At 39.1% G+C, this 65552-nt stretch overlaps 2 protein-coding genes across 3 annotated transcripts; both read right to left on the bottom strand.

Annotated features, from left to right (window-relative positions):
• Nucleotides 1-13258: 13258 nt before the first annotated feature.
• LOC5572103 (proton-coupled folate transporter) lies at nucleotides 13259-23748 on the bottom strand. Of its 2 annotated transcripts, XM_001660128.2 has the most exons (4): nucleotides 23429-23748; nucleotides 23093-23365; nucleotides 13557-14547; nucleotides 13259-13495 (listed from the first exon to the last, which is right to left on the bottom strand). In XM_001660128.2, exons 1-4 carry the CDS (start codon nucleotides 23565-23567, stop codon nucleotides 13450-13452), a joined length of 1449 nt encoding a protein of 482 aa, XP_001660178.2. In that variant the 5' UTR covers nucleotides 23568-23748; the 3' UTR covers nucleotides 13259-13449. The 2 variants fall into 2 exon arrangements, with proteins under 2 accessions (XP_001660178.2, XP_021704729.1); XM_021849037.1 differs by having other exon boundaries at nucleotides 23093-23748.
• Nucleotides 23749-33000: 9252 nt separating this feature from the next.
• LOC5572101 (IQ domain-containing protein D) lies at nucleotides 33001-34196 on the bottom strand. The gene is made up of 2 exons (XM_001660129.2): nucleotides 33887-34196; nucleotides 33001-33831 (listed from the first exon to the last, which is right to left on the bottom strand). Exons 1-2 carry the CDS (start codon nucleotides 34154-34156, stop codon nucleotides 33061-33063), a joined length of 1041 nt encoding a protein of 346 aa, XP_001660179.2. The 5' UTR covers nucleotides 34157-34196; the 3' UTR covers nucleotides 33001-33060.
• Nucleotides 34197-65552: the final 31356 nt, after the last annotated feature.

The following is a 65552-nucleotide window of genomic DNA, read 5'->3' as shown; positions in this document are numbered from 1 at the left end:
GATTGTTTACAAATTTGACGATGCGTATTATGGACCCTCCATTTGATTCCCATGTAATCCGACTCGCTGCCGACGAGCCTATTACACGGGAAAAAATTCTGTGGTAATAATTACTATTGTAGCTGACTACGCCCATTCTTGAAACTACCATGGAATTTTAGACCAATTTACTATGTTTACGGTACATCCCACCATATAACTGGTACATTCGACAGAAATAATTTACAACAATCTGATTTCGACTACAAACATGGTAAAATCAAGCGCGTTTCTGGTCTGCTGAAAATTGTCGGTGCGAGCGCTTAAGTTAACCCCCTAAAATAGTAGTTCTTACCGCACAATTTTTTTGCGTGTATGGACTCACCTCGAAATGCGAATTATGGACCCTCTTGTGTGGTTTCATTTACAAAACTGTTCAAATATCTGTATTTATGCGTCTCAAACCTAATATTTTGCCTGAAACTGATGACTAGCAATGTAATTGAAGTTCCCCCGGTGGATTTTCATAGGAATAAAGTTGCTTTGAGTGTTAATTTTATGTTTTTCTGTAGGGGGTCCATAATACGCAGAGGGACCATAACCGGCATCGACTCCCTACTTCGCGCGATCAAAGCGTCGCTAGACTCTGGCGTCCTTTCTATGTTAATTTTATGCTATTTCAGTGCGTCGCAGGAGTACTAAACTGCAAAGCGCTCGCCACTCTTTTTAATACATGTAAATCCCTTGAATACGGAATGTTCCCAAAACTATGGAAAAGCTCCTTTTTAGTGCCTATCTTTATTGAAAGCTTTAATAAGTTATAACAATATAGACATTATTTGTTTGAATGAAACGTGGTTAACTTGTTCAAAAATTTTAAGTGTTCCTAAATTTAATATTATAAGAAAAGATAGGGATAGGGGGGCTGGGGCAAGAAGGATACCTTAAGATGTATAGGTTTAAATCATGGTTGACAAGCACAATTTTTGAAGATTATTCCAGTGTAGGGGCAAGCTCACCTCTTGTTCTAAATGATGTTATCGATAGATTTCAAAAATATAAGAAACACATGATGATTTGAGATTTTCGAAAATGTCTCTTCTTATGAGGTTTTTAAACGAAGCACGGGGCAAGAGTGCCACTCGTATGGGGCAAGAAGACCACCAGAGCAAAATGCCACACATTTTGTATATTATTATTTCCCCGCCTAAACGATAAATTCTAGAGTAGGTAAAGAAAAAACTGAGGGATAAAAGTTGACTTATAGTTAAACAGTAATTATACGAAATTAATTTAGTTCTCATCTTATTTGACTGTAACAATAATAGTAAAAATTTTCAGAAACCATTTTAAATGTTCAAGATGGTTTATTTTGATTTTATTTAGTAGGAAACATTGATTTCATGCAATAATAAACAAGAAAAATAAAATTTATTTGATTTTATATGAGAAAATTGCGGTGTCCCTCTTGTCCCATAAGACATACTGTTTTTATACAGGTATGTTCCGTTTTTATCACGTTCCGATTTTGTCACGCTCCGATTTTGTCACGTTCCGATTTCGTCAACAAATTATTCCGTTTTTATCAACACACAAAAAAAGTTTTTTTTTTATTTTCAAAATGTGTAGAATGTAAGCTAAATACTTATTTTGAAGCAATTTAATTGCTTTTCAATTGCCTTAGAGTTGAATTTTCAACATTAAGTTAATGTTGAGCACCTACAATGGTAGGTGCCAATTCATATACGATTCAATAGGGTTTGACTTTTTCTTATCCACTTATCCATTGGAGTTTTCAAACTTAGCATGGTCTGTTGGACAAGATTAACCCATCTTTCAATAATCGAGAGTTGCTCTGGCCACGTCCTAGTAACAACTGGAATTTGTGATTAGATGAATACGTACCTTGGAGAGTTGCAGAGACCTCTCCTTTCTCCAATTTTTCTTTTGTATAAAAATTTGATAGACATAGGGGCTATCCTTTAATTACGTAAGACAATTTTGGCGGTTTTTCGACAACCCTCCCCTATGGTATGATTTTTTGTATGAAAATAAAAATATAATTTGTATGGCACGTAAGATATCTAAAACCACCTCCTCCCCTATAACCTCTTACGTGATTAATGGACGATCCCATATATGTTCAGTTCTTTTTTATAAGGGATGCAATCCCTATGGGAATGAACTTAAGAATGTTTGAGCAATGACAAAAGACATGATCGAGTTTATTTTATTTTTGATAAGACTGTCTACTACCTCCGTCATATTTTGGACATTATCTGCTATCTTTTCAACTCGATAGCATTGTACAAATTATTACAAACAGCCATTAATTAGATCCTGTTCAAGTAGAGGAAGGGGTCCAGCAAAACTAAGCAATCTATAGAACATTTTGGAACCTCCATATAATAAGTTTGCATCGAGAAAGAGGGTAAAGGGCTGAAATGGCTGACAATTTGAGACACTGTTGATACTGGACGTCGCGCACGTTACCATCCCAAATTTACTGGGATCTTGATCTTTTAGCAGACATGAAACCCTTCCCCACATGGAGACTAAAAGGTTAATAAGAAGTCTTATACCAACAGCCATACGTTTATACATAAAACTTTACAAAAAGGTTTCTTACCAAAAAGTTCTAACTCGGTGATGCTTGTTCTAGAGTTGATACACTTTTGTATTTTTGATGAACTTCTACATAAATTAAAAATGGAATAGTATTTGTATGTCAAGAACGGGCTAATAGACTTACATGATTATTACATGTTTATTTTAAGTGTCCCGACGTGTTTTAGCGAAGGAAACGATTTGGAGAATTCACTGGAATAACTGGTAAAACAACTGAAAACTATTCTATCGTTTTGTATGGGAGATTGCATGCCATTTTTCAGCAGCCTACCTGATGGCAAAACGAAGTATGACGGGGCTACTAGTATTCAATACTTAATATAAACTAAACAAAAAATTTGAACATTTGGTTAATTTATTGCCAGTCTCTTCGTGTTCTAACGTAGAGCTAAAAGGCGATAGTGACGCTGTTTTACATTGGCGATTAGCCCTGTCGAAGTTAGTATATAATTTTAGAATAAAGATCTCCACAATCATTTAACTGATAACATTTTGGCAATTCAAAGCACATTAAACCGTGAACATTCATTTCAGTTTGCAAAACTTTCGCTACATACTTCCACATTTAGCCGCCAACCGGTTGTAGCCAAAAATGCAAAAAAAAAATCAGTGGGGGTTGTGTACAAGATACGACCGCATGACGTTAACTACGCCATGTGATTTGCTGCATTTGAATTTAAGTCAATTGTCATATTAGCAACCTTCCAGAATGTAACGGTTTGTGAATTTAAGAACAGTGAGAAGCTCTTCGTTCGGAAAAGTGCTCAAGTCATCGATATCGTCATCGCCAACGTAAATTTCAATTTGTCGTATTGTCAATTATTCTTCTTCTTGGCATAACGTCCCCACTCTGACAGAGCCTACTTCTCAGCTTAGTGTTCAATGAGCACTTCCACAGTTATTAATTAAGAGCTTTCTTTGTCAAAGTTGCCATTTTCGCATTCGTACATCGTGTGGCAGGTACGATGATACTTTATGCCCAGGGAAATTAAGAAAATTTCCATTACGAAATTACCGACCGGGAATCAAACCCAGACACATTCAGCATGACTTTGCTTTGTAGCCGCGGACTCTAACCACTCGGCTAAGGAAGGCTCCTATTTGCAATTATTCATAACATATCAGATATTGTATGATGTTACGAGAAGAATTAAGTGATTATAGCAAGTATGTGGTATTAGGAAATATTACACAATAGTCTTATCCACCGGTGTACTAAATTTTCTCGGTCCAAGAATTTTGACACTTGAGCGGGTCCGAAACACGTGGAAAGTATACAGAAGCGTATCCCGCTCAAGTGTCACAATTCTCAGATCGAGTGAATTTAGTACACCGGTGGATTGGACCATTAACTCTTTAGTACACATTTGTTGGCCCTGGAAAGGGCCGATTGAATTGTTAAATTCGAGTAACACAGACATATTTTGACAGCGCACAGACTAAAATTATCCTCGCCCGAAGAGATATGCGGTGGCGATGACGATGGACGTTTCTACAGGCGGCTTTGGCTGATTTTCTTCAGTCATCTCGTACAAATCTTGCATTAGCGCACACTGATTCCTGCAGGTCCAATTTTCAAAGCGCGAGCCAATCTAGAAATCTTGTTCGATTTCACAAACCAGACGCTGGATTGGCAACTTGAAAATCTACATCTCAGCAGGCTTCTGGCAGCGAGGTACTCCTCGCTGAGCAGGTTCGGAGCACTTACCAGCTCGAAAGCGAAAATGGAATGAAACCGAATCTGACGTAGAAAGCATGTTTTATTACCTTAGAATAGCAAATGATGCTCCTCCCTTTCGTGTTCTTCTCCTTCTGATAGTCCAATCTGGGAAATGGGCATGTGCCAATGATGTGTTGGGCTGAGAATTACTTGAAAATCTCAGAAAATGCTAATGCGTAAGAAATGAATGATTTGTCGGAAGAGTTGACATTTACTAAATATTCAATAATTAGCTATTGTAATCATTAGTTTTATTTATTATGAAGGTAAATTTCTGATCCATTATTACAATTGCCAGAATTATTACAATCTACTTCAAGATTATGAAACCGAGTTTAGTACAATACCATTAAATTCCACTAGAGTTTGTATCCTTTGACAGATACGCGTATTTCGACCTCAACTGTAAGGCCGTCTTCAGTGTCGTGTACTAGACTCGACTGTGCAATTTTGTTACATGTGATAATTTTCGTCATCGAAGTTGTCCCATAAAATATGGGAAAACAATGACGCCGTTTGAAATGCCACTCTATTTTACAATCGTTTTGAAATGTTGAGCACTCATCCCAACGGCACTGCAGCAGCGTCCTCGAAAGCATCCTCAAATTGCCGTATTGTCAATTATTCGTAATAAATCAGTTATTCAATGATGCTATGAGATGAATAAAGAGATGTGGTAAACACATTAGGGAATATTACACAATCCACTCTTTAAAACACATTTGTTGGCTCTGAAAAGTGCCGAATGAATTGTTGAATTTGCGTAACACGGACACATTTTGACGGCGCACTGGTTGCAATCCTCCTCGCCCGGTGAGATTTTCGGTGCTGATGACGATGTGCGCTTCAACACAGTGATGCCACATACACAGATTTATCTAGAATTACACAGATTTTTTTCCGTTTTCACCTACAGATATCTGTGATCACAGGTCAAAGATTTTTACGAAAAATTAAGATTATTAAGATTTTCAGCCATCAACCAACCTTGAAACGAATAAAGAAAAAAATCGGTATTATTCATTTGTTATTCTTGATTCCATCTGGTTCAACTTTTGCCAACTGGGCAGTTTTTCATATGTCGATAAAGCAGACAAGATATTTGTCAATGTCATACAATTGTCATAATCGCATCGCGCGTTTTATTTTCGATATGTGTGTTTTGGATCAGTGATATTTTGAAAAAACCCAGCTTTTACGAAATATATCAAAGTGATATGCCTAGTTGTGTCAACCTTTCGTGAAACTAATCAGTTCAGGTGAGTTGATAAAACGTTTCAATGTCCCTAAAATATATACAAAATTTGCAATCATGACGAAAACCTATTAAGGTGAATATGAATTAAAGTCAACCCGTAAATTTTCAATAGCACAAATCTGGAGATCGAGACATCGATTGGCCACTAAGGGAGAGCAACCAGATGATCAAATTATCATCTCGAACAATTATTCGATTCTCTAGATTAGTGCTTCTGAATATTTCGAGATATAGCTTCGTTCTATATTTACCTCAAATGTTATGATGAAGAATAATCTTTGTTTATATTTGCAGTCGTGTTGTTGCCGTAGTATCTGAAAAAAGTGCCGGATATTTTAATCATTAAAACAGAAAGCAGATTTGGAAAGAAACGTTTACAAGTGATGTCCAAGAAGAAAGGAAACACAATGGAAAAATATTTTCCCAGGCTTGGAAAGCAAGCATCTCTAACTCCATCTAAAGGTGGCTCAGTTTTAGGTAATTTTAACATAACTTATGAGGTCAAATTTATATTGGAAACAGCCATGACTATTAGGGTGCGGCTTATTTTCCGAAAGTTGTTAAAACCGAAAATTCGTATGCTCTTCTGAATTCAAATCACAAAAACACAGGGAAACCTCAAATTTTGAGCCAAACATAAAAAGATTTAGAGGTGGCGCAAGCGATTTGAATTTTCAAGTTATGAAACAGGACCTTCAGTTAAGTCTTATTATTTATAACTTCTAACCATAGCTGCATTCTATTTAAAATGAAATTTATGAAAAGTTTATAGAACATAACATTTGTCAAAAATCAAAACTAACCTTAGTTGAAAGTAAATTTCGAAAAAAAAATCCTCTTTTTCGCTAAAATCATCATCTCTATTTGACCTTAATTTCAAGAATACTTAACCGATTCAAAATCTTTTTACATGCTTTTGAAGCTAATTTAATAAATGATAAACCATGCTTACAACAAAATAATTAAAAAAATAGGTTTGATCTAGTTATTCAACAAAAACTGCCCAAACCCTCAAAACGGAAAATACTATACTTTATTTTTTTTTTAATTTAGCTGAAACTATGTTTTTTCATTGTTAAACCTTCAAAAAGTTTTAAGAAACAATTTTTCATACACTTCGCACCAACAATATTTTTGAAATTAAAAAAAAATAGGAATCAACTAAGTTTGCTTGAAAATAATGTAAAAATGATCTGGAATCGGTAAGTATTCATGAAGTTATGGTCAAACAAAGATGATTTTTTTTAGTAAAAAGAGGAATAATTGTGAGAAAACTACTTTTAGGTAAGTCTGGTTTTGATTTTAGACAAATTTGAAGTTATACAAACTTTTCTTAAATTTAAATTTGAAGATAGTGGTGCTAAGAGCCTTTGGAGAATAACAAAGTTATGAAGACTTAACTGAAGGTCATATTTCATAACTTGAAAATTCTCCTCCAAGTCGCCTGCGCTATCTCTAAACCTTAATATTTTTGCTCAAAATTTTAGGTTTCTCTTTTTTGTGATTTGAATTCAGAAAAGCTTATGAATTTTTGGTTTTAACAACTTTCGAAAAATAAGTCGCACCCCAATGACTTTGTATGCGAATATAATGATTTATTTATTATTCCGACTTTTAGATACAGCATTTGCTATTGCTCCCACTGATAAATCTGACGCTGGAGTGACTGAAAGTTCCGCATCGGCTTCTGGAACAGAAAAACCGACGAAAACAGAAAGAAAAATGTGGATGCAGAAATTTAAAGTTGAATGGCTTTCAACTGATGGCTTTGAATGCTTCGAGCCGTACGAGAAAGACGTTCATTATGCATGGTGTACGATATGTCTTGACAAGCTCTGTGTTTCAAGAGGAGGAAAATCTAATCTTGTTTCACACCTTTAAACCAAAAGACATAAGGATGCATCAATGAAAATTTTAAAACCCACGGATCGAAAAATATATACAAAACTTTCAAGCAGCAACGTAACCGAAGCAGAATTGAAGATCAGTGGATGGGCCGTAGAGAATAATATTTCTTTCGCCGCAGTGGACAAGTTGACTGATTTATTGAAAACTATCGATCCGGATTCAGAGCTGCTCTCAAGAATAACCCTGGGAAGAACGAAAGCCACAGCTGTAATCAACGGAGTAATGGCGGAGGTTCAGCATGACAATTGGGTCCTAAAATTTTTAATGAAATCTTGTTTTTATTTAATAACACGAAAGAGCATGTTACTCTAACTACTTTAGCAATTTTTCCCGCTCAAATAATGGCTATATCATGTTTGAACTTTAATTTAAAAATTTGGTCCATAAATGAACCTTGACACTTTTGATCATGTTTGACGTTCGCTTAGTCGACAAAAACACCACAGGGGTTTTAGTTCGACCACTGGGGTTGTTCCTATCTGACATTTCGTAAGGGACACGGAAAACAAAATACACCCAAAATTTGAGTTTAAGCCAAAGGATGTGACAAAATCTAAAAAAATGTTTTTTGGGCTTAAACCAACGGAAAACATTAGAAAATTGAGTTAACATGTGTTTTTGGCCTAAACTTAAGCGTTTGGCACTAAAATTGGGACAGGGCTTTAGGACCCTATTTGGTCGAAATGATGCGAAAATCAAATTTCTCACTCATTATTCACGAATCTACCGACATCGGTGCTGTCAAAACGCTTGTGATGGTGATAAGAATGGTGGAAGATGATGGTGATAAGTTGTACAGGGTAAATTGTTTGTTTTTTTTTTCAATTCCTTACTCATTTTGTTCCCTCTGCCTTGAGACATTTTTTGGTGTAAGATCTGATTGAGCATTTGTACCTCTAAATTCTTTAATTTTCAATCCATCCTAAAAGCCATACGGATTGTTATGAACAAACATTTTTATGATAGTTTATTTGATTCAATATACGCATACTTTTGTTTAGAAACTATAAATTTTAAGAATACTGTTCAATATTTTTCAAAGATTATCTGAAGACGCAGTTAATTGTACAATTCTATCCAGTTATTGATCTCAGCAAGACTAATTTATTTAATACGCTTTCTGTTATTCTTCTAGGTCAGAGATTTTTTCTACAAAGCTGTCGAACTTCACCTAGCTGACCATCAAACCATCTACGCTGCTCAGTCATGCGACTGTTAAAAAATGACTGTCCTGAGTTGATAGTTATAAAGTGCAGTTGTCATTCTTTGGCACTGTGCGCTAGTTACGCATGCGAAAAGCTGCCATCGTATCTGGAACAGCTGATGCGCGATATTTACAGTTACTTATCCTGCAGTCCAAAGCGGTCTAAAGAATTTGCCATGATACAAAGTATCCTAGAAGTTCAGCCGTTAAAGATTTTACACCCATCTGCAACCAGGTGGCTTTCCTTAGAATCAGTGATTAAAAGGAACAATGAACGCTTTGCGGAACTGGTAATGTTTTTTTTTTCTTTTCAAGCCAATAGCGATAACAATCAAACGGCTAAGCGTATTCTTTGTCATCTCAACGATCCAATGACCAAGCCACTTCTGCTCTTCCTGGAATACGTATTACCGGTGATAAACAGGGTCAATCGTATATTCCAGTCCGAAAGCCCGGAATTCCCCAACATGTACAATGAGATAAAATCACTCTTGGTGATTCTTCTATCCAACATATGTGATAGTCAATATCTGAAGAAAATTAACGATTTTTCTGCTTTGGATTTTGAACAAAATCTGCAAAAAAAAAATCGGAGATTTACATTGGCTTAGCAGCAGATGAACTGCTCAAAACCGGAATCCTGGATGAACCCAGAAAGGAGGCTTTCTATTCTATTTGCTGTAACTTCTATATTGAATTGATCAAGCAAATTACCAAGCGATTTAACCTGAATGACCCGATACTTAAACTTGCGTCGAAGATAGATCCCAAGAATCTGGATAAATTAACAGACTTCAATTCAATTTTGAAGCAGTTTCCCACCTTTTACGGTACGGGCACAGAACAATCAATCGAAAATGAGTTTCGGGAGCTGAAAGCGTCACTACTTTGCAACACCATACAGCTTGAAGAAACTGATGACATGGCAACAAGTTGGCAAAAATTACTGAGCTGGAAGCGAGCAACTGGAAAGCTGGCTTTTCCCTTGCTGAGAAAATTCATCTCGAATTTTCTACTGATTCCTCATTCATCTGCGACGGTGGAACGCGTTTTCTCTCAGTATAATCTCAACAAGACGAAAGTTCGGAATCGCCTGAATACGAGCACCATGGACGCCATTTTGCGGTCAAAATGTTATTTAAAAGGAAAGGGAGGGGTTGTAAATCTTACATTGACACCGGAATTGAACTCAAAGTTTAACAAATCAATGTATAAACATCATACATAATCTAACTGGTAAACTGATGTGATCGATTTAATAATAAAGTGCAAATGTGTACTGTTCTGAATTCAAATGCAAATTAGCCTTTTATTTTCATGATGAAACTTAAATTTACAAAACACGTAGGTCTTCCCAATTTTAATATTCTTAATATTAATTGATTGTAAAAACGGTCGCATCTAGTAAATAAATGCTTTCATTCTAACTATGTAGTTATCCATACAATATGTACTTTTTTTGGGTTGGGTTTCAAGTTTGCTTAAATGAGTGTAACTACATCTCTGACGAGAAAAAAAACAGTATTGACGTTTTTTTTTTAAATAGATCAATAAAATTCAAAACTTGGTGCAATACAGATTTTTTCAAAGATTTTTTGGGATGGACTACAGATGAAAAAGATTTTTTCAGTCAAAATCACAGATGGAAACCGAAAAAAATGTGGCAACACTGCTTCAACAAGCGGCTTTGGTAGATTTTCTTCAGCCATCTCGTACAAACAGCTTGCCTCTGGTAGCGAGGAGCTGAGCAGGTTTGGAGGAGCTCTTACCAGCTCGAAAGCGAAAATAGAATGAAACCGAATTCAACGAAGAAGGGATGCTTTATACCCTTAGAATAGCAGGTGATGCTCCTCCTTTCAAATTCTTCGTTTTCTTATCTGGGAAATAGGCTATATGAAACTGATGTCTGGGTAAGGGAATTACAAGATTAGCATTATGCTGTTATTGCATCCCGACGGCACTGCAGCAGCGTCCTCGGAAACATCCCCAAATTGCCGTATTGTCAATTATTCGTAATAAATCAATTATTGTATGCTGCTATGAGATGAATTAAGAAATTATAGCAAGTATGTGGTAAACACATTAGGGAAAATTACACAATTAACTCTTTAAAACACTTTTGTTGGCTCCGGAAAGGGCCGATTGAATTGTTGAATTTGCGTAACACGGACACATTTTGGCGGCTTTGGTCGATTTTCTTCAGCCATCTCGAACAAATTAAAGAATATTACACAATCAACTCTTTAAAACACATTGGTTGGCGCTGAAAAGTGCCGATTGAATTGTTGAATTTGCGTAACACGGACACATTTTGACGGCGCACTGGTTGCGTCCTCCTCGCCCGATGAGATTTGCGGTGCGGATGATGATGTGCGCTTCAACAAGCGGCTTTGGTAGATTTTCTTCAGCCATCTCAAACAAATTAAGGAATATTACACAATCAACTCTTTAAAACACATTCGTTAGCTCTGGAAAGGGCCGATTGAAATGTTGAATTTGCGTAACACGGACACACTTTGACGGCGCACTGGTAGAAATCCTCCTCGCCCGATGAGGTTTGCGGTGGCGATGATGATGTGAGCTTCAACAAGCGGCTTCAGTCGTGGCGGCGTGTTGTTCCATTCGCGTTCCATTGAAAACTGAGCTGAGAATGCGAAAGGCACTCGAGACTTGCTCGCCAACCATGTTCACAGTCTGACGGCAAAAAGAAGAATGAGCGAAGAAGCAGGAATCGGTCTGCTTTTATAGTGCGAAGCGGAACGCAAAAGAAGCGTGGAAAACTGCTTGCACGTGATTGGTTGCGTAAGAAAGGGGTCGACATTTTCCCAATTTTCAATAGTTTATTGTCAATAATCAATAGTTTTCTCCATTCGAGGAAATTGTTGTATACATTTCCGATCGATTGGTGGGAAAATATTGAAAATCTATCGATAAATGACTGAGTTATTAGCGTTCAAAATCTTACATAATTTCGTGACGGTCGCAAAATTTTAGATTTTCAATTGACACCCAGTATATTGCCGTAAGACGTAGTTAACGTCAAAAAAAATGCAAAAATACCTTGGAAAAAAGCTCTCAGTTGATAACTGCGAAAGTGTTCATAAGAACACTAAGCTGAGAAGAAGGCTCTTTCTTAGTTGGAATGTAATTTCAAAAAGAGGAAGAATCAGAAGGATGAGGATAATATAACGTGGAAAAAGAAGTTATTTCTTGTATATTTCTTGAAAAAAAAATGATCAACTTGACCCACTTCCTTGTAGTTACTTTTACAAATATGCTGCACGTTATGATACAAAGGACATTTATATGATTATCGTTTCAATATTCTATATTACATTTATTGAATTTCTAACCAACAAAACTAGAAATATTATTGATTTATTACAAAATTATATTGATTGATAGGAGTTTGCAATCAACTTTCATTACGAACCTATATGAATAAATAATCTAAATGTTCCTCACAGCTCCTAAACATCAATACTGTGCATTTATATGATGTAAAAGTGGATTATCCTAACAAAACAGCACTTTTCTTTTCAAATTTGTAAAAAAAATGTCTAAGAAAATTATTCCGTTTTTGTCACGGTTCCGTTTTAATCAACTGAAAATTGCCGATCGTGTTGATAAAAACGGAACATACCTGTATATGTAAAACTTAATGTCAATAGCAATTATTTGAAAAAAAAAAATCCTCACAGCTATATTAAACAATTGAAAATCATCAATACTGTGCGTAAAAATCATTATGTGTTATATTTATTGGGAGTGAAACCTTGTTTTTCAATCTTACATTATTATAATGTTTCGAATTTTTCGCGTTGATGAGTTAAACTATTGACTTTACCATGTCTTGGCAAAAACTAAAAACATAATTCAAATCCATTCGAAATCGCAACACATAAAATAAAACAAAATGAAATATAAATTATTTACACTACATTTTTTTACAATATTTTTTTATAAATTTCGTAATTCGCAAAAGCATTAAGAAATAAAACAAGAATATGTATATGTAAAATGTACTAGTCTACGTCAGTTGACGAAATTAAAATATAAAAAATAAAATAAAATAAAAGTCCAGCGACGCGACAGTTGAGCGACATTCCAGCGATTACCCGGATGCACAATATTAATTGACAGTTTGAGTGACAATTAGAAGTTCGGTAGTCAAAACTTCGGCGAAGTTCAGCGTCAGCATTCTAATTTAGTGCTTCGCCGACGCATAAGGAATGCCTTTGTCGGTGTAGCACTTCGTTAGAATGCCGACGTCGAACTTCGGCGAACTTTTGATGGTGATATTTCATTTCTCTTACGAACTTCGGTCTAAAGTTAATCTGAATGCACAATATCTACATCCAGTGGTAGCGATAGCGCACAGAGGAGAAGCACTCGGAAATAAAAATAGCGTTTCTCTTCCATTCTGCTGTTTATTTTTTTCAAATTTAGGGAGGACATTCGGAATCTGAATTTAAATCGGATAAGTGGTGTGGAGCGAAACCGATTTTTTGAATCACCTTAGTAGATAAAGTCATTAAATCACATATGTTATTCAAATTGATTTGAAGTTTACGTTTTTATTTATTGAATATTTCTAGTAATTTTACATTTTTTTTTGTCTAAAATACCTTTCAATATATCCAGAAGACATTTACATTCAATGCATTTGAGAGTTTGATTGGCTAAGTATTATACTATGGTCTAGTTATATCCAAAGATTTAGAATCTTTGCACTTTATTACTGCGCTTTTGTTATGCGTTGGCACGATGCCTTTTCCTCAGCAAATGACGACAGATTCTAAAAAAGAAAGACATTATATAAATGAATCTCTCGTTCAAATATACACGATATAGATTACCCTATCAAAAGGAGGTTGATTCCAAATATTCCACACGTCACAAAAAGATACGTCGATGGCAAACTATCGATGGTTCTGTTGTATATGGAGGTAAAAAGGAAAACCGAGATCAGTGGTGTGATAGCTTTTACCGATAGGTCCATGGAGTAGCTCTTCCCGATGTCGTCTTTCGGAAGGATGCTGGAAAGCATAGACCGAATTGCTGCTCCGTCGACTCCCTTCAACGGGGTCATCAGGGTCGTTAGGTACAACTGCCAACCCTCTTGCGCAAATCCTTTGATCAGATAGTCTCCTAGCTGATTCATCGTTGAAATGGCCAGAAGGCTCAAATCCGAAATATTGAACAGTTTTTTTAGCAGTCCAATGCCAAACAGATTCCCCATCATAATAAGTCCCAGTTCTGCGGACAACCAAAATCCGTAAGTCACCGCATCCCATCCAAATTGTCGCCGTGTATAGAGAAAGAATAGTTGACGTCCCGCTATTGCAAACTCCACCAAACCACTAACGGATATTAAAAGCCACGTTATGGCTCGCTCGTAATTCCATCTCGGTTTAGTGAACGTATGAACCATTTCTAGTAAAAGATTGATGTTGAAGATCGCTTTGATTTTATCTACTCCAGAGCGTATGCTTTCGTTGATAATTGTTTCTTTGGTAACTAGAGCTAAATATACGATGCCGAGGAACATGCCTGCTGCCGAGATCAAAAACATCACTGTCGCTGAGACGGAATCAATCATATAACTGCTAGCTAACAATCCGATTAGAACGCCAAGCATTGTACATCCTTGCAATACGCCCATTCGTAGTGTCCGGTTTCTCTCGTTCGTGACATCGCTCATGTAGCTGAACAGGCCAGCGTTGAACACAGAATATCCACCGGAGATCGATACAGGAATGTTGGCCACAACGTACCACCAAGGTGATAAGGCGTAGTAGTTGGACATGTAGCATACCCAAGCGACTAGCATTTCTGTAAGCATGTAACATGAAACAATGGATTGGAGCTGTCAAATATGTTTGATTGTGCAAGCAATTTCTTTCGAATTTTGAAATACTTTGAATTTTTTATCCCATTTATTTTGTGTCTGCCATTTTGAAGTCATCTAATAATGTCTACTGGTAATACTTCGCGGAAATAGTCCAGCTATTCGCTCTCTTTGAAAGGGTTAGAGCTAAGGCCGTTCTACGAAAAAAAAAAATGCTGAAGAGTTGCATTTTGAAGGAGCCTTTCTGCCAGTATGTCTTCTTTGGGTGAGGAGCTATAGCCAAGTTGAAGCAGAACCATATCTGCAAGGTAAGATATGCGAAAAACTGAGCCGCATCGCAGAAAACGCCGGGCAGTGTATCAGCTAATTACAGCTGGAAAGACGGCATAGGGTGATGTGCTAGTATCCATCTTATTAAGCATTGTTTATTTGTTTGCTTGTTTGTTTATTGTCTAGTAGCGTAAGATACATATCTTCTAAATTACTACCTCCGGTCTCGCACTCGTTAAAACTTTACATACTAAACTAATGCTATAAAACTAGCCTACCATAGCAAAATTACAAATCTAATTATTGCGATTCCAAAAAAAGTCGATGCAGCCTCTCTTGAATATTACTTTCGAAGATGAACGTTTCACTTCGGGTGGTAAGGAGTTCCAATTTACAACACCTCGAACGAACAGTGAACTCGCGTAACATACCGTATTATTTGCTGGGATTATCAGGTTCTGCAAACGGCGACCACGAGTTTGCATTAATCTACGGTGCAGTACAGCTGGGAAGTTATTCGTCAGCAAACTTCTCAGGAACATGCAGGAGCGGTAAGCGTAGAATTCTTCTAGGTTGCATCCAATAAGATTCTGTTGCAGATGACTCACATGATCAAAACGGTTCTGCCCATAGACTTAACGTACGCAGCAGTTTAGGGCCATGCGAAGCCTGCCGAAGGAACTTGCACTAGGACGGACGTGAAGGACATCCCCGAACAAGAAATGTGGCAGAATCAAGGCTTTGAAGAGTTTCAACTTTGTAGCAATCATCGCAGTGTATGTACAACTATACAAGGTTCGAAGGCTCGCGTAGATCTTTACGCATTGCTGTGCTGTAAGTCCATCCCATAGCAAATCATTTTGGAAAACGAAACCAAGGTTGATTACACTTTCCGTCCATGCGGTTCTATGGCCGTTCAACACTATTGCGGATGCCGGTGAAACGGGACCGTTCACTCTGAGTCGTTGATTTGCAATGTACATTGCCTTACTCTTAGCTGGATTTACGTGGAGTTCGTTCCGCCTGGACCAATCCGCAACTAGTGCAAGATCGATATTCACCATCGTGACTAACTCGCGACTAAAGGGACCCATGCGACTGATGTAAAGTTGCACATCATCGGCGTATATTTGAATTGAGCGATATCTTAGCGCAGTTGGTAGATCGTTTATGTGGCAACAAAACAGTAACGATCCAAGTACTGAACCTTGAAGTACACTAGACGACGCCTCAGCGCTGCTTGACATACGATCACCACAGAAGACGGTCTGCCTTCTATAGACCAGATACGATTGTATTAGGCTAACAGCGGCATTGGAAAAGTTGAACTGTGATTCCAGCTTATCCAGAAGTTTTCCATGCGGAACAGTGTCAAATGCCTTCGAAAAATCTAGTAGCACTAGTATACTGGTGCCTTTTTTTATCGAAGATAGCTCCTAATATCGTTAATATTACTAAAATCGTTCAAATGCGCTTTCTTTCTCGGAGGCATAACTTTAGCGTACTTCCAGCAGTCGGGAAAGGTAGAAGTCCTGATGAATAAGTTAAACAGATGCGTTAGGGTAACCAATGTATTTTGGACCCCTATATATTTTGGACCCCCTGGCCTATTTTCCTGCAAATTCGCCAGTTTAAATCGAAAGAACAACTCAATTCGCATGCCATTTGGAAAGATAAAACTATTCCGCACTTGCATCAACCGTTTGTACGTAGAAAATGTGTTTATTTTATCTGAAATTATTTTAATTTATTCGGTTCATCCATGAAACCGTTACAACACGTTACACACATAAATTAAAGCCGTCAGAAATTTTTCAAATGTAAACAAAAACTTTTTTCAAATTTCTGAACTAAAGGCATAGAATTTCTTCGGTTTTCCATTGTCAATCGATTGATTAGACTATGGGCAAGCATATTATACTTTTAGGGTCCAAAATGTATTGGTGTGTCCAAAATAATGAAAAACAGTGCTTCACAATTCAATTATTTTCGATGTTTTTTGGACCCTACATGACCGTTTGTGCATTGTTATCTCGTAGTGGAAGTTTTTCTCTTCATGTTGGCATGTTCTTTGACTTGGTAACGCTGTGCAATTAATTAATTGGGACAAAAAACTAAAATCACTTCCTTAGGGGGCCAAAATACGACCGTTACCCTATATGTTGTATGACAAGCGGAAGGATGATCTTGATGAAACGGATCGGCAGACCGTCCATTCCAACTGCATTTGATTTAATTTCCCAGATCGCATTTACGACTTCCCAGTACTGTACAGGTCGAAAGCAGAACCAGGGGTTGTGCTGACGGCTATTATTGATAACACGAAGAGGACTACACGCATCGTGCACCGTTTTTAATGCGTCTGGAAAAATTGCATGGCTTCGTTCGGATTAACAATATCGTAAAAGTGATTCCATGGTACAGAGAGAAGAGCATATTCCAATGAATGTACCGTAAAACGGGGTAACTTTGATAGTTTTTTTCGAAGAAAACTTCAATATTTATGCATTCTGTTTCAAAGAATTACAATTTATATTTTTAAAACAAGTACTGACATCCCAGCTATCGATTGCACTTGATAGATTGCCAAAAGATTTATTCTTAATGTATGTATTATTTTTCATGTAATCGAAAGTCGGTTTTCTGCTTTGGGGTTACTTTGATAATGGAGTATAAATCGAACAAAATTGAATGAATTACGGAACATTTATAGGGCGTTGCATACCTCTAGGCGTTTAACGCTATATGAAAATTTCTGACTTAGATTACAAAAATGGTCCCAGTTTGTAAAAAGGGGTTTCGCTAAGAGATTTGAGGCCGAATTCATGTTCTACTATAACTAGGCTGTCAAGGATAAGTGACGAACTGATTATGACTTCATCAAATGGTGATCGTAGAACAGATTGTTTGTAAGCATTGCAAAAATGCTAAAATCTAATTTTTTTAAATATTTGCATATACATCCTCAAATGTACTTTATTCCAACGAAAATAGCTTTGACATGAAATGTCATACTGATACTCTTTACTTTTGCATTCGTTTTGCTTAACTGATTAACGGAAACATCGTTATTTCGTTTAGTATGTTGTGGGTCTCGCACTATCAAAGTTACCCGCATTATCAAAGTTACCCCGTTTTACGGTATATTAAAATTGGTATAATCACGGTATGTGGACAGGCTTGATGGTTTCGTGATGTCGATATCTACTGACATATACAGCAGATCATGGTACGACAATCCAGGAAAACTAGTCTGACCAAACCGCAAAATAGTTTCGCTGTGGCTGGTTAGAAAAAGATTCAGTTGTGAGCACCCAGCACCATGGAGGAAAGTCAGTTCTTCGCCAATGGATGTCAATGAAAAAGCACCGAGGACTATTTCTAATTGCATGCGCTTGTTGCTGGGACGAAGCATGTCAGTATTGAAATCGCCCACCAGAAAAAGTACTATCGTAGCGAATAGTAAAATCGGCTAGCTTTTCTGACAGGAAAGATGAACAGTCGTTGTCCGGCGGATTTTAGATGGTCATCAGTAGGATCTTATGCCCATCCACTCGAAATTCTAAGGCCAAGCATTCTGTTTTGTCTGTAGATTCCGGAGTTGGAACAAGCCATATGTTCTCTGTAGTAGACCACAATACCACCGCCACGCCTATACGATCTGTCGTTTCTCATCACGGAGTAGCCGGGAATACCGATGCTGCAGTCACTGTTTTTGGAAGTTAGCCACGACTCAGTGAAGCATGCAACTGCCACTTTGAAACCCGTTAGGAGATCTCTAACTTCATCAATTGCGCGCACACAGACTTTGAGCATTTCCGTGGCAAATATTGAGCTTTTCACCATAGAGAGCGGTGTTCAACACTGCACCGGGAATGTTCGTTTGAGTGTCATTTTTTGTTGGTAACATTTAGTGAAATGTGGGAAGCAATTTCGAGAGGGTTGCATTATTACGAAGGGATAAAATACAAGTTGGTTTAACATACAATTTCAATCAATCACAAATACAAAAGTAACAAAAGTACATAAACATACTTCAAAAAATGAACGAAAATACATAGTTACGAATATTAATCCAAGTCTCTCTTAGACTGTATCTCGATGGTTGGACCATTAGCCGCAGGCTTGATGTAGACGACTCCGTGCTTGGTGTAGACCGATGACAGCCCGATTTTTTTAGTTGTAGTGCCGCCGACTTCAGCTTGCGAGCTTCGATTGTGAGGCTTTCACTGATGTACACACGCCGATCAGAGTTTGGGTTGGACTCTCAGCTTCAGGTCACGTTTTTGCAAATACGCGCTGTAAAACTCATCCCTTGTTGACTTCAGTGCAAACTCAGCAACAATGAGACCATCTGCGTTCGATTTGCTACCTGATTTCAAGCGCTGAGCTTCCACTACTAGCCGTGTCCCTCACAGCCAGATGTCGACCGATTGCTCTTAGGGTCGAGCTCAAGTTTTCACCAGGCTCGGATGGAATGCCGCTAATGATAAGCTCGTTGCGATTTTCGAGTGCCCCGCATTTTTGGGACACACTGTCAACTCTTTGATTTAGTGACTCCAACGCGGTGTCATGTTGATGAAAATTTGCTGCACATTCATCTTTGATGGATTTCAAGAATAGAGGTAATAAAAGTTTTCTATCTCTATTATTTCAAGTCGCACTTCAGTTTTGATGGCATCAATTTTGTCGTTGACGTTTTTGATTTCGCTGCGTACAGAGTCAATCAGCTGCCTAGTTTCGGATAATTGCGTCAACATAGTCCTAATCATATTTTCCAATGTGATTGGATTTTCATCACTTTGTGATGAAGACGACCTATCCAGATTCGAATCATCCAATAAATATTCGAAGGGCTCATACAAAAATTGTGACAAAAGGGGGGGGGGGGGGGTCGGTGGTCGAAAAAGTTGAAATTTAGAGTGACATAATTTGTGTACCATCCCTACACTAATTTGAAGGCTATCCTGGAACAGGGAAACTGAATATTCCCTTTATGGATGGAATACAGGAGAACAGTAGAGAATGATCAAATAAACATTTACAGTGACACTTAAGCTGTTGTAACAGAACTTCTGAGGATCATAAGAATAGCTAAGTTTGGTGACTCCTTTGCGAGTCCGGAACAAAGCGAGGAAACACAAAGTGATGAAATTGGTATAACCAGGGCTGCGCTCTAAATGATTGGCTTTCATAGAGGTTATTTACATTTTACACATTTTTATTCACTCGTGACGTCACATTGATAGTTTAGAGGGGGGGGGGGTTACTTGCATATTTGAACTTATGGATCCTGTACATGAGTGGTTGGTCGATGTTTGCACACCGGTGGCCAGGTTTCCTTATGGGTGGTTTGGAAGGGAGGAGTCAACAGTGGTAGCGGCCCAATAATCAGCGATGGCTACCGACTGCTTAGCAGGAGAGATGAATGGTGATGACTGTTGAACAATAGTTGCCGTGAGTGGATGTAGAACTCACCAGGCAACGTCAACGCTGGGATTTCCTGATCGATCTTAGTCTTCATCCGGGAACGAGACCTCCGGACCGATATCTGCAGAGTAGTTTTAAAATGGGAAGAAAAAGGCCCACTCATCGGACCTAACCACTTGAATTAATACCCTATTAATACACTATCACTGTATCTCTCTAGCCTCTTTTAATACACAAAATACAATAGAAATTACCTTTTTCTTATGCTTCTTTTTAGCTTGGTTTTTGTTCGTCTCTTCGTTATCACTGTGATTTAATACTAACTGTGAAAATAACTTATTACTTTTAGGTCCGTTTTTGCATGATATTACTAACTAACCGTACTAATTTTTGCATGCTAGCACCTGTACTAACATTTTTAACATTATTGAACGTTTTAACATTGCATAGACCTAAGAAAAGAAACAACACTAAATTATCACAATTGCACCACACAAAAGGTATAAAAATGACCTTACAGAACTTCTACTTTATACACACACGCACTACTACTCTATTCAGAGATCACGATCAGAAAGAACGAGGACATTACATGATTTGTATGGTTTGACCACGTTTGACCTTTTAATGCCAGAAATTTGACCATTCATTCTATTTTCACCTACTCCATCTGGTAGTCAATATAAATGACTGCGTTATGTTTTGCCATGACAGTTTAACTGTATCGTGAGAGTGGAGCAGAGCTCTTACTCTCACCAAGTCATTGAGAGCAGCCAATGCTCCATGATGATGTTAGTGGTTCACCTTTTCATTAAAGGGCGTTTTATTATAGCAGGGATAGTTTGAATTGGGATTAAGGAAACTGGAATTACGGAAATTTCAATCTTGTGGAGCCAACAAGCTAAAATGGAACCAACGGTTACAGGATCTGAGCACAGCACAATAGCAATGGAGAAGCTAGTTGAGTTTCGGGCAAAATTGATGATTGCGATATTATGCTCCAATTAACTAGCGCGTCGACTAGATAACACGTACGCGATCAACATGAATGCTTCGGTTCACGATACAGTGGTTAACGAGAAATTCGTATCGGTAGAACTCAACTTTTTGAAGCAGTTTTTCTCCGCGACTATCTACGACACATTCTCGGGTCCGTCGTTTGTTTACTATACCTTTGATTGATTGATCAGTGAGAACTGCAATTTTTCTAGTATTGCAGTGAATGATGCTAATACAAGCCGATGCAAAATTCCTTCTCAAAACGGCTTTAGTATTGTACAATAAGATTTTGATAAATCTTGATCTCTTTTTGGAAATAATGCAAAGAAAATGCAACTTGCCGTATTCTCAATCCGTTGTATCGTTTTCATTCCTGTCACAATCAGTTTCCAAATTCGTCTCACAACTTACGGCTCACTATGATATAGTGAGTGGTAAAAACACAACATCTTCTTCTTCTTTCTGGCGTTACGTCCCCACTGGAACAGAGCCTGCTTCTCAGCTTAGTGTTCTTATGAGCACTTCCACAATTATTAACTGAGAGCTTACTATGCCAATGACCAGTTTTGCATGTGTATATCTTGTGGCAGGTACGATGATACTTTATGTCCTGGGAAGTCGAGAACATCTCCAACCCGAAAAGATCCTCGACCGGTGGGATTCGAACCCACGACCCACAAACACGAAAACACAACATATCAATGCTATAATAAAATGTTTTACTAGAATATATAGATCAACGGGCATCACTCTCCACTCCAAAGACACCAAAGTTATCGTAAAAATGTAAAAATTAATAAAAAAATTCTAGTTATAAAAGAAAACAGCAATACATCTATTCTATTGCCCTTGTGCTACAGAACAACTTTGCCGAAGACGCCATCTTTCTTAGTGAACAGGCAAAGGAGCTATTCACAAAACAAAGTTTCAATGCTCACTAGCGCTGCCTGGTGGCGTAATTCCGTATCAAAATGATCACTGCATGTCAGCCCTTGAGCTACTGAACAACTCTTCCGCAAACACTAACCTTCCGAAACATCAGGATCTAGAGATATCATATGTTACAAAAATTGCATTCTTATCCCTAAGATTCGTATAGTGCAAATCAGAAAAAGCCCCCTACCGACCAAGTTCTTAGATAAAAGGATGATCCTAAACTCCTAAAGGTAGATCGTACTGAGTGCTGAAACTGTGCCGAAGACTGTGTGCATACAAGATATTCAACAACACTCCCAAACTGACGAAATCCCATAAGCCCTAAGTCTCCTATAACGCTGATTCTTATAACGCCCTACAACTATTTATCTAATAGGAGAACCGACTATATAAAAAATATAATACAAAACTAATATAAAAATCATATCATTTGTAAGCACACATACAATATACAATAAGTTACGTAATTCTATAGCCATACAAAAATTCACACAAACATACCATTCACGCATATGTAAACGAACACATGTTTTACGATAAGTTTTCGATTTTTTGTAGATGGCCTAACCTATAGTTTTGAGTTTTGGTCATAGCAAATTCCGTTTACTCAAAATTCTAGTTGCTTCATTAACTCAAAACTCTGTTCTTTTCTAAAGAAAATCGTAGGTTTATAATCACGAATGGAACTCAGTGGAATGACGTCAGAAAATATTGCAGCACATCTCATACTAGAAGGTTGAAGTTCATTCATGCTACAAATACATGATTCTGAAGCACATAATTAAACAAGAAAATCCTTTGTCTCTAAAAATCGTGATACCCTGATTGACGTCCAACATGGGAAGTTTTCAAACGTAACCCAATCATTTTCGTAACTTATTTGTCAATGCATCGAGTAGTTCACTTTACCCATCGAAGCGATCGCAATAACGGGCTTCCGGCCAAACTTATCCGACCACGGTCCGAGAAAAAGCGCCACCATAGCCGGAACCACTGAAGTCAGCAGCACAATGGTCATCGTGACGGTAGCTGCATAGGGTTGAACTTTCTGCTCGAGGTAACTCGCCAACGTTTCATTTTCGGCAGCTCCCGTCTGCTTCATAATAGCGCAGGATTCGACATCTGGCCCGCCTAGCGTCACTACACATGTTTGATACACTATTTGATTGGTCAGTATAATTTCTATTGAGACAAAGGTTACAGATCACAATTAGTTCCAATAGGCGCAAAATGGCATTATTTCACCAGAAAGGCTCCATCCAAAACTATGTAAGAACGCTACTGGTTCAACGGTGATATTTTGAATCCAACTGCCATTAGCACTCTCCTCTTTATCACTTTCTAAGAGGGGAGTACGCTCTTCTTGTTTTCTAGCCCTCTCCATTGCAAACGACAAACTGCAACTGAATGCGGGAAGAAAAAAAATAATCTAACTGCATCTTACAATTAAGTCATCGATTGAGTAAATTTACTGCATTAATAAATATGCATCGGTGCGAATCAAATATTTTCGAAACTCTCGCATGCATCGTTTAGTTGCAATTTATAATTCACTCTTGAAATGTGTCAAGCTCATCGAGCAGCTGATAGCAGAATGCTGGATGAGGTAATCTTCCCATGAGCGAGCTTGACTCAGTTTGAGATAGTGAATTGTGTGAAAGGCACGTGTCTGCACTGATAATGTCACGAAAGTAAAACAATTGTACTGTCTTTGTTTCACATAAAAAATAAATAATTATCAGTAAATCTTCTATGAACCGCTTTTAACCGCTCTATCGGCTGCTTTGATTTTTACCACAAAAACATATTTCAATTGCGATATTTTTTTTCTTTTCCAATATTTTTGCACCATATTTCCACAAGTTCCTAATTTTACAATCTTTAGTGATTTTGATGATTGATCACCTGATTTTGAAGATATTTCAAAGTTTGTTGCGTGGCCGACGCTCCCCATGTAAAATTTCTATGGTTACCATTTGGGGCTTTTATCAATTAATTAAAAAATAAGCTATATAATGTCAGTAATAGCACCCCGTTTGATTTCAAATTCATTCATTTTTTACTTTCAAATACGAATATCAAAAACTCTATTCGTTGTTTTTGATTCCTTTATAAGAATCGTTTGAAACATTATATTAATTTCTTAAGTCTAGGACCACATTATCATCCTAATTTGGCATGTATGACTAAACTAAGCTTTTATTAACATTTTGTTAACAGTTAACAACATATTACATTTCATTTGCCATATCAGAAAAGATTTTTTTACAGGTGAGTTGATTTTACCTGCTCATAAGAAAATACAAACGATTCAAATTTACTTAACCTAAATCTATATCGCATTAATCGTGGCAATATTTAGAAGATTGCAACGATTGTTGTCCAAAATTATTATTTATTTTATTTGACATTTGTTCCAATGTTTCAACATTGGATATTCTATGTAACTCATTAGTACTATACCAGGGAGGAAGCTTCAGAATCATTTTAAAAATTTTCTTTTGTATCCTCTGCAGAGCTTTCTTCCTGGTATTACAACAGCTAGTCCATATTGGTACAGCTTACAACATGGCTGGCCTGTTAATTTGTTTGAAGATCAAGAGCTTGTTCTTAAGACAAAGTTTTGATTTTCTGTTAATAAGGGGATAGAGACATTTTACATATTTATCACATTTGGCTTGAATGCCCTCAATTTGATTTTTAAAAGTTAAATTCTTATCTAGCATGAGCCCTAGATACTTAACTTCATCTGACCAATTTATTGGAACCCCTCTCATCGAGACAACATGTCATGAAGGTTTCAAATAAAGAGCTTTTGGTTTATGTTGGAACATTATTAGTTAAGTTTTGGAAGCATTAGAAGAAATCTTCCACTTTTGCTTTATACTTGCAAAAGTAAAATAATAAAATAAATATCCAAACTTGTTTGCAATCTACTACAGATGACACACAGGCTCCGTCTTTTGGTGGAGAGACCTGTGTCATCCTCAAATAAGGATTTTTGACATCCCTGAGGTAACTTAGGTAAGTCAGATGTGCAAATATTGTATAATACCTATTGGATAGCAAAATGGTCAGTCGACAACCAGGAAGGAGCGTCCAACATAGCTCTGGCCCTCGCAAGTCCCTACTTCACGCTTCCACGGGTCAAAGGATGACAAAGACCGCCAGCTAAGGCTTGCGTACTTAGCTGGTAGTGCAGCCTGGGCACTGTTGTCCTTCTGACATCAGCTAGAGTGAGGGGGTGCGTCCCGAGCGTCTGTTCACCAGGAGGTGCGACTCAAACAACGTCTGTTCTGGTATCCAGCGGCTGAGTATGAAATGTTGTATCCTGTCAACTAACCTAAGGTATCCTGTCAACTAACCTAACGTGATGTAGATAGCGCAACCCCGGTAAGGTAGCATACCGAATTTCTCACCTATCACGAAAAATGGAGAAAGAAGAAAAAACGAACGATATTTACGGCAACCGACCTGGCAACGAAATAAGGACTTTGAATGGAAACTTGGTACCTGGAATGTCAGGACGTTAAATGAACCCGGATGAGCGAGCCTTTTGGCTCGTGAACTGCAGAAGGTTGGAATGAGCGTGGCCGCCATTCAAGAAGTGCGGTGGCCTAGATCTGGAGAACGTGAATTCCGGGCGGTTGATCCCATCGCCAATACTACGTTCAAATATAACATCTACCACAGCGGCGGCGATGACACGCGTTATGAAGTGGAAACCGATTAGCGAGCGAATCTGTGTACTGAGGATACGGGGCAAATTCTTTAACTACAGCTTGATCAACATCTATGCACCGACGAACGACAAACCTGATGACGTGAAGGACGCGTTTTATAAATGCCTTGATACGACCTATGGAGAGTGCCCAAAACACGACATGAAAATTGTCATCGGAGATTCAAACGCGCAGGTCAGAAGAGAGGACTTTTTCCGTCCGATCATCGGTAAGGAGAGTTTTCATTCCGTTACCAATGACAATGGCCTACGACTAGTGACTTTCGCTGCTGCCAGGGGGATGGCCATCAGCAGCACCTACTTTGCACGCAAGGATTTTTGGAAGCACACCTGGAGGCATCCAAATGGTGATATTTGCAACCAGATATACCATATTCTGGTGGATGGCCGACATTTCTCTGATGTCATCGATGTTAGGAGTTTCAGGGGCCCTAACATTGACTCGGATCACAACCTCGTTGTCAGTAACATTCGAGCGCGGTTATCAACTGTAGCGAATTCGAGACCACAGCGAACAATGCGATTCAATATCCAGCGCTTCTCAGCAGACGGTGTTATAGCTGAATACCATCAAAAGTGAGGTCAATGTGAGCGAAAACCTCAACAATCTATGGGATGCAATCCATGGAGTGGTGAGTGAAACAGCGCGAGAAGTGATAGGTACTGCTCGAAGACGTCCCAGAAATGGATGGTTCGACGAGGAGTGCCAGAGGGTGACGAATGAGAAGAACGTGGCCAGACGTTGGATGTTAGTGTCTGGTACCAGGCTGAACAGAGAGCGGTACAGGGAAGCAAGATCAGCCAAAAAGCTAATTCATCGCATAAAGAAATGAGAGTATGATGAGAATGTGATAGCCGAGGCGCAAAACTGTATGGAACAGAACGATATGCGACTATTCTATGAAACTGTCAATTGCGTGCGGAGAAAGTCAGCGCCATCTCCCGTTATGTGCAACGACTGTGAAGGTAATTTGCTGATAGATAAAACGATGGTGGCTGCCAGGTGGAAAGAGCATTTCGAAACGTTACTTAATGCAGGGAACGATAGAGCATTAGAGACCAGAATGAACATTGACAACGATGGTCAAGCTGTGGAGCCTCTATCACTAGATGAGGTTAAGAAAAGCTGAAGAACAACAAGGCTGCTGAAAAGGATGAGCTCCCGGCCGAACTGCTCAAGCTCGCACTCTTCGAAAATTTCGTGTAAATTTCAAGCCACAATATACTATAATTCACAATATACTACTAAGGATATTGGAGGAAGAAGAACTGCCTGCTAGCTGGATGGATGGCCTCATTTGCCCTCTCTTCAAAAAGGGCGCAGATTGGAGTGCGCCAATTACCGAGGAATAACGCTGCTCAATTCGGCGTACTAAATAATGTCACGTATTCTGTTCAACAGATTAAGACCGCTGGAAGAGTCCTTCGTCGGCGAATACCAAGCTGGTTTTCGTGAGGGCCGATCGACTTCGGATTAAATGTTTACCCTGCGACAGATCCTCGATAAATTCCGGGAGTACAACTTGCAGACTCATCGTCTGTTCATTGATTTCAAGGCGTACGATTCAGTTAAAAGAAACGAGTTGTGCGAAATAATGATGGAACATGGTTTTCCGACGAAGCTGACTAGATTGATTCGTGCAACGTTGGAAGGATCGAAATCAAGTATACGGGTTGCGGATGAGATTTCAACATCCTTCGTAATCTTAGACGGATTGAAACAGGGCGATGCACTTTCAAATCTATTGTTCAACAAAGCGTTAGAAGGAGCAATAAAGAGAGCTTACGTGCATAGTTATGACATTATTATCACACGACATAATCGGGATTGATCGCCGAGCCGTGGAAGAGGCATACATGCCTTTTAAAAGGGAGACAACGCGAATTGGGTTCACTATCAATACCACTAGGACAAATTACATGGTCGCTGGTAAACACCGTGGGTGTTTCACCCATAGGAGATGTTGGTAGAGGTGGTGATATTTTTGAAGTAGTTGAAGAATTTGTGTATCTTGGAACTCTAGTGACTTGCGATAATGATGTTACCCGCTGTAATGTCGTACACCGGACTTTCACTATCACTAATTTATTACTACGGCTATCGTGATACTTACTATACGGTCGATCGGTAAAAGAGACCGATCATGGGGACGCATGGTCTTTTATAGGGTGCAGAACAAAAGGCATTGTTTTACAATCTATTGAGCGGGGAGAAAGTGTGCGGGAATAATCTACGTTCAAGGTCATGACTACTTCTATACACTACTACTATTGCTAAATTGCCACAGTATACAGTTGATGGATTCTGCAATGCTAATAGGGTTCACAACACCCGCGAGGTAAAAAGGCGTATTGCAGCTGCAAGTCGGACTTTTTACGGACTTCGTAACCAGCTAAAGACCCGCAGCATACAGACGAAGACCAAACTCGCGTTGTTCAAGACTCTAATTCTTCCGGTAGCTCTGTACGGCCACGAATCTTGGACGTTGAAAGAGGTCGACCGGAGAGCTTTTGGGGTCTTTGAACGTAAAGTGCTGCGAACAATACTCGGCGGTAAATTGGACAATGGCATCTGGCGACGTCGCATGAATCACGAGATATACCGAGTCTATAATGAAATGGATATTGTTAAGCGTATAAAACACGGCAGGCTGCGGTGGGCTGGGCATGTAGCTCGCATGTTGGAGGAACGTCAAGCTGAACTAATATTCAGCAGAGAACCAGGGAGAGGCCGCCGCCTCCTCTGCGCGCATCGGATGGCTTTATGCAGTTGAGGAGGAATTCAGGTCGCTTAACGTTCAGGACGACTGAAAGCGATTGGCCCAGGACCGAGACCAATGGAGAAAGCTTCTTCATTCGGCGTAGATTCAACGCAATAGCAAGGAATTTTTGCCCATCAAGTATCAAGTATCAAGTAAGTATTGGTCCAAAATGTTGCCTTGAGGAACACCCGCTCTTACAGGAAGTCTTGCAAACTTGGAGTTCTGATAATTAACCTAAAGTGTACGATTTGACAGATAACTTTGAATTATTCTAAAAATGTATGTTGTAAAATTAAAGTCTTTAATTTTACGATCAAGCCTTCATACCAAACACTGTCGAATGCTTTTTTTATATCTAGAAGAGCAAGACCAGTAGAATAACCTTCAGATTTGTTGGAACGTATCAAATTTGTTACACGAAAAAGTTGGTGAGTTGTTATTTTTTACCATAATGTTATGTATTGTACCATTATTATTGATAGGTATATTTTCCAACAATTCAATAATTCTTGGCAAACGGAAAAGTAACGAAAGAAATGCCAATTCTCGCGTAAATCATGTTTACCTTATGCATCACTTAACACAGATTAACCGTCACAGTCAAAAACCTCGTTAATCAAAATGGGCTGTTCCCGAGAGCAAAACAATTTGGAATTCGGTCTATCTGTCTGTTAAAAACAACTTCAGCGATAAGGGGTGCAGTTTCAAGTTCACACCAGGGGGTAGTGGGGGATTGTGCAAGGGATTTGCAAGGATTATCATCTGCGGGGGGTTAAGGGGGTAAACGACCTCAAAGACATTATTAACCTTCCGGTCGTCGCGTGAATTTTCGCAGTGGCAAAATTTTGAATCAACTAGCTTGAACAATTATAGTCCTTAACTTACTAAAAAACTTTGCCGAAGACGCCATCCTTCTAAATGGTCAGGCTCCTGAAATATCTGCAAAACAAGAGTACAACTTCCATGCCCACTAGAGCCATCTAGCGTTCAAATAAAAGATCACACATTAGCAAAAATAAATATGGCCGGTTTTTTGTTGATTGCTATGTCGGTAATCAAATTTTGCACGATTTTTTGACCAGATTTGAAGTTCAATTAGTGATCAATGAAGTTCAAACGTAAGTGAATTAGTTCAGAGGACCATGTGTAGTGCAGGTAAGATGAATCCGTGAAAGATAAATTTTTATGGACTTATTTATCGACATGCCATATTATTTTTCAGAAAGCCATGTATCACAGAACAGATAGGCATCCTAGAGCAATAAGCAAATGTTCGCCTTGAGTACGAGAAAATGTGGAGATGAGTAGGCGAGTAAAACATGAGCCTATGCATGCTATAAAAAGTTTGACTTTTACTGTGCGCCCTGTTGTCAAGTTGCCCGTGAGGGAGAGCGAGACATCACCAAAACACGGCGCACAGTAAAAGTCAAAAGAACGGAAGAATTTATGGCACGTCCCGAGGCTCATTATATACTTTAATAAAGCTGGTTTTGTAGCCACAAAATTTCAACTTTATAGTTTGTCTTTAAAAGGTTTTGAAAACAACTAAGAGCTGAGTTACAAAATATCATCTTCTAGCAACGTTAAATGTCGCCTCTAGCTATCATAGCATTCACGTAACTGTCATAAATCAACACAAATGCCAAATTGCTGTGGAATTCTCGCGGAACATTACTAAAGGACCTATCTAACATTGAGAGACTCTCTTTGTTTACTTTCTCTTTCATTAATAACTGAGTCACATTAACCTCTACTGTTGCGCTTTTTGTATGAAACGCTAGCCAAGGAAATTGACTTTCGATCTATAGTGAAAAACTTCCCAAAATCTTTAGTATTCCACTGTTATAATCGAAAGAGAACGAGAGAGGAGAGAATCTCTCATTTGTACATAGGTCCTTTAGTAATGTTCCGCGAGAATTGTTACTTGGGCTGTCACTAACTGTCACTGGAAAACCCGCACATTGGAAGGGCAGAACGTGAAAAACCGTCAGAATTTAAGTAAATGCAATTGAAATTTCTATGTGTTTTTCGATGATTTCACATTTTAAAATGTTGAACATCTAAATATAGTTGTGTATTGGCAAAATGATTTTGTTTTTTTTCATATTTATATCCTTTTCATAGTGTACAACAAGAAGTGAACATTATTTTGATCAAAATAAGTTCAAATCTTCGCCTGAAGTAACTTAAACTAACATGGATGAACATGGACTTAGTTCAGAAAACCAGCATGCTGCAGCAGGCCGATCGAACTTCAAAATGTGTCTGAAGCAAAATGACTTTTGAATCAAGAGACAGCATGAGAAAAGATTCAAAATATAGTAAATTTAGGTACACTTGCTATCCCGACATCCCAAGTTACTAAATACCACTTTTATTCGTTCTGCATGGTAATGGCTGCCGCAAACTGGCTAGCTTTCTGGTAGGGATCGATCGATTAGACGTTTGGTTTGGATCTGGGAGGGAGGCACAGATACTACACACGAAATTTGACACAAAGGTTTTGCAAACTGCAAGAAAACTCCAGCTTGCCAACGACAATCAAGGCAGACTTGATGAAAATCGTTCACGGAGACGGAATTAAACTCAATTTTGGGTTGTTTCAACGCAATTCCGTAGTTGAGCCCAATAACTCAATTTTGGCTAAATTTCCAAGGTCCCCACTAGGTAGTTTGGCTTTAATTCCGTTAGAAAAATATACTCAATTTTGGGTTGATTTAACGCAAAATTGAGTTCTTTCGACCCAAACATAAGAAAAGTTGCATTTACCCAAATTTGGCTTATTGGGCCAAAGTACCCCCATTGGGTAGATGCAGCTCTCTCTATTTTTGACAACATTCGTGTGGGAGAAAGAGAAAACCGAGAGATTTTGGGTTGAAACTATAATCGATATACTTAATTTTGGGTAAAGTAAACTCAAAAATTAGGTAAAAATATTTCTCCGTGTTTGTTTTCTTTTGTTGTGTACTTTCGATCTTTTCGGACATACATAGAAAAAGGGCCAAAGTGTTCTATACATTTCATTTCCGTTTTTATTGGAAAAAGTAAAATTATGAGTATTTGAATACTTTATATTCAATCAGAATATAAGGTGCTATCGTGACATTACTTTTGAATAAGCATGAATAGTTTCTTAATCGATTCTTTGTCACATTTGATGAAATGCAAAATACATTTTGATCAATTACGCGCTTTTTTCAAGTTAGTCCATTGTCTAAGATCTGGGCTCACAGTGACAGTTCGTGACAGCATAATCTCGGCTCACTATGACGTACACAAATTTCGTATCGGTTTCTCCCTCCCAGGTTTGGATCATTTTATATTGAGTGGACCCAAGCCAAACGTCAAATCGTTTGATCCCTACCAGAAAGCGAGCCTGTTTGCGGCAGCCATTAACGCTCGTAAAAAGCTGGATAGTGCTAATATAAATCTGTCATGCCTTATATTAGCCGTATGACAGCTGCGATAACCAAAAAAAATGTGCTGCGATAACTAAAAGAATGCGTAAAGATCAAATTATGGGGTCTATTTTATAAGTCGAGTCGACCGAAATGACTCGACTGGTGTCACTGTCGACCGAAAAATTCGCTCGACTCATCTCTGTCACACGAGTTTTTCGACAGCTGTCACTCTATGTGACTGGATTACTATGGAAGTCGACGGGTGACATCTGAAATATGCATGCTTGCTTTGATCGACAATGAATACAGACGAATCACATGAATCTGCTCGATTTACAAAATAGCCCCCTATGTCTGAATTGCGATTAGAATTTTGAGTTAATCGGAGCACTAGAAGCCGAGAGCCAGACCTTCAAACTTGACCATTTAACGAACATTTATCCCATTCATATTTAAATTCATTAAATAAAAATATTGTAGGATCTCGCGATTGTCAAGCGCGAACGCTTACCGCTCGGCTATCGATGTGGTTGGATTGAGAGGGACCAAAACGCAAATAAAAAGGGTTCTGGATAGCTCAATCGTGATTGGAATAGTAAATTTAAGAACTTGTTCATGGTTCTCATTACTTCAACGCTTGTTTTAGTGTACGACTATTATGCTAACAAATTATACTTTTTTCGGAAGGCTTTACTGATAATGCTTTTGAAGGACGAGCTGAAAATAAAAAAAAATGAATCGCTTAACATTTAGGCTTATCTCTAATAATAATTTAAATTGATAATTTTCAAAAATCGATCGTTATAAATATTTTCGATTATATTTATGAAGTTCAGGATTGGGGTCATTCAAAAAGTTAACAAAGGCATTCTGTGCGCATGTATTTAAAAAAAGAAAAATATAACAAGTGTGTTAGTTTTTCCTAAATAGAGATTTATTTGCATCGAACCAAGGCAATCCTTCAAGTAACTCTTATTTCCTTTTAATTTTCGCAACTCTTGCCATGCCCTTCCTCTTGCCCTTCTTTCTATTTTTCTTCTTTCGTTTCCTTTTCTCGAGTACCCTTCGCCAACCCCTTTGGATTATGCGAGCAGCATGTGCTATCCGAAACATTCCAACCTGCTCCTCGATCAGCTCGGACTCAAACTGATCAACACTTGCTTTTAGTGCTTCATACCGCTCCATTTGGGGATCATACACGGTTTCTTTCCATCCTTCAAACTGGTCAACTTCTTCTTCTAACTCTTGCAGCTCCTTTATGGGCTCTCCAACAAACTTGTCATACTGCTTTATCCACAACTGCAACTGAACCGTCAGTTTGGTGATTTTTCGACGTTTTTGATCATGTTCGTTCACTAGATTGTGATACTCGGTGAGGCTGCCTAAGTCTAACGTCTTTCTAGAAGTTTCATTTTGAAGATCGGCAAACTTCAGATCTTCGGCGTGTTTTAGTTCAATCAGCACCTGTTGGGACTCATCAATAATTTGTTGAATTTCATCGGAACTTCCGTCGATCAACGTTACAGTTTCCTGTTTCATTTCTTCTGTAGCACTCTGTGTAGTTTGAATTTTATTCCGTAAACTTTGAATTTTTGTTTTGGTGACCAGAATGTTTGTGATCCACTGGAGCTTCTCGTCTTGTGTGCGCAGTCGCTTGTATGGGAGAAGAGTTTCGATTTCAATGGGCAACATTCGTCGTAATCTTTGTACCTCTCTCAAGATGTATTCATACTTATCTGGAATCTTAAGAATGGTTGATGTAAATATTGAACAAAAATATAATGAATGAAATATGTACTTCATATCTACAGAAGCCCAATTTTGTATGCAAGGACTTTAATCGGTCTATCAAATCGATCGGCTCCAATTTCGATAGCTTATAGATTTCGGTCCATGATTCTTCTCGCGCTTGAGAGTGACGCAAATTTTGAATACTGTTTACAAGACAGAAAAATAACTGCAGGTTATCTTCTAATTCATCAACGATAAGGTCGATCCATTTCTTTCGCAGTTCAAAATCGAAAGTTTTAATGTTCGGTTGGGATACCGCAGCCGTAATGTTTTCCATCTTGCTTGTAGGAGATATGATTTTAGAATCTTTAGATTAAACATTCAACAAACTATGGTTATTTACTCGATCTCTAAATATTTCTCTACTAAGATTGACAGATCTATATTGGAACATAACCAGTAAACATGGCCTTCTTATGTACTAGATTTCTATGAATATTAGGTTTGGATTTGGGCCAAAAACTATATTTTGTATTACCCAAAAAAAGTGTACACCTATTTGGTTTCGCTTATTTGGATGAAAACTGAGACTGCACAAGTCCTTCAAATTTTGAATGGGATAGCTAGGTAATTCGTTAATTCGATTATAGTTTTTACTGTTGTGTCTGTACAAGTCTCCGCACTGCCATATCCTTCGATTCGCCAATCATCCGCTCGAAACCCATTCGCTTCGGCAAACACACTACGTATCTCCCCGTTGAGTACGAGAAAATGTATTTCGAAAATATTGTTCGCAGTGATGCTCTTCCTGGGTTTGACGAGGTACATCTTGCAACTCCTCGATCTTCCAAAAATCTTCCAAAAAAAAAAAAAAATGATTTTCTCATCCAGCGAGGTGTCATCCGTCACGTGGCAGCAAGGAACTGGATTGAGTTTGGCCAGATCTGCTTTACCAACAGCGATCCATCCAAAAACGGTATTGACGAAGAGTGGAAGTCCATCACCCACGCGTTGTATTTGAACACGGCCGTCATTCAACAACAAGAACTCGTAAAAATACTCCAACCCTAGCAGAAGATCGATAGGAGCACGCTCGTTGAAGCCCGGATCCGCCAGAACCATATCCGAGGGTAGGTTATTTGCATCGATATGAATTGTCGTTGCCGGTTGATCTTCTTTCACCTTTTTCAGTAGCAAGAACTCCATCGGAACAGAATAATCCGCGAAACTATTGTTGCAGACACAGAACTGCTTATTTGAATCTGCGCGCTGCCGATTCCGGAAATAGGTATGACACAGCCTTTCCGAGATGATATTCGCCTGTGATCTGCTGTGCAGAAACGCCTTCGCCCGTTGCGATCCTTTACCGATACGAGAACTGTTGATAGGAAAATATGTACCTCTCGAGACCCAACAGCTACATTCGCCGCGTAGATGGTAGCGACAGAGCTCTGTACTGCCTGCCGAGGAACTTCCGTTGCTGATGAAACATCAGAACCGCCCGCTTGCGATTGTGCTGAGTCATGAGCGCCTGCTGATGAACCAGAGCCAGTTGCTGACACGCCAGGATGGAGTAGATTGTGGTGCTTCTTGTTGCACGTACGTCAACGGTACGATGGCTTGCAATCCCGACTATAGTGATCACGACGGAGACAGTTGCTGCCCGTTGCAGGATACGCACTTCATCGACGAATTATCCGACGCTGTATTCACCGTTAACTTTGGGATGAACTTCTTGAAGGACGTACCAGGAGCTGTAGGTTGAATACGTTGAATATCAGGACGTTGATTGACCGCCACAGCATCCAGAATCCGGGTTTGGCCCTCCAGGAACTCCATTAGGTGCCGGAAACTAGAATCCGGTTTCTTCAACGCGTATTCTTCCCAATCCTTCTGGGTAGAATCGTCGACACCAACAGCTGCGCCAGCAACGCCCCCCAGCCCGCAGATACTTCCACCAATTGATCCAAAATCTTTGTATGCCGGTCGAAATAGTCGATGACGTCATGAATCCCACTTGCTGACATCTTCTTTAATTTTGGATATTGCAGAAGTGTATTTAGTGGCGTTACAGAAGTGTATTTAGTGGCGTTTTTTCTACAGATACACGTTCGAATAACGTTTGGTCAAAGCAGCCCAGGCCGGCCCGTAGCTAGCCTCGCACATGAGAACAGCATCGGCAAGGGTCGACGGAGTTGATCTTCAACTTTAATAAGCACTTTTAGACAGTGATAGATACTGAATGTATGATCTATGAAGGTTCTTGTCACGCTAAGGACGTTTATCCTGTGAAAGAAGATACATCCATAAATTGATATTAAAGGGACCATCGAGTCGTAGAATGCGATACAAGGAACCATCGAGGTAGCCATAAAATCCAACTTTTACTATGGTTCTCTAACTCAATATGGAGATACTGAAAAACGAGTAAGGGAGAATTGCCTTCGATTTTTTGTTGGATCGATTAGAGAAAGCTAGCGGTGGTAATGTCGGAATTCACAACTTTCTTCCAAAAAAGTGGGTTTTAAAACCTAGATTGTCTGGGCTGGTAAATGCTTGGTGTTCCCGAAGGGAAACCATAATTTTCCACAACGGCTGACTGGTTTTCAGCAACGCCCAAACTATTTTTTTTTAAATTTCAGTAGGTCAGTAGGATTTACTTACAATTAATTTGATTCGTCTTGATGTTCAATTTCTTCCGATCCACGGTATTGGTGTTCAACTAGTTTCACCGGATTTCATTCGATAGCTTTGCTGTTAAATTTTATCAAAATATTGCTCGTTTTCTCAATTCATTGATCTCAATTCTACTTATAGTCTATATTGCAAAACGGCAGTTTTGGCACAGGTTTTCGTCGACAATTTTTGGTTTTACCGAGCCTGCAGCTACGATACGATAAACGTTTACATTTAATTTCTCACTCGTTTTCAATTTTTTTTCAGGTTGTACTCACGGATTCCCTTTCGAACAGTAAAACAGTAACCGTCAAGTTATCTAGCGTCAGCACTATTTATCACCAGGATATTATATATTTAAGACAAATGAACTCTACTCAATGAACAATGAACAATTTTATAATTTTAAAATGTCGAAATTCTTTTATTTAGGGAGTCGATGCCGGTTATGGACCCTTTGCGTATTATGGACCCCCTACAGAAAAACATAAAATTAACACTCAAAGCAACCTAATTCCTATGAAAATCCACCGGGGGAACTTCGATTGCATTGTTAGTCAGCAGTTTCAGGCAAAATATTTGGTTTGAGATGCATTAATACAGATATTTGAACAGTTTTATAGATGAAACCACACAAGAGGGTCCATTTTCATCATTTTTAATTTTATGCTTTCTGATAATAAGTTTTGAAAACCTGTGTTAAGTATGAAAGTCGCCTTTGATGATGATTATTGTGCTACGCAGAAATTAGTTCAAACCAAATTTAGAGGATGTCGATTCAAATTTCCAATAGTTTAATATTATAAAGCTTTTAAGGAAAGGTGTTTTTACTAGGCGTTTCGATAAATGGACGGATTTGGTGAGTTTGTTCCGATTTAATCGCTATTATTAACTGACTGGGCTATTTCTGTAGCATGGGGTTGGGTAATTTTATCTTCTCGTTTCAGAGAGCGAGTAATGGCGCTCAAACCAAAGCTTCTTAGCTAGGGCACAAGGTGGAAATACCTGTGTCTCATCCCTGGAAAACGAACACGCATGGAGTGACTTTAACTTTCTTAGCACCGTCACTCCCAACGATGATGAAAACATTACATTCACACTTACACTCAATTACAAAAAGTATACTAAACTACACATACACTAAATTTCAATCCGATCCCATTACTCGCTTATAGTGAATCCTAGACCATTACCCTTCCAATCATCCAACTCCTTGTCATCTATGAGGGCGTCGGTGAGTCGCTGGCCTCTCTTCAAGTAGGTGTCATATCATCATTTTCCTTTCCTTTCCTCGTAACGGAGAAGATGGGCGTGGCCGGCAATGGAAATTATCATGTCTTTAAATCTCTGACTTCCGTTTGGATAACTATTTGATCCAAAATAGTTTTCCATGAGCATTTGGAATAAGTGTTGTAAAGTTTCTAACATGACAGTTTTCAGTATGCAATATACGAAATACTCCGTTGCCACGCAACGCACACAACGCAATGCAATTTCTACCCATCTACACATCGACAGGTGTGTTTTTATCACTCTCCTTCACCTACCACTACTGCTATGCAAACTGTTATGTTGCGGATATGCTCGCGACTAAACCTGTTCATCCAGTACGCAGCGTACATTCGTGCTGTGCGTACACGAATTCTCTCTTGGAAGTTTTCTTAAAAACTACATAAAGCAATAAAACAGTACTTTTCAGTGCTAAAATTAAAAACGGTACTTTTCAGTGCTACTAAAACAGTACTTTTCAGTACTATTTTTTCTACTATTGATCCCTTTACGATCCTTGTTTGGACCCGTGCCTTCGATTTTTCGTTGGACCCGTTGGCGAAAGCTAGCGGTACTAAGCCTTCTTGGACACCGTATTGGGAAAAAAAACCTCTCGAAGGTCACGTCTTTCTCGTTTATTAACTAAACATGGTATCAACAACTAACAAAAGGAAGGGTGAATCTCTGAATTCACTACTTCCTTCCAAAAAAGTGGGTTTTAAAACTATCACTACACGTGGCAAGAATGGAAGAAAGGACGCTTCCCCGGAATGCGAAGTTTCTTCCAAGGGTGACATGAATAATTGTATCAAAATGAGCAATCAGTTTGATGCTCTAGACAAATTTTCCGAACACCAAATCGAAGCAGTCTCTAGCCCAGGCTCTTTGATTCAAGTGAGGAAGCAAAGAGTGCCGCCTATCGTGGTCAGTTGTTCCGAATTTGGGGGATTTAGGCAGGAGATCTTGAACTCCATTAGGGGAATCAAGGTTTCCTTCTAAATCGCAAAGCAAGGAGACTGTCGCGTTTTGCCGGAAACTCTTAAAGATTGCGAATTTCTTCTCAAACATCTTGAAGAGAAGAAGCACAAAACTGAACGTTTGTTCAAAGTCGTCTTGAAAGGTCTCTCAAGTATCTATAAGTCACCTGAAGAGATCAAAAATGAAATAAATGATTTACTTGGTTTTTCCTCAGTCCAAGTAATCATTATGAAAAAGAGAACAAAATCTGGCATTGTTCGGAAAGGGCTTTCTCAAGAATATTGTTTAGTTCATTTTAACAAAAAAAAACTAACTAATACTAAAGCTTAAGAAAAAGCAAAACTTTCGTTTGATGTACGTGTGACATGGGAACATTTCCAGAAACCTGGAGGAAATTACCAGAACCCCACTCAGTGCCGTCGGTGCCAAAAGTGGGGTCATGGTACAAAAAATTGCCGCATGGATGCTAAATGCATGATTTGCGGAGGTTCTTCTCACACTAAGGACGTCTGTCCAGTGAAGGAAGATACCACCAAGTTTATTTGCTCAAATCGCGGGAACAATCATAAGTCAAATTTTTGGGAATGCCCTTCACGCAAGAGAGTCGTTGAGGCTCGTGCCAGGCAGATGAAAGATAATATCCGTTACGATAACGGTCGTTTCCGGAATTTGCCTGGTAGAGTATCGAACAATACTCATTTTCAGTTAACAATCGCTTGATTAGGAATCCATGCATAGGCGTATAAAACATCAACTGTTTTCGTCATTTGAAACTAATGTTTTTGAAACTTTAGGTGTTTTAGTTGAAACACAGCTTGGTAAATATACTTTCATAGCTGCTTATTTACCTTTTCAATGCTCTGGACAGCAAGTTAATTTGCTCCAAACTGACTTGCGAAAATTGACTCGCAATAAGCCAAAATTGTTTGTCATTGGTGACTTTAATGCCAAACATCGGTCATGTTCTCAAAGTAATTCCAACGGCAGAATTTTATTTGTTGAGTGCTCTTCAGTATATTTCTCAATACAATACCCTGATAGCCCATGTTGGGGCCTTCATTGGCCGAGTGGTTAGAGTCCGCGGCTACAAAGCAAAGCCATGCTGAAGGTGTCTGGGTTCGATTTCCGGTTGTCCAGGATCTTTTCGTAATGGAAATTTTCTTGACTTCCCTGGGCATAGAGTATCATCGTACCTGCCACACGATATACGAATGTAAAAATGGCAACTTTGACAAAGAAAGCTCTCAGCTAATAACTGTAGAAGTGCTCTTGGAACACTACGCTGAGTAGCCAGCTCTGTCCCAGTGGGGACGTTAAGGCTAAGTAGCCCGTCATTCGTTTTGGCAACAATGATGACTCTTCAGCTTGCATTTCAATGTGATAAAACTCATTCTTGATAGTTTATATCGACTTGAAAAAGTATCACTGTACGCGCTAACATGCATAAAGTATGCTGATACTTTTTCAGCTGTGTCAGTGCAAAACCATATGATTTTCTTTGATTCAAAATTGTGAAATGAATTAGCAACAATCATCAACGACGCGTACAGATTTCAATGACGGCCTACTTCGCCTTAATGCCAAGAAGAAGAAGAACCCTGAGAGCCCAACATGTTTTTCCTCTTCTAGTTTTTCTCTTTCTGTTCTTCCTTTGATTCTGATCATATCCCTGTTGCATTTCAAATATCCCATGAAGCGATTCCCAATCCTATAAGCTCCACTTTCAATTATTTTTTAGCCGACTGGAATACATTTGAAACGTATATTGACTCTAATCTTGATGTCAATATTTCTTTACAAACTAAACTTGATATTGATAATGCTCTTGAAACTCCAACAAATTCCATTGTTGAAGCCAGGAGCTTTGCAATTCCAAAATGTGAAGTAAAATTTGAATCCGTGATTATAGACGATGATCTTAAACTCTTGATCCGCCTTAAAAACGTGAGGAGAAGGCAATTTCAACGTACTCGCGATCCTGCTATGAAAATTATATGGCAGGATTTGCAGAAAGAAATCAAGATACGTTTAGCACAATTAAGAAACAAAAGTTTAGAAAATAAAATTTCTCAATTGAACCCTAGCTCTAAGCCTTTTTGTAAATTATTTAAAATTTTGAAAAAACCTTAGAAGCCAATACCGGCATTGAAAGAGGAAAACAAATAATTACTAACTACAGTCTACTCTCCACATCTCGATGTTCTACATCTCGATATCTCTCCCTATGTCGATGATTGCTTCGGTCCCTTCATTCTGCATACAAATTCCCTCTCCACATATCGATATCCTCCTTATCTCGATATTTCCATATCTCGATGTGTTTCTGTTGATATTCGTTCCCAGTTTTCTCTCCATATGTCGATATGAACACTATCAAAGGTTACTAGACCAGATTTAAGTTATTCAGAAAAAAATGGAAACTCGAAATGAAGTTTGTTTGTTTATTATTTTCCTAGTAACGGAGTGATTTTCAATCTAGTGTGCATTAAATTATTGTTCTCTGTCTCGATCTCTCCTTATCTCGATGGTCCCTTCGATATCGAGATGTGGAGAGGCGACTGTAATTGCGAAAAAGCTCAAAAACTTGCTATGCAGTTTGAAAGCGCGCACAATTTTAATTTAGGACTTACTAGTCCAATTGAAAATCAAGTTACTCAGGACTTCGAAAACATTCTGAATCAAGTTGGGCCTGGTTGTCTGGTTTTAAAATTGAAACAACCTTAGCATGTTTCCATTTGTCAGGAAAATATGCTAATTGAAAACATTTGTTAAATATATCAACTAAAAATGGTAAGTAGATGAAAAAACAGAATTTAGTACTATACCATTTAATTCCACTAGAGTTTGTATCCTTTGACAGATACGCGTATTTCGACCTCAACTGTAAGGCCGTCTTCAGTGTCGTGTACTAGACTCGACTAGTACTAGTGGAATTAAATGGTATAGTACTAAATTCTGTTTTTTCATCTACTTACCATTTTTAGTTGATATATTTAACAAATGTTTTCAATTAGCATATTTTCCTGACAAATGGAAACATGCTAAGGTTGTTCCAATTTTAAAACCAGACAACCAGGTCCATATCAACGAAAATTCATTTTTTGCCAATGAACAGTTCGGATTTCGCCATGGATATTCGACCACTCATCAACTTTTACGTGTAACAAATTTGATCCGTTCCAACAAATCTGAAGGGTATTCTACTGAGGGATTCCACGTAGGCATGCAAGTCGATTCTGATCGACCATTTCAAAAATATCTGAAAATTTGCACAGTTTTTCAGTTCCATCTAAATCGTCATTTTCCGTTATCAAATCTTCAAGTTGAGTCACGACTAACTTTTCAAAAGGGTGTATGTGAAAATGGTTCAAAAATATTCAAAAAGCTGCACAGCAAAAACGGTTCGTTCGATTGTTAGACAACTAAAGAAACAAAGATAGACAACTAAATAAAGATTCCAAAAAAATACACACAGTAAAAAAACATTTTTTATGCATTAAAAAACATCATTTTTGTCACAAAAACTCAAATATCTCAAAACCCTATCGGAATACCAACGTAATTTTTTGAGGGAAAACGGTCCATTATATTAGCTATCTACCATAAAAATTTGGTGATGATAAGCCAATAAACAAAAAAGTTATGACATTTCAAATATTTCACAAATTTGACACTTAGTGAATTTTTTTTTTTTTTCATTGTTAATTTTTTTAGGACCGCAGTTTGTTGCTGAATTTTTTGTTAAGGGTACCACATGAGGTTAACAAGTTGTTTTCATGATATTTTATTTAATTATTCATAACTATTATAGCATCTATTAGAAAGTTAGACGCGATCCAGTGTTGTGATCTAAAGTCTTGATAGTGTCATATTTTTTATTGTACGTAACTGAATAAAAATTCTCTCAATAGTGTTGAAACCTTTTGATACAAAAAAAGTTTTCTATACAGGTATACGACTAGTTTACCTGCAAAAAGTTTACCTCGTAGAGAACAAGGCGGGTCTATACCCAGGTGATCTAGTATACGTAAAGCAGGTCGGTTTTCTCGGCGCTGGTTTTCTCCACAAAGTTAAAATCTGATTACACCTGGGTATAGACCCGCCTTGGTAGAGAATAGACTTTGTTAATCATATTTGGGAGAAAGCGAGTAACTTCAACAACATCAAAAACATGATAGGTACATACCATGAACATACTCACGAAAAAGCTAAAAATATACTACCACTATGGTTATGAAAGATTTAATTGTAAAATTTTTCTTCAGGCAAGCAAACGACACCAAACTAGTCAGTAAAACTTAAAAGTGATTTTGTTTATTAAAATCTAACGAGCAACATGAGTAGTCGCTTTCTCAACTGTTGCAGGCCGTTTGCAGAAAAAAAGTGTTCGAAAGAGCTACGAAATCTCACCGAAAGCACCATAGATAAACTGAAAGCGGCTGGTTATGCTCCAATGTCTACATTGAATACAAATTTACGCATTTGTACGTCCTGCCGTTTAAACGTTGACAAACGGGCAATCTGTACATCATCGGTGGATCAGGTTGCAGGAAGTTCGAAAACAACAACAACTGAGGAATTACTAGATGCACCGACAACAACTGAGGAGTTACCAGAAGTACCAAGTGCAGATAGTCTTGCCACGGTACCATCAGCGACATCTGTTTCAACAAATCAATCAGAAGATGAGTGCATCCAGAAGGTCAACATCGAACACTTCAACGAAGGGATAGCTGGAATAAAAGTGACTCCGATTAAATGGACGAAGATGGGTTACATCAATTATCCCGAGAAAAAATACCGTGAAATCAACGAAGCTGTACGAAGAAACCTCTTCAAATTAGGACCTGAGGATGTGGAAAATACAGACTACGATGAGGTAATTATGAATATGAAGGAAAGGTTCTCGAATCTAGCCACGCAAGGAAAGAAAAATTATTGATTTTGTCGATGCTGCCAAGCTCGTGGTCTATTCAAGACGCCATTGATGAGTTCAAAACCAATAGAAATACAGCAAAAGAGGCAAAACAATTCAAAAATAACTGTCTTGCAACCAAAAATGCTAGGTCGAGTACTTCATTAACAGATGAGACAAAAGAAAAAATAATTCAATATTTTGAAGACGATGAAGTAAGTAGAGCTATGCCTGGCCAAAAAGATTATGTATCTGTAAAAAAGATGGAAAGCGTCAAGCAATCCAAAAACGATTAATGATGACTACTTTGAAAGAAGCGTATACACGCTTCAAGGAAATTAACGAAAATATTAAGGTAGTTTTTCCTCATTTGCAAGCCTTCGTCCAAGGCAATGCAAGCTTCTATCCAATTCAGGAACACATAATGTTTGTGTGTGCACAACACACGAAAATATTAACCTAATCTTACATAGTTTGAAAAGAATCAATTTATCAAAGGATATTAAAATGTTAACTGGTAGTCTTTTGTGTGAAAATACAACATCAAATTGCTATCTACGATCTTGATCGGATTGTCCAGATTCTTCATCATTGGAAAATACTTTATTCGCTGAGTTTGAAGAAAATTATATTGATCAGTTATCATTTGAGCAATGTGTGACCACGGATAGGTGTGACCTAGAAACTATTGTAAAACCTGTAGATGAGTTTGTGTCATTTTTTGCTTGAAATTAGAAAGTTTAATTCCTCACGACTTTATTAAAACAGAGCAATCCCGCTTTTTAAAAAATACGAAAAATACATTACAAGATGGTGAATTTTTAGTCATTTGTGATTTTTCTGAAAACTATAGCTTTGTATTGCAAGATGAAGTGCAGTCCCATCACTGGAACGTACAACAAGCTACAATTCATCCATTCGTTATTTATTTCAATGGAAGTACGCAAATTGAACATTTTAGTTTTATTGTAATTTCCGAAGATTTAAGACACGACTCAGTATCTGTAAATTTGTTCATTGCCAAAATGATTAACTTTTTACGCGTTGATAAGGATAAAGAAATCAGAAAGATATATTTCATGTCTGATGGAGCAGCATCGCAGTACAAAAACCGTTTAGCCAAAGAACGTGAGCATCCAATTAAAACTGCAAAAGAACTATTTGATTGGGCGAATCGCAGAAAAGAAGAAGATTTAACAAAATTATCATTTTGTTTTACTACTACTGAAGAGTACGAATTAACGGCATCAGAGCTCAGCGAGCAATATAATAACGCGAAAACGATCCAAGGAACCCAAAAATTTCACTGTTTCATTCCATTGTCAGAAAATAAAATTAAAGCAAAACTATACTCGAACTGTACTGATAATGATGCAGAAGTGTTCGATATTGTAAAAAAAATGAATAACAATAAATAAATAAATAAGTATTAATAAAATGTTTTCATGATCTCATAACGCATACCCAAATCCAAAACTCTTAAAGTTTATATATAACATTTAGAAACTCATCGATCAAAATCAAAAATATTATTTTCGTGTAATCTGTTAATTCATTTTAATTTATACATATATACATATACATATAATATTTATACATATACATAATATTTATACATATAATATACATAATACTAATGAACACATGAAAACGACTTGTTTAATTCACGCAAGGCCCTTAACAATAAAATCAGCAACAAACTGCGGTTCCCGTAATAATTTACACCGAAAAAAAATTTTTTTTCTACTTAATGTGAAAATTGTGACATGTTCGAAATGTCATAACTTTTTTGTTTATTGGTTTACCATCACCAAATTTTTATGGTAGATAGCTTATATAATGGACCGTTTTCCCTCAAAAAATTACGTTGGTATTCCGATAGGGTTTTGAGATATTTGAGTTTTTGTGTCAAAAATTATGTTTTTTAATGCAAAAAAAAATTTTTTTACTGTGTGTATTTTTTTTTGGAATCTTTATTTAGTTGTCTAACTTTGTTTCTTTAGTTGTCTAACAATCGAACGAACCGTTTTTGCTGTGCAGCTTTTTGAATATTTTTGAACCATTTTCACATACACCCTTTTGAAAAGTTAGTCGTGACTCAACTTGAAGATTTGATATCGGAAAATGACGATTTAGCTGGAACTGGAAAACTGTGCAAATTTTCAGCTCAATAGAAAAAAATGAATTAAAAAATTTACCAAATTTTGGTGCTGTTGCTTGGAATCACTCTACTGGTCTTGCTCTTCTAGACATAGAAAAAGCATTCGTCAGTGTTTGGCATGAAGGTTTGATTGTAAAATTAAAGAATTTTAATTTTCCAACATACATTGTTAGAATAATTCAAAGTTATCTTTCAAATCGTACACTTCAGGTTAATTATCAGAACTCCAGATCTGAAAGACTTCCTGTAAGAGCTGGTGTTCCCCAAGGCAGCATGTCACGATGAGAGGGGTTCCAATTAATTGGTCAGATGAAGTTAAGTATCTAGGGCTCATGCTAGATAAGAATTTAACTTTCAAAAATCACATTGAGGGCATTAAAGCCAAATGTAATAAATATGTAAAATGTCTCTATCCTCTTTTTAATAGAAAATCAAAACCTTGTCTTAAGAACAAGCTTTTGATATTGAAACAAATTTTCAGGCCAGCCATGTTGTATGATGTACCAATATGGACTAGCTGTTGTAATACCAGGAAGAAAGCTCTGCAGAGAATTCAAAATAAAATTATGAAAATGATTCTGAGGCTTCCTCCCTGGTATAGTACCAATGAGTTACATAGAATATCCAATGTTGAAACATTGGAACAAATGTCAAATAAAATAATTAATAATTTCAGGCAAAAATCATTACAATCTTCTATTGCCACGATTTATATGTTGAGGTTAAGTATATTAAAAACTTTTTTTTTTCTCTTTTAAGCAGGTGAAATCAACTCACCTGTAAAAATCTGAACTGCTACGGCAAATGAAATGTAATATGTTGTTAACAAAATGTTAATAAAATCTTAGATTTGTGTTACCAAATTAGGATGATAGTGTTGTCTATTAACACAGAACACCTAGATATAAGAAATGAATGTAATGTTTGGAATAATACTAGAAAAAAACTGCTTCATGAATTGATTGCAAAAAAATACATTGTTTTCAAATTAATTGCGTATCAATAGTAAAAGTATCTCGACATGATTTATAAAAAAGCTAGGAAACATTCTAGTAATTTATTTAATGATTTCTGAGATATACAGATCTTTAAATATTTCTATCTTGGAAGTATACAAGATATTCATTTAAATAAAGGTATTCCACTAAACAGCTCGATTTATTATTCTAAAAGTTGGCAATAATTTTTATTGCATAAAAATTGATTCTGGGTTAGTAGAATTTACCTGTAGGAAAAATACACCATTTCTTAAGATAATTTAATCAATTGTGCATCAATAGTAGGAGTAGAATTGTTGTTTTACATGATTCATAAACATTGTTAGCGTATGTATTTAATGGGCTTAGATTTATTTGAAACAAATGGTCCCGGCAAACTTAGTCTTGCCATCCAGTAGGCTGATGAAAAATGCCATGAAACGTCGCATACAAAATGACAGTTTCGTTCTCTCCCGGTATACATCCTTAGGCTTATATACACTGTAAGACCAAAGTACCCTTTAATGGGTAAAAAAGTACCCTTTTTGAAAGAAACTAGTTTAACTCATAAAAAGAGTAAAGGGCCTTTACTCTTGAAAGAGTAAAGGGCTTGTACGTCAAATCAACGAGTAAATTTTACCCACTATTCTGAATGGTTCGTTCGGCAAAGTGGGTAAAATTCACTCTATTTTAGTTGTTTTTAAGACTTTAATTTGAATAATTTTGGTAAAATAATTATGATAATAAAATATGACAAATTTTACACGTAGGTTGAATATTTTCATGTATTTATCGAAAGGTAATATTAAAAAATCTTTTGAGCTTTGGTTCTGTCAAAAATCTCATTTAAACCGCCAATCGCCGAGGGAGTGTGTTCCGGCTGATATATTCTAACGGATGCAAGCGATGCTGGATATCTCTTTTTCCCGATTATTTTCGTCCGGAATCACTTGTTTACTTAGGGACTGGTCCATCTTGTTCCACTGCTGTGGTTTTGGTGAAAAAATTGCCAGATTATGGTAGCGGAAGATTGTTTTCCGTTCCAGTTTGGTTTTCACATTTTTAAGCAGCGCTTTCTGTAATTATTCATTTTTATGGATTAAGTGGGACGAATAGTGGTAGAAAGCAGCAGAATAAATAATTAATACTTACATTTAACAACGGTCTATCATTTTTCGTTTACGGCTATTGGACTGAATGATCAAGCTCGGTCAATTCCAAAAACGTCAAGAATTTTTTCACCCTTTAATGGGTAAATGCTCCGAACTTCCACATGGGAGAAAAATACCCTTAATTCAAAATTTGAAAGTACTTCTTATTTTGACGTTTACATACATTAAGGAAAAATGGGTATTTTTCCCACATTGAAGGGTAATGCCGAGTTTACAGTGTACACACAAAATCGTCAGAGCAGTTCAGGAACAAAACATTGTGAAAATTTTCATCAACTGATAGCCCGTTCTCGAGCCATTTCGTGACATACAAATACCATTTTATTTTTATTCATATAGATTTGTAATAAATACAGATTATTTTTTTGTTTTTTTTCAATACTTACTCTTTTAGGTTTCTTTGAAAAGTTTTAGTAACACTTTATATTGATGGATGACCTCAAATTTTGGTCGATAATATAAATAAGCATCATCAAAACATTTTGTTTTGTTTAAAAATAAGTTTTATGAAAGTAAATTTTGAAGGAGGTAGCAAATAGGTTCGATTTGTAACATGGTTACAATATTGTTACCAGTTTTAGTTTTTTTAATAAATCGATTAATCATAATGTAACATGGTTATAATATTGTTACCAGTTTTAGTTTTTTTAATAAATCGATTGATCATCTTTTCGTCATGAAAAGTCTGATTCAATCGTACCCTATTGAAGAAGTAGCCATATCCAACCAATCACTTATATGACGGCAGCGCCTCCCGGTGGTCGGTATAGCAACCACCATTCTTCTATCTCAAAGCAATCTCTGAACTCACTTACTTCTTAACGCAGTTCTTCTAACTGATGAGTATCCTGTAACGGATTACGTATTGTGAGTAACAATCTATTATATAAGTCTAACAAAGAATCAAACATTCTGGTCATCAGTTTTCCGAGTCGAACAGTGATCAAAAGCGGACGTAGTCCCAGTAGTGGAAATTATAAGATCTTTTTTAGTGGTTACAAGCTGTTTGAAATCGCCAAAAAAAGTCGGAAAAATTATAAGAAAAGTGTGGAAGTTTTTAGTAGGCCCAAGTGCAAGGGAACAGGCATTCCCATATCTTAGTTTAAGATAGTTGCTGTCGTCAAATCAGCAAGACCAAGTATCTTCTGCTCGAGGCTCAGGAACCGAATCCTTCACGCGAAGGTGTTCCTGCCGGGTTCTAGAACCGGAAGTAGGTTGTAGGGGGATTCGACCATTACGAGTCTTCTGGGTGGATCCGGAAGCTTGGCGGCTTGTAGGCTATAGGCCTCGTCGTCCGGCCAGTGACCCATCGTCGCACCTACGGGCCTGGGAGCATTCCACGACTCCCGAGAATTGCGCACTGGAAGCCAAATCATCAGTGGCATTCTCAAATCGATAGCCTCGAGACAGTTGGCGGTTCGAAATCCAACCGAACTCGCATTCAAGAAGCGCATTAGCCAGGACACGCACCACTCACAGCATCGGAGAAGCACCAATCCATTCGCCCTCATCGTCGTCGTCGTTGTCGTCGACCGCTCGCTACAGCAACCAACAGTAGTCTAGGCTGGCCCACCGTTACATCTATCGTTGGACATCGCCTGAGCTTGAGCCGAGCCAGAAAGATCAAGGTCAGATTAGATAAGCTAGAGATAAGTAGGACAGTCCGTATGTGTACCCTCGGACCAAAAGGGACTTAGTTTTAGCACGGCCGTGCGCAAGTAAAATTCCTATTGGAATCCAGATAGGAGAAAAAGGCAAAACCGAAAAATACAATTCTTGTCTGAACGTTTGCTAGTTTGCCCTAGATGAAGAAAGGTTGTTGATGGGAATTGATTCGATTTTGATGTTTTTTGGGTTTGCTTAAAAATTTAGCGTGTGGGGTCAGAGTTGTGGTGAGATTGATCGGGTTCGAATTTTGATCTTTTTCGGGTTTGATGGACTCGCCCTGAGTCTCGCTGGGCATGGATATTGCTGCTTCACATGCAGACGATTGAATCGTCTGCTTGGCGCAAAAGTGAAGTTAGTTAAGTAGAGAGAAACCAGATTCGATTCCATTCAAAAATTAAACCGTTACAGATTGCTGAACTCATCTCCAATGAGTCTTTCCAAGTTCTGCCTCAATCTAAGGCTAGACTTTGCAAAAAGTTGCTGTATTATGTAAATGTTAGCAAAAAATGTTTCATTGAACCTGGATTCTTCAAATTTATTACATTCGTTTATATACAAAAATATAACTCAATCAAGCCCAATTATGTTTTGTAAATCGGCCAAAAATATTCGGATTGAAAAGCCTAAATGAAGTTGGTAGAGTTATTTTCAAAACATAAAATAATCATTTTTATAAGTAATCCCCTGATTGTTTTGTTTTTAATTTTATGATGATTTTTAGTACGGAAATCAGATATGTATAAAATTGTCGGTACATGAACCAATGAGATTCAAAAACTTACTTGTTTTTTTTCTGCATTCAGTTGTTTGACATTGGTAACACTAGGTACCAACAAAGTGTGGGGCCTTCCTTAGCCGAGTCCGCTGCTACAAAGTAAAGCCATGCCGAAGGTGTCTGAATTCGATTCCCGGTCGATCCAGGATTTTTTCGTAATAGAAATATCCTTGACTTCCCCGGGCATATAATATCATCGTACCTGCCACACGATATATGAATGCGAAAATGGCAACTTTGGCAAGGAAAGCTCTTGGTTAATAACTGTGGAAGTGCATTGAACACTAAGCTGAGAAGTAGGGTCTACCTCAGTGATGACGTAATGCCAAGAAAAAGAAGAAGAAGATGTTTCTGGATTGTTAGACTTCAGCCATAATATTCTAGTCGTTACTAATTTGATGTTACCGTAAACGGGCTAATTAAATAAACATGATTTCTATTGAAATTCTTTTCGTGTTCCCTTCATTTGCACTCTATTGTGAGAAATCCAATACTATGAGCTTAGCTGGAAGAATTCTATAAACACAACAACTACAAACTGCAAACGACTACGCTCAACATTCAATTTGTGTGTCCACGTCTTCGGCAAGCTATCTGGGCGAAAAGATTGGAAACACGAAAATCCTTTCGCGCGCTTCTCAGAATAGACTATTGGAAAAACACTAGAATGACTACTGTATACGTTGTCCTGTATTGGATACCGTCTGAGGGATCCACCAAAATAGTCCCAAACGATGGAATAGGAGGTGTTGGGTGAATAAAAAAAGCGAAAAATCAAACACTAAAACCATTTTCGGATTTATTCAGTCGTGAAAAAGGATTTGGAGCATTTACTTCCTTTCTCGGGTTTTTATATTCCGTGGTTGCTTTCACAACAATCAGCGGCACTTGCTATAGAGGGGCGTGTCGGAAGCAACAAAAAGCTTTGTTGTGTCTGGTGGAGCCAGGTCGATTCGCGGCGGCGGAAGACTGCTACCAATTCCTTCCACATGAACCAATAATGGCAGCGCTGCTACTGCTAAGTTCACCAACTGTTGAGCAAGAATAATGATACAAAGAGACGTCTATTGTGTGGAACCATCCAACCTTCAAGACATCGTTTCACAAACTGTTGAACTTGAGCTATTCTTACATTTCAGTCTATGCAATCCGATAGTTGTTATAGTTTTACGATTTATTTAGCTAAGAGATGTATGATGATCAGCATTTGATTATTATTAAACTTTTAGGTTGCATGCGTAATCTCCAATACCGTAAATTCGGGTGAAATTGATCAGTAGGGTGAAATTGATCACAGTGTCACACGATTTTATTTCTTCCCAATGGACCACAAATATCAATGTAACCTACAGTGAATGAACGTTGTTTGTCATAACTATTGTCGAATTGTGTGTTGTAAAGTTTTTTGCGTTAAATAATGTTCATATCTATGAAAATAATGTGAAATATCAAAATCATGTTCGGTGCAGTATCGACAAACATCCATAAACTTCTTGTTCTAAGCAAGGATTGGAACATGGTATAATCCTGAAAGTTTGTAAGGATGCTTAAAATATATCCCCAAACCAGATTTCATCATCAAAGCTCGTAACAATTTGCTCATTCGGCTGAAATAATTATCAGTATATCAGGAAATTCTTTTGGAAATTGCCTACATTTAGGCGTTTTCCGCGTAATTCTTTAACCTTCCAGTCGTCGCGCGGTTTTCCACCGTCAAAACCACCACGCTGCTGTTGTGAACGAAAAGCGAGGTTTTTTCAACAGTGTTGTACAAAATACAACAGCGCGACGACTGAAGTGTTGAATTTAATCATTCATTATTTCTATGAATATTGTATTGTTAAGAATTTGGCAAACATATTCGGATTCAGGGAACTCTAATTCAGTATGTAGAGTTGTTTTAAGAGCTAACAATAATCGCATTGACAAGTGATCAATTTCACCCCGAAATGGAATCCCCAGATTTTTTATTTTGGATATGATTTTTAACACTAAAATCACATTTGTTAAAAAATTTCGGCTCATGAGCCTATGAGGCTCACCGTCGTACTTGTTTCCCTGCACTTAGTTATTTGGCATTGGCAACATTATAGAAAACAGGAAAGGAAAACCATGAAAAATGATCAATTTCACCCGAAATTACGGTACCCTACAACTTCTTTTTTTATGAAAACAATTTATAATGGTTAATGCAAGCGCTCTTTGAATAATATAAAATTACTAATGACGCATTATTTAAAATTTTAGTCTATTCAATCCTGAGAAAATTAGCAATGTTTTTCAGTGTGTTTTCTGAAAACAAAGTAAAAATGTAGAGCACAAAGTTAAAAAAATGGCAAAATACACACGAAGTTAGATTAACTCATTGCCTTTTGAATGCGCCATAGAGAGTAGACGTGTTATCACATAGATATGACAGTTCTTCTATGGAAATGACAGTCCACGTTGCACCGGTCCTCTACCGATGTAAAGCATAAGTATATGAGCAGTGTTGCCATTTCGAACCATGCTTTAACTCTGATGAATATCTGGGATCCGTGTTTTTTTTATCTCATTTTCTACCAACCCCTATAACGGTCGTAAAAAAGGTCGGAGTGTGCAAATGAATGTCCAAAGTAGACTTTCATTCATCAGAAATCCCGAGAGCTGATCTGTGCTTTTTCGATTCCGTGGAACAATTGCTGCTTAATTTCTGCCAGTTACGTTCGGCAGCTGACCGCACTTCCGGCGAACAGCAGAATGGTAACGGACATTTATCCGGAGGCGAGAGCGCGGATAAGTAGGAAAGCGTGCGTGGCAGTAATTAGTTCCATTATCATATGAATCCACACGTACTCGAATGACACCCCCAGCGTTTTTCGATGGTGTTGCTACAAGCCGGAACACATGTCTTTCTCCGATTCAACAAGGTCCGTTTTCCCGGTGCCACGGCTTCCACATTCGAGGCGTTCTTATTCCGGTCCGAGAACGGTGTGCAGCTGACAATAATTAAATTTAAATTCATTCCATTGATAAATTAAATGCACTCATCGACAATAAATGGAAATAAAATGCCTTTTCCGGTGTTGGATTGTCAATTCCTCTGGCACTTGTTTGCGGTAATACCATAAACATTAAATTACCGGAAAGCATGATTTTTGCACATTCAGCCTGAATGACATGTTGATTAAAATTGTGTAAGGTGCATTGGGGCTTAATTTCTTGAAATTTTATTTCATTTAAGTATGAGTTTCTCTGGGTGGTAAATTACTGGACAATGCGTACCATTGGTACTTCGCGTATCTGCAGGTATAAAAAAGACCCCATTTGTGGTCTTTAAGATCGGGTAACCGACCGCGGTGAGACCTCGGTCGAATGCTGACAGGGTAGGGGGCTACTCTCTTCTGAGGGTGTAGCTCATCAGAACGTCAGTTCTCCATGTTAGGGGTGGCTCAAAACTACGTCTATTCTCCATGTTAGGAGCGAGTGATCATCGTTGTAGTGCCAGCGTGGGACTCTAAATAGTGCTGTGCACGATGGTCCTCCGGCGAGACAGGGGGTTGGTGCAGACCTTACAAGCCAGCCGTAAAAGTCATCAGTACAGGAAGCATACAATTTTAATTCGTACCGGAACAATCGAGTAAGACCCAGACATCGAAAACGAATCAACGATTAGCAACACGGATCATGGAACTGTTAGTCTCTCAATTTCCTAGAAAGTACCCACATTCTTTCCGAATTATTGAGGGTCCGCAATAGTAGTAGCCAATCGTTTACAGAATGTGCAAGTTGAAGATCAAAGGCCGTTTCTTCTATACCAGCATAATCAACGTGCGCAGCTCTCACATAGCAAGTGATGATGATGATAAGGACGCTTTCTACACGCAACTAGAACGTGAATACTAAAGCTGCCATGATGTCATAATCGTTATCGGAGCTCTCAACGCTCTGGTTGGCCAGGAGGAGGAATTCAGAATACTTATAGGGAAGTTCAGCGCTCACCAGTTTACGAACGATAACAGCCTTAGACTGATTGATTTCTCCGCCTCCAAGAACAAGGCCAAAACCTACTTTCAGCACAGTCTCTCATATCGGTACACCTGGAGATAACCACAACAGACTGAATCGCAAATCGATCACAATTTGATTGATGGAAATCACATCTCGGACATAATCAACGTCAGAACCTATCGCGGCGCAAACATTGATTCGGACCACTACCTTTTTTTTAGCGTCTGCACTAACCACTCTTCGAGTCCACTCGCCACGTCCTTTGTAGCTCCATAACAATGTGGGTGATAGCCGATGAAAAGGCATTCCAGCTAAGCACGTCTTCACACATCCTCTGAACCAGATTGTCTGGAATCGTGTCCCCACCGCATGTGGCAAACATGCGGTCACGCATTGTGCGGAAACGCGGGCACACGAACAAAACGTGTTCCGCCGTTTCCTCTAAACCTGCACAAACTGGACATTTGAGAGAACCCGCATGACCGAAACGGTGTAAATACTGTCTAAAGCAACCATGGCCCGAAAGGACCTGTGTCAGGTGGAATGTTAGTTCCCCATGGCGCCTATTGACCCAGATATCTACCCTCGGAATCAACCTGTGGGTTCACCCTCCTTTGGAAGAACTGTCCCACACACGCTGCCATCTGACCATAGAGGCCAGTCTGGCAGTCCTGCGTATGCCTCTTGTGCCGCGCCTTTCGAAGCACTCTATGTCCTCCATGATAAGGATACCAATAGGCACCATACCGGTGATGACGCAGAGTGCATCGTGTGACACGGTACGGTACGCGCTCGCAATCCTCAGGCATATTAGCCTATAAGTACTTTCTAGCTTACTACGGTAGCTGTTGGTACTTAAAGCCGTGCCCCAAGCCGGGCCACCATACCTCAGTATGGACGAGGCGACACTGGCCAGAAGCTTACGCTTACTGGCGTACACCGCAGAGCTATTGGACATCATACAGGACAGTGCCACAATAGCTGTGGAGGCTCTCTAGCAGGCATAATAAACGTGGCTACCGAAGGTAAGCTTATCGTCGATCATCACCCCAAGTGTTTGACGGAGCGCTTCGAAGTGATCGTGCAGTCGCCTATACTGATCACCACTTGCTGCACCGATTTTCGGTTGTTAACAACAACCTGATTCCTCCTCCTGACCAACCTGAGCGTTTAGATCTCCTATGATGATTTTGATGCCGTGGCTTGGGCAGATGTCGTACCCGCGTTCGTACTGCGCGTAAAAAGCGTCTTTATCATCATCAGTGCTTCCGGAGTGAGGACTGTGCGCGTTTATTATGCTGAAGTTGAAGAACCGGCCTTTGATCCTCAACTTGTATCCTTTCCAACACACTTCCTGCAACGCTACGATGCCGAATCCGCGGTCCTTCAGCAAGTCGACGAGTATGTGTGTGCTCCCGATGAAGTTGAGAGACTTACAGTTCCACGTACCGAGCTTCCAATTGCTAGTCCCTTTACGTCGCTGTGGTCTTCGCCGATTGTCCCTGTTCGTATTCTCTCGTTGATTATTCGTTGCTTGATTTTTTTTACGGCTGGCTTGCAGGGCCTGACACCAACCTCCTAGATTTCCGGAGGACCATTCCCCCTAAATGTGCGGAGGACCATAGTGGTTCAGGTTCAGCTGTGTTACCTGCACTGTGACTTTTCAATTATGGCTCTTTTGAAGGTCGGGCATCTTGAGCCTCCCGTTGGATGCTTGTTGTTCACAGACTTCCCGGAACAAATCAAACACTTGGGAGGATTTTTGCAGCCTTGTGCCTTATGACCTTCCTCACCACATCGCCTACATAACTTGGTCCTATCAGGGCCTTTACAGCCCCAGGACTTGTGTCCCGGTTCCCTACATCTGAAGCAGATCACCGGTTGCTCGTGTATGGCCAATGAGCATACTGACCAACCCACCTTGATCTTCCCTACCTAAGGCCACCTGAGTTTCTGCCGGACCTTTCCGTACCCGAACGGCTGCGGTAGGCACCTGTACCTCGCACTGTTGCCGCAGTGCCGTGACGAGCTCTTCTGCGTCAGTGATCTCGTCAAGATTCATCACCTTCAGAGTCACTGCCTGTGTTAGAGCCCTCACCTCGACACCCTTGCCAAGGACCTCTTCCGCCAAACTTTTGCAGGCGGCGCCCTTGCGCTCCTTGTCCCGCTTGAGCTCGAGGATTCATTTCATTCATCATGCGTCTGACGTACGCAGTCGTCGGCTCCTAGATCTGCGAGCTTCGCGTCGCTGCGCATCGCCTTCAAGACTTCCGTTTAGGGGAAGTGGGGGTAGAATGAACAGGGGTGGTAAAATGAACACCATGCCTATAACCCGAGAAAAAACAAATTTCAATGGATTTTTATCACGCACGGACGATTTAAAGCATAAATCAGAGTGTTCGGATTGATACGGAGGTCAATTGAAGTGAAATTATCAACTAAAGCTAAGATTTTAGAAAACCACATTTGAAAATTAGAGCTGACGTAATTTTTAGTTCGGCGGTCTTGAGGTTTTTCAATGATGTAAATATTGTTGTGATATGATGGCAAATATGAAACTTTAAGATTTCTTTTTCAATGGCTAACAAGCATTTATACATATATTTTAAGGAATGCAATATTTTTTTTAAAAATATTAGTTTTGCTCACGTTTTTTGTGTGATGTTCATTTTACCACCAACAGCTGTTCATTTTACCCATATAGTGCAGGTAAAATGAACATTTCCATCGTTTTTTGATAGCGATAAAAATACGTGAAAATTTAGCTATTTTAGTCTGAATTCATGTTACTGCTTTAGATAAAATCCCTGTTTTTGATCTTGTGCGATAGAACTATACATATTCCTCGTTTTTCTATCAGAAAGAAGATGATATCCTTAAGGAGTTCATTTTATCACCCCTTCCCCTACTTGGACTCTTCCGTCTTGATGATGATCGCAACACCCCCCTACGCTCCTGCACTTCGTGCTTCTTATTTCTCTTCTTTCGCTCTACAGCTATCCAGGGGGCGTCCTCCCCCTGATCCGCCCTAACCTGTGGTGTTTGAGGACCTCTCAATGGTCCCAACCCCCTGTTCCCATCAATCCGTGAGGGGCCAGCCATTTCGGGCCCACCCTCATTAATTGAACTTTTCTTGGCCTGTGCCAAGATGGAAATTGTCGAAAAAAAATATTGTGTAGTGGAACATTTTCGATTTAAACGTTATCAATCTGACTTGTAAAAAGGAATCGGGAATTTTCACTCAAATGGAAATTTATTGCATTTTTTTTAAATCAATTGTTTAATAGGGTGGCAAACGAGCTTAGCATCTAGTCTAGATAAATATTTTCTATTTAGTAGATACCACATTAATCCAATTAACTAGAATGGACTTGGCAGATCCAAAAGACCCAACGAGAAAGACGTGTTCCTTCATTTCGTCCTTCTATATTGATTTCAACGTTTTGTAACCGGGATATGAAAACGTTTTTAATGCACCAGCAAAATCGAATCCACCCTGGACCACCATTCGAGAGACACATAGGCAAAATTTCCACCGAACATCCAGGAGGGGGAAAAGAAAACTCGAGCAAAAAATAGCCCGCGGCTGGGCACAGTAGTAAATAATGATAACATAATAAGAGCGAAATTAATCGAATTCAACCCCTGGAAATTTTCGAGTCACAGAACGATACGCGCTGCCAGCGATTTTGCCGGGTCGGAGTTTTTTGGGGTATACAGCGTCTGATGAAGTGGTGGTGGTGGGAGGTGACCAAAATGCAATCATTGCGGGAAGCAACAGCAACATAGTGGGTGTGGGGGATGGTAAGGGAAGACGGGGTAATATGCGCTTCCTAAGGGAAAACTTCGACTGAGAATAGGGTCCTAAAATGTTTAATGAAATCTTGTTTTTATTTAATAACACGAAAGAGCATTTTATTGCAACTACTTTAGCAATTTTTCCCGCTCAAAGAACGGCTATATCATATTTTAACCTAGATTTAATAATTAGGTCCATAAATGAACCTTGACGCTTTTGATCATGTTTGACGTTCGCTTAGTCGACAAAAACACCACAGGGGTTTTAGTTTTAATACTGGGGTTGTTCCTATCTGACATTTCCGGAGGGACACGGAAAACAAAATACACCCAAAATTTGAGTTTAAGCCAAGGGGTGTGAAAAAATCTAGAAAAATATAAAAAATGTTTTTTGGACCGAAACAAACCAAAATATAAAAAAATTGAGCAAACATGTGTTTTTAGCCTAAATTTAAGCGTTTGGCACTAAAATTGGGACAAAGCTTTAGGACCCTATAACAAAGAAAACCTAATTCTATTTGATTTTGCATGAAAGTCAAGTAAATAAACTCGCCAATACTAGAAATAATCATAAGATTGAGGCATCATCATCAATCACTTAAAAAATTCAAAACCAAAACCAACGATTTTCAACCCAGTGCACAGTGGCCCAGAAAGTTAAATGAAAACTGTTTTCTATAAGGTTAGACGTCCATACAAAAATTTGAAATTTTGTGTGGACTGGTGACTTTTGTCAGACCCCCTTGCCCCCGATCACGTGATTTATGGATGACCCAAAAATGTTGTTGTTATCTGTTTCAGTTTAAAAGTTATTGAAGTTTTTGTGATAGAAAATCTTTGTTTTTCAAGGCATTTTATTAGAGTTCCAAAAATAACACATCTGTATATTTTGATACAATATACAAACTCGTTTTGCGCTTTGAATGCCATCAAAAAATAATTTTTATGTTTCCTAATCTGAGATATTAACAATCGAATTAAGGGTATTTTTTACAAGAAAACAACATCGTTTTATCTCGACGGTGCATTTTATACCTAGTTCTCTTACTCTAAATAAGGAAAAATTATTCTACATTGATGCGCTTCAGTATGAAATATGGAAATTGGTATAAAATGCGCTTCAACACAACTTCGACGTTTCAACAATTTGGCATATTCCCAAATAATAAATAAATTGTAATTTCTGGAATGAAAATAGGTAAAACTTGAGTGACGCATTTTATCCCAAGTTCCGTTTGCGGTCTGTGTTTGGGACGATTGCCTACGGCAGCGACTTCGAGAGTAGGAGAAAAGAAATACACTCCTTGATCGTGCGGATGAAAGCGATAGATTAGATGATGTAGGGGGGAACCTAGAGAATGTGTACTGCTTTGGGAGAAATTGGTTGTTGCCGTCACAACGAACTAAGCTGCCTCGAAGGTGATGGAAACCAAAATGCATGTTTAGGGGAAATTAAATACTTTATTTAGACATTAGATAAACAGTCTGGAGATTCAGTTGAAGAATTTAATTAACTTGTTCCCAGATATTAGGCTTTGCCTGATTTGGAGAATGTTGATACAGTTCGTGGAGATATTTGGCTTGAAACATAGAATATATAGAAAACATTATCTACACAAGTGATTTTAGTTAGAACAAACTTGACAAAACTATTATTAGTCTGTAAGTATGAGTATGAGCATTGATAAATGTATAATTCGTAAATTGCCACTCGGAGACCAGAATAATCGAAGTTGCACAAGGAACCAACATATGTATCTTGGGAGTAGCTTTACATCTTAATGTCCCTCCTTTCTGGCATTACGTCCCCACTGGGACAGAGCCTGCTTCTCAGCTAAGTGTTCTTATGAGCACTTCCACAGTTATTAACTGAGATCTTACTGTGCCAATAACCATTTTTGCATGCGTATATCGTGTGGCAGGTACGAAGATACTCTATGCCCTTGGAAGTCGAGAAAATTTCCAACCCGAAAAGATCCTCGACCGGTGGGATTCGAACCCACGACCCTCAGCTTGGTATTGCTGAATAGCTGCGCGTTTACCGCTACGGCTATCTGGGCCCCTTACATCTTAAATGTATAATTTCGAAAACTCCAAACATTATAAAGTCAAGAACAGCGCCGGCCACGTTCTTACGGTCATCGGGAATAAAAGAAAGGAAGGATTATGAATCTATTGTTATTAGAGATCGAATCGAGATCTCATATGCCTATAAGTGACTGAAGACAACGGGAGTCTATAGGTAAGCCGGATCTTTATGTGTTTTTCAGATTCAATGGTTTTTTTTGTAACGACCAAAATTAGCTAGATGAAATGTTGTTTATGTTAGAAATGTTTATGTTTTGTCAAACATAAACAAATATTGTTCCCTGAAAGAAGAGACGAACCAGCCAAGGGCTGAAAGTCTCTCTAATAAAGAAAATTCATTCATTTCACAAATATTGTTCAAATATTTATAGTGACGAATCGTTCATATTTTGTTGAATAAATACATTCCTTTCGTTTTCATGATGGAAATATGTTTCATTATCTTTAGTAGGCTTAAAATAAATCCATGAAACGAGCTCACCAAATTGATCATCCATCCTTGACTGAGTAGTTATAAGCTACTTTATGTCTTGATGCCCAAAAAAAACTACTCCAGCTATGCAAACACCTGAACTCACTTGCTTGGGCCATCTTGAGAATCATTAATGTGCCTAAGTAGTTTTTTCCAATGTCGAACTAAATTTAAAGAATTAAATAAGGTAAATAAGACGTTGCATAAATCTCATATAACGTCTTATTTACCATAATGTCATAAATCTTTTAGCGAGAAGCACTTTTTACTAATTGAGACTATAATCAGTATAAATGCTTGTCGCTAAGAGATTTATGACCGAATCCAAGTTATACTATAACAACGGCTTTCTAGAAGTGGAAGTGGAAAACTTTTTGAAACCTAGTCAAATAGTGATCTTAAAACAGATTGTTTGTTAGCATTTGAAAAATATTAAAATAACATCAAATTTTAATATTTGAATATAAAGTTCCAAATGTTTTTGATTCCACGTAGTGGCTTACTAATATTCGTGAAAGATCCAACAGTACCATTTCATTTATTTAGTTAAAATCTAAAAAGATAACACTGAATCAACAATTTCACGGTTCGTGGCCGTATCTGTCCATCCTCGGTTCTGCCCCACGCTCGCCAAATCGATGCGCACTTGATCCGCCCACCTAGCTCTCTGCGCTCCACGCTTTCTTGTACCAACCGGATCTGAATCGAAACCCAGCTTTGCAGGGTTGCTGTCCGACATTCTTGCAACATGCCTGCCCATCGTATCCTTCCAACTATGGCCACCTTCTGGATACTGGGCTCGCCGTAGAGTTGGGTGAGCTCGTGGTTCATCCTTCGCCGCCACAAACCGTTTTCTTGCACACCGCCAAAAATCATCCTAAGCACCCGAAGTTCGAAGACTCCAAGTGCTTGCAAGTCCTTCTCGAGCAGCGTCCACGTTTCATGCCCGTAGAGAACTACCGGCCTTATGAGCGTTTTGTACATGGTACATTTGGTGCGGGAGTGAATCTTTTTTGACCGCAGCTTCTTCTGGAGGCCATAGTAGGCCCGACTTCCACTGATGATGCGCCTCCGTATTTCACGGCCAACGTTATTGTCAGCCGTCAGCAAGGATCCAAGGTAGACGAACTCATCGACCACCTCGAACGTATCCCCGTCTATCGCAACACTGCTACCTACGCGAGAACTGTCGCGCTCGGCCTTACCAGCTAGCATGTACTTTGTTTTGATCGCATTCACCACCAGTCCGAATTTTGCTGCCTATCGTTTCAGGCGAGTGTACAGGTCTGCCAACTTTTCAAATGTTCATCCACGAAGCAAACAAATTGACTGGATGTCATGAAAATCGTACCCCGGCTGTTGAGCCCGGCTCTCCACATAACACCTTCTAGTGCAATATTGAACAACAGGCACGAAAGTCCATCACCTTGTCGTAGTCCCCGGCGGGATCCAAACGAACTGGAATGTTCGCCTGGAACCTTTACACAATTTTGCACACCCTCCATCGTCGCTCTTATCAGTCTCGTGAGCTTCCCGGGAAAGCTGTTCTCGTCCGTGATTTTTCATAGCTCTACGCGGTCGATACTATCGTATGCCGCCTTGAAATCGATGAAAAGGTAAAGGCGTTGTGTAAGTGTTTGGTTTGTCAGTTGCTAGTGTTAAGGTGATTTTATATTTTGTTTGTACGTAGAAACGACAGGAAATATTCGTAGTAGGAGTCTAGGTTTTTCCCCAGTAGCACTAGGCATATAACTAGGGCAGTAGTATGTCAAATGACCGTAACCATGCAGGCTACCACCCACCGAGCTCCCAAAACCCATCACCAGATGTCTGGTAGCATAACGTTCGGGCGGCCATGAGGGGTGGCGAAATGGGGGCCTTCGTTGAAAACCTGAATGGGAAAGGGGAATGACCGACGACCTAGGTCAAGAAGCTCTACGGTCAAAAATATATTACTGGTCGTTCACTTGCCGGGATACAGCTGAAGAAGCTAGTCGTTAAGCTAGAACTATAAAGTTAAGTGGAAAGCAGAGTTGTGTGAGGAAGAAGATAGCGGAAAGTGGACCCGGCGTTTTTGGTATAGAAACCACCACATTTCTATTACCGCCCTACGACGTCCTAGAGCCCAATTTCGGGTACTTTCCGGCATCGTTATTAGCCGAAGACCGATCCGTCACCAAATTGGTAGCCTAGGACGCGTAGTAGGGTCCTAGCAAGCTGCAGTCGAAGTCCCCAAGCCAACCCGAGAAGAACGTGGCCAGACGTGACCGAAGCAGGAGAGCGCCGAAGGCCGATACTAGGTCGTGAAGAAGAAGTTTTGTGGTAGCTGCGAGAAGAAGGGGCCCTAACAGGTCAGATTAGTCAGTAAGAAAGTGGGAGGAAAGTGTAGAAAAGAAGGGGATAGAGAGAAGGTTATAGCCCAAATAAAACTGCGTTTGTGAAGGAATAAAAGTAGGAGTTTTGACCAGTGAAGTGCTTGGGTTTTCCTATATTCTAGTGCGAAGATTCCCTGTCCGCGGTAAATTAAGGTAAGCGTGCCGACCCTGAGGCAGTTGATTCGGGGAGTCTCTAAGACGCTCCCGATTGGCTGACCGATACTTACAGTTGGGACCTGGTATTCACGACATTTTTGGAGGATTTGCCGTACAGTAAAGATCTGGTCCGTTGTCGATCGGCCGTCAACGAAGCCGGCTTGATAACTTCCCACGAGCTCGTTTACTACAGGTGACAGACGACGGAAGGTGATATGGGATAATACATTGTGGGCCGCATTTAGAATGGTGATCGCTCGAAAGTTCTCACAATCTAACTTGTCGCCTTTCTTGTAGATGGAGCATATCACCCCTTCCTTCCACTCCTCCGGTAGCTGTTCTTCTCCTTCTTCTTTCTGGCGTTACGTCCCAACTGGGACAAAACCTGCTTCTCAGCTTAGTGTTCTTATGAGCCTTCTTCTTAACTGTGGAATTATTAACTGAGAGCTTTCTATGCCAATTGATCATTTTTGCATGTGTATATCGTGTGGCAGGTACGAAGATACTCTATGCCTTGGGATGTCGAGAAAATTTCAAACCCGAAAAGATCCTCGACCGGTGGGATTCAAACCCACGACCCTCAGCTTGGTCTTGCTGAATAGCTGCGCGTTTACCGCTACGGCTATCTGGGTCCCTTCCGGTAGCTGTTCTGTTTCCCAGATTTTGCCTATTAGCCGGTGCAGACAAATGGCCATCCTCTCTGGGCCCATCTTTAAGAGTTCAGCTCCGATACCATCCTTACCAGCAGCTTTGTTGTTCTTGAGCTGGTGGATGGCATCCCTCGAGGTGGGGGCTGATTGGTTTTCATCCTCTGCAGTACTGACGAAGGCATTTCCTCCGATGTCCCGTCCTTCATTGCCTGTACTCTCAGTGCCATTCAGGTGCTCGTCGAAGTGCTGCTTCCACCTTTCGATCACCTCACGCTCGTCCATCAAAATGCTCCCATCCTTATCCTCACACATTCGGCTCGCGGCACGAAGCCGTTGCGGGATGCGTTGAGCTTCCGATAGAACCTACGTGTTTCTTGAGACCGACACATCTGTTCCATCTACTCGCACTCCAGGTGGTGTTTTTTCTCCAGAAAAAGGCGGGTCTGCTGTTGCCGTTCCGTCTATAACGCTCCACGTTCTGTCGGGCCCCTTACTGCAGCATGACGACCCGCGCTGCATTCTCCTCGTCCAGAATCTGCCTACATTCTTCGTCGAACCAATCGTTCCGTCGACTCCGCCCCACGTACCCGACGTTGCTCTCAGCTGCATTGTTGATGGCTGCTATCACTGTTCTTTAACAGTCCTCAAGAGGGGCTTCATCCAGCTCACTCTCTTCCGGTACTGCAGCCTCGAGGTGCTGCGCGTATAACGCTGCGAAATCCGGTTGCTTGAGCCGCTCTAGGTGATACCCGGGCAGCCGTCAGTACCGTACGTTGTTAACGATGGAGTGTTTTGGACATAGTTTCACCACCAACGGATAGTGGGGCCCAGATAGCCGTCGCGGTAAACGCGCAGCTATTCAGCAAGATCAAGCTGAGGGTCGTGGGTTCGAATCCCACCGGTCGATGATCTTTTCGTAAAGGAAATTTTCTCGAGTTTCCAGGGCATAGAGTATCTTCGTACCTGCCACACGATGTACAAAATGGTCAATTGGCACAGAAAACTCTCAGTTAATAACTGTGGAAGTGCTCATTAGAACACTAAGCTGAGAAGCAGGCTCTATCCCAGTTGGAACGTACGCCAGAAAGAAGAAGAAGATAGTGGTCAGAGTCGATGTTAGGGCCACGATGGGTCCTTACGTCGATAATGTTGGAGAAGTGCCGTCTATCAATCTGAACGTATTCGATTTGTGATTCTGTCTGCTGGAGATCACCACCAGGAGAATCGGTATGGAAGGCTGTACTGGAAGTAGGTGCTACGGATGGCCATATTCTTAGAGGCGGCGAAATCAATTAGTCGTAAGCCGTTTTCGTTCATCAGCCGGTGGGCGCTGAACTTTCCAACAGTCGGTCTGAACTCCTCCTCCTGGCCAACCTGAGCGTTTAGATCTTCTTTGATGATCTTGATGTTGTGGCTTGGGCAGCGATCGTATTCACGTTCAAGCTGGCGCATAAAATGCATGTTTATCATCATCAGTGCTTCCAGAGTGTGGGCTGACGGGATTGGTGGTCCAATTCTTCGTACTTTGTAGTTGTATCTTTCACTTGCTTCTATCTTCCACTCTGAATCTATCACAGTTGGTCTCTCACAGTTCATAGCATTTGTTAGAACCT

Source organism: Aedes aegypti, chromosome 1, assembly GCF_002204515.2.
Source record: "Aedes aegypti strain LVP_AGWG chromosome 1, AaegL5.0 Primary Assembly, whole genome shotgun sequence".
Classification (NCBI taxonomy): Eukaryota; Metazoa; Arthropoda; class Insecta; order Diptera; family Culicidae; genus Aedes; species Aedes aegypti.
The sequence above is the reverse complement of the archived record's forward strand: the minus strand, read 5'-3'. Positions and strand labels throughout refer to the sequence as shown.

Excerpts from the sequence above, each read along its gene's own strand:
- LOC5572103 (XM_001660128.2), bottom strand. The coding sequence starts at position 23,567 with ATGGAGAGGGCTAGAAAACAAGAAGAGCGTACTCCCCTCTTAGAAAGT. Across the intron at positions 23,366-23,428 it reads TTTTGGATGGAGCCTTTCTG|AAATTATACTGACCAATCAA; the intron begins GTGAAATAATGC and ends TTGTCTCAATAG. Across the intron at positions 14,548-23,092 it reads TATTGCGATCGCTTCGATGG|GTTACATGCTTACAGAAATG; the intron begins GTAAAGTGAACT and ends CCATTGTTTCAT.
- LOC5572101 (XM_001660129.2), bottom strand. The coding sequence starts at position 34,156 with ATGGAAAACATTACGGCTGCGGTATCCCAACCGAACATTAAAACTTTC. Across the intron at positions 33,832-33,886 it reads TGGGCTTCTGTAGATATGAA|ATTCCAGATAAGTATGAATA; the intron begins GTACATATTTCA and ends ACCATTCTTAAG.